Source organism: Meriones unguiculatus, chromosome 11 (genome assembly GCF_030254825.1).
Source record: "Meriones unguiculatus strain TT.TT164.6M chromosome 11, Bangor_MerUng_6.1, whole genome shotgun sequence".
NCBI classification, from domain to species: domain Eukaryota; kingdom Metazoa; phylum Chordata; class Mammalia; order Rodentia; family Muridae; genus Meriones; species Meriones unguiculatus.
Window position 1 is genome coordinate 13,581,346 of NC_083359.1, and position 70,477 is coordinate 13,651,822.

A 70,477-nucleotide genomic window follows, 5' to 3' on the forward strand; every position below is an offset into this window, starting at 1 on the left:
CAAGACACAAAATCAGAAAATGTGTTTTACAAAAGTGCTTGTAAAAGCGAAAGAGAGAAACACCTAGGATGTACATCTATGGGAGCTGGTTAAAGAATAACAGACAACAGCCAGGCATGGTGGCACACGCCTGTGATCGCAGTACTTGGGGAGGCAGAAGTAGGCAGATCTCTGTGAGTTCCAGGCCAGCCTGGTCTACAAAGCGAGTCCAGGACAGCCAAGGCTACACAGAGGAACCCTGTCTCAAAAAACCAAAAACCAAAACCAAAAACAAAACAAAAACAGACAGATGTCTCAGTGGATAAGAGCACTAACTGCTCTTCCAGGGGTCCCAGGTTCAATTGCCAGTATCCACACGGCAGCTCACACCTTGTCTGTAGCTCCAGTTCCAGGGGACTGGACACCTCCACAAAGATGTTTATGTGGCTAAAACACCAATGCACATGAAATAAAAATAAATAAATATTTTAAGAATACCAGGTAGCTATTCAAAAAAAATAAGGCAGGATTATAAATACAGGTATAGAAACACCTAAGAAACAGGGTCTGGTGAGCATATATAGAAAAGGAGATGACGGAAAAGAAAGATTGGGTAACATTTGCATAAAATAAAGACATTTCGGGGGAATGTATGTTGAAAGAAAGGAAAGGATGAGCAGGACATTTTTGAAAGAATATATAATATGATAATATGAGCATGAATGGGGAGCAGGAGGTGGGCAGTTAAGAATCGATTTTTTTTTCCTTAAACCTAAAATCCTTCTATGCAGTTGATATTTTTAGATAACATGCTTGCGTTACAATTAAAAACCTGGTTATTTAAAAATAATAAAATAGAGGGTATATGACTTGTTATTAACACCACTGGAGTCCGTGAAGAGACCACAAAGAAACCATGCAGGCTTATTTCCATATGTATGCTCTGACAGCAAGGAAAGCTTGGCTTTTAGCAGAATTGATATGGATATATGCTAACTCGAGTTAAGATGATGTTCAGAATAGATCTGAGATAGCAACACTGAATGTGTTCAAAGCTGTGAGCGGGAAGCCATTCCAGGGCCCAAATGTCAGGCAGATGGAGGTGTAAGATGCAGCCCAACATGTTATAACACTTCAAAGGACACAGAAAATGGTCTATTAGCATGAATAATTCTCTATCTTTTCCTTCTTCTCCTTCTCTTCATGAGACATTCATTTCTGCATTCTCTCTCCTGCTTCAGTGGTCTAATATGTGCACTATTAGTTATCAAGCTAAAGTTTACCAAGACACTCTGCAATTCACTGTTGGTTCTCTGTATCAGGCATGTGAGCTCTTATAAGCTGGTGAGGTAGCACTCCCACAAACAGCCAATCCAATATTCTGAGAAGTGAGGACATCTGTTCAAGGCCATTGGTGAGTGGATGGAGGAGCCTCCATTCTGCCTCCTGCTGGCTAAAGCTGTGCATCTCAGCATTCTAGAAAGGATGTCACATAGAGGTCATGCCAAATGACTCTGGACCTCAGGTAACCATGCTGAGTGTTTGTTTTCCTGCTTCAACCTTTCCTTGGTCTTACATATATAGTAGGTGTCTAAAACAATGGCAACAAGGCCCCCACTAAATACAGGTCCTTTCCTGACTCGCACTCCCCACACCTGAATGTGCACTCTGTTTTTTACCCTTTCTGATCCCCAAGCACCAGCAGTTCCAGTCTGTGGACAGGGGCCAAGTGGGCCAGCCACATGACGTCATTTAACTTCATCCACACAAGGGCCCTGGTGACTATGCACTCCTCCAGCGTGTTTGGAAGAGCCTCGCCTATCACGTCACTTCTCTCTCTAAAACAGTCCACTTCCTCTCAGAGGAAAGATGAATCCGGCTTTGGCTGGCAGGGGGATGGATGTACTGCCTGGTACTGGCCCACTGGGCCCCACCATCAGGAGTCATGCTGGGCTGCTTGCATGTTCAAAGGCCCTCAGTCTTTTTCTTTTCACAGCCTTTGCGAGGGCATTCCGTGAGCCAGGAACATCCTATCTTAATACCACCCCCACCCACAACTTCTTGGTCTGAATCAGCTGAAAGACCATTTTCTGCAGAGTACCAGGTGGCCTTTGTTTTCCCTCCCTCCCTCTCTCCCTTCCTTCCTAAGACAGGGTTGCATGTATGTCAGACTATCCTAGCCCTGAATTCTTTCTGTAGCTGAAGATGACCTTGAACTCCTGATCTTCCCCAAAGTACTGGGATTACAAGCCTGTGCCATCGTGTCTAGTCTATGTGGGGATTGAACCAAGGGCCGTGTGCACACCAGTCAGGCTCCATCTGGCCCCTGCTGGTGAGCATCTGGGACTCTCGTCACAGTGTACCTCCTTGATCGCAGTGAACACGCTGAGGTCTGGAAGCGCAGGGGCCACACTGACCCTGCTTATCACTCACAATGAAGTCATATTCTGGCAGTCTGGCACGCAATAGAATCTTTTGGCTGGGCTTAGAGTGCATACCTTTAATCCCAGCACTTGCAAGGCAGAGGTAGGTAAATCTCTGTGAGTTTGAGGCCAGCCTGGTCTACAGAGTGAGTTCCAGGTCAGCTGGGTGACAAAGACAGACCCTATCTCAAATAAAATAAAATCCTTAAGAAAGAGTCTTTCACCATTTTGCCACTTTGTGCACATCTTCCAATATTGTCTCCCAATGCTTTCTAAAGTCTTCTGTATTTCCATTTTTCTGAATTCCTCTGTATTCTAGAATTCAAGTAACATATTATCCTCCTCCATCAGGTAAAGGGATAAAGTGAGACAAAGATGCCAGGTAATTTCCTTAAGCCCCTACAACCAGTATTCATCCATCTGTCTTTGTCAATGAGAGGATATAATGAATGATTGCCAGTTTTGTGACAGGCTCTGGGGTTAGAAAAACGATGAGCTGGGTAAGGGCTCTGCTTTCATGAAGCTGGTGATCAGGTGAGGGGACCAGACATCCTTCCACTCTGTTTGAGACAGGGTCTCTAGTTACCCAATGTATGCACCAAGCTAGTTGCTGGGCTCCTAGATACTCAGACATTCCTCTGCCTCCGCCACTGTGTGCACTAGGGTATTCCATCTTTTCCCATCTCCAATATTTTCATAGAGTTTATAGACTTGTGCTACTATGCTTAGCTTTGTATGGCTTCTAGGGACTTAAACTCAAGTCTTCATGTTTGCCTGATACACGTGTCAGCCACTCTCCAGGCCCTAGAACTGGATTTGTTTTCCCGAAGACTTCTGAGTGTCATGGTCAGGTCGATAGCCTTCCTTCCCCACCATGGCTTGGTTCATCTTCCACGTTTAACTTAAATCTCTCAAATCTCTCAGCACTTGCTCTTTCCCTTTCAGCTCTTCTGCCTGTATCCTCCTGTGTTGAGCCATTTAGCACTCAGCATGCAAATCCTTTCAGGTGGCTTACTGTAGGAACAGGGTATCTGGGGCTTATAGTTTTGCAGGGTGACCATCATGACTGAGAGCACGGCAGCAGAGAGGCAGGCAGGCAGGCAGGCAGGGAGATGTGGTGCTGGAGCAGAAGCTGAGAGTTATCCCCAGGCACCACACAGAGAGACTTGGCATGGCATGGGCTTTTGAAACTTCGAAGACCATCCCCACTGACACACCTCCTCCAACAAGGCCTCTCCTCCTAATCTTTCCCTAACAGTTCCACCAACTAGGGACGAAGCATTCAAATATTCATTGAACCTTTGGGGAGCCATTCTCATTCAAACCACAAGCCCTGAGTGATTCTTTCGACTTTTTCAGGAAGTTGTTTTCCTAAGGCCAATAACTCAGGCCCTTTTGATCACAGTACCTCCATTTCCTTTAAGACATCCCAGTTTTTTTTTTTTTTGTTTGTTTTATGTTTTAACCCATTCACTCTGTCTGACTGGTTTGTCTGTCTTCATACAGCTGGAAGAACAGAGGTGCCTCTGGTTTTGCTCATGGTCCAGGACCCAGCGTGTATGCAAGCACCCACTGACAAAGTGTTAGAATCCACAACAGAGTGCTGCTCAGGCCACAGCACCTGCAGCTGCCCTTCCTGCCTGTCTGCTTAGCCACGCCGGGGCTCCCTCGAGAGCACTGTACGTGAATCTCCAGGTGCCTGCATTTCTCACTTGGGGAAGTAAGTTTGTGGGCTCAGATGTATCAAAGAGCCACTGTGGCTACTGGTATCCCACACATTCTCTCCTCTGTCCCTTTCCTAGCCACCTGTGCATGGGGGTGCCAGTGGGAATCAGAGACTCTGGCTCCAGGCTTATGCACAAAGCTTCTTCCTTCCTCAGATAGCTATGAGAAGGGAACCTAACTCTGCCACGTGGGCCTGATTCCTCTTCAGGCCCCTGTCATGCTGTCAGTCTACAGCACTGAGGCCTGAAATCTCTGAACACCTGACATATGGACCGTTCGTCCAGTCATAGCATTGATTACCCTTAGAGTAAGCTTATCTCCAACATTCTGTCTCAGCGTCCTTGAGCACTATACCCAAGAAATATACCCCTAGATGTCAGGTGTCAGGGGTAGAGGAGCCTCAGGAATGCACTCCCTGAGGTCTCCAAAAAAAGCTACCAACAGAGAAATCAACCACACAGTGAGTTTTCAGATACTTCCCTTCTCTTAGGGCCAAGCCGTTTCCCAAAGGGGGTGTTTTTCTTAGAAGGAGACCCCTTAAACTGAATCACTGACACTTTGGACACTTGAGTGCTCCTTCTCGAATGGCTGAATGGAAGGCAAAGCAGTGTGCCCAACTGTCAGAAATAACAAGCAGCCAGCAGCACTACGGGTCCCCCAGCATATGGAGTGACATATGTGTATTTACATATATACATTGCCTAATCGATAGTTCCAGCGAAAACATGAACACTCAAGAACATGGCTGGAATTTAAGGCGCTCTGATGGAGTGTCATTCCTTAAAGAAAATCAGCATTAAGTGTCTGTAAGCCACAGACTTCAACAAAACCAAAACTAATAGTATTAGTGAATAACAAATCCTCCTCTAGAAATAATGCAAGTCTTTTTCCGGATCAGCTGTTTTTAACACTTCTTCTGGAAGCAGCCTGGAAGGGCTTGGGAATGGACTTGAATTCATGGCTCTTGCTTGTCTGTCTCTGCACACCACCCCAGGCCTATCCCTTCCTTCTCAAGCGGCCACCTTTGCTGTGCCTTTCTTCTGTCTTCATGCAGATCTTCAGGAGGCACAGTGAAGGAACTTATTCAGGACCCACACATTTTACTCCTGTTATTGATGGGGGGGGGGAGAGGGTGACCTTGTCGCACACTACCTGTGGCCTACAGATTTTATTATTCTAACCCTAGGAAGTGACTCGGGCTTTAGGTACTCAGTCAAAAATATACCAATTTCAGGCTTTATTTTTATGTCTTATTCTGTGTGTGTACACATGTGTCCCAGTGTGCATGTAAAGGGTAGAGGACATCTTGTGGAGGCCACTGCTCTCCTTTATGAGCTGTGGGGATTGAACTCAGGTTGGTGGGCTTGACAGCAGGTGCTTTTACCTGTTTGAGAGTTTGCTTTTACCCACTGCGCCGTCTCGCTGGCCCTCATCTCAGGCTTATGACTGCAGTGGTAACTAGCTGGGATAGTTAACCTTGTCTGCTTAGCTGGTCTTAGAAGCACCCAGATTGTCGAGGCAGACCTCTGTAATGGCGTCTCCAGACAGGCTTAGCAGGTTGGGGGTCAGACTCACCCAGGATGTGGGAGGCATCATCTCACAGGCTGGGGGCTTGGAGGGAATAAAGGAGGAAAAAAAATAAAGGAGGAAAAAAAATAAAGGAGGAAAAAGCTAGGCACCACCATTCATGTCTCTGCTCCTGTGATCTGCTGCCATGTCTTCGCCTACCATGCTAGATTGTACCCTCATGCGAAGAGGCCAAACCCTTTTTGCTTTAGGTTGTTGTTGCCAGGTATCTGGTCACAGTGACAAGAAAGGTAAGACACCTGGGTGCTGCTGGGTACACCCACGTGGGTGCAGCTTTGGGAAGTCTACTGCTTTCTTGATAAAAAACAAGAACAGACCCAGCTGCTGTCTTCTGCTTTGACTGTCTGCCCTTCTCTCTACCCTGAATGCAGATCCCATGCTGGAGGCAGGGGCTTGTCCTATTAGTGGATGCTGTTGGCACCCTGCCTATAAACCCCTGCCACTCACTGTCTCTTCAGTTACCACAGACTCCCTACTGATGGACTCCAGTCTCCACCCAGGCATTCATCCGTTAGAGGGAGCCTGAGAACAGCTGGTAACTAACAACAGCTGCTTTGGAGGGCAGATATCCCAGCTTGCTGGCCTTTGGGCCAGAGGACTCTAGATGTCAGTGTCCCCAGGAACACTGAGCACCAGGTGCCGACAGAAGTAACCCTCTGCAAAATGTCCCTGTATTGGCTTCCTTCTCCTTCATGTCTCACGTCCCTGCACTTCTAGACTCATCTCCAAAATAGATTGCTTTCATAAAAAATGCCTGAGGAGCTCCTCCTAGACCCCAAATATGACATCTTGTGACCATGAGAGTGACAGCCGCATGTCAGAGTGGAGGGGAGTCTAGAAGCTGAGTCCTCGAGAGCAGGCCTCAGCCCTCGCACCAGCCTTGAACTGCCTGTGCTGGAGTTATTTGAGAAACACAGTCTGGTTTTGACAGGCCACCACCCCCACGTTGGCTCAGCATACAGCCAGATGCAGTTCTGAGAGGTGTGAGTTTGCGGCTGCCCTGAGTATCGCTGGGGCGTGGCTAACAGTGCTGAGGCAGCCCCTGCACTATACACCAGGCCAAGCAAACCAGGTTTCCTTATGCTGCTCCAGCTAATCCTCGGGGGGAGTCTACCACCAAGTAGGCGTCACCTCATCACCATCCAGGGTGGCGAGTAGATGCTGAAGTGTGTGGAGGAAGTCCATGCTGAATTTCAATTTGCTCCTTTTTAAAATAATTAACGCTGGGCTGGAGAGATGGCTCAGTGGTTAAGAGCACTGTCTGTTCTTTCAGAGGTCCTGAGTTCAATTCCTAGCAACCACATGGTGGCTCCCAACCATCTATAATGAGATCTGGTGCCCTCTTCTGGCGTGCAGGCACACATGCAGGCAGAACACTATACATAATAAATATTTCTAAAAACAAACAAACAAACAAATAAATTAAATGACATCAAATCCCACACTCTTGTCTACAAGGCCAGTGGTGGCATCAGGATCAGCTTTTGTCACTGAATGTCAGCTGGCTCTTTACTCCATGGGGCCTGTGGCACCTAACTAATGAGCCGAATGTTCCATCTTGCCTTTCTCTTTCCCTCCTGGGCTCTGTCACCAGCACTAACAGCACACTTCTCCCAGAGCCAATGCTTCCAGCTGCCAAAGCTCATGAACATGACACACTAGGAACAATACCAGTCCCCGGGGCCTCTGTTGGACCTGCTTCAGAGTCATAGAGAACTTTACTTCAGAAGTGGGAAAGAGCTGTGCTGTTTGGGTCCAAGTGATGATTACCTGCTGGTTTGCAGGGGGAGGGCACCCACCAAAGTGTGGCTCATGGTTAGGAGAACTTTGTGTTGAAACAGTCACACTGAATTCAAAGAGACTCTTGTTTACACTCATCAAACCACACTTCAGGGGCTAGAGAGATGTCTCAGCAGTTAAGAGCACTTGCTGCTCTTGTAGATGACCTGGGTTCAGTTCCCAGACATCTATATGGTGGCTTACAGCCACCCACAGCTCCAGTTCCAGGGAATCCAACACTCTCTTCTGACTTCCCTGGGCATCGGGCATGCACCTGGTGCACGGACATACATGCAGGCAAAAACTCATGTACATAGAAAATCTGAAAAAAGATCAAGCTGATCATATATGAGAAGACATTCTGTGGACTCAAGTAAGCACTCCATTTAATGTACATCGTTCAACTCTGACTTTTTTAATGCAAGTTTTATTCAAATAACTGTTGAGACACAAGTACTATCCAAGAACACTCATTTCCTGTTGTGAGACAGGTTCATAAGCACCCAGAAGTTTTCCCGAGGCTGTGTTGTCATGTTCAAGCCCCAGGTGAGAAGACTGTGGCTCTGGAAATAGGATACACTGGAGTTACAATGGCTGGTGTGGGGAGGCGGCCAGCCCTGTGCTGAGCTGGGCTCTAGATGGCAAGCATGCAGCTTCCTGGGACAGCCAGGGACCCAGCTGAGTCTTCGGTAGGGTGAAACCACATGCAGGGTATAAAAGCATTGGCCCAGGGGCTCTCGAGGTTGGGGAACTGAAGAGGAGGTGGAAACACATGTGGATCTGACCTTAAGCACATGGAAGGGAGGCGAAGTAGCAGCAGGGGCTGTCTCACAAGTGTCCCACGGTCAGCAGTTCTCACCGTGTTTACATCAAGATGTGGTGGACAGGAAGTAGACAAGCCCACTGGGCCTGACTCAAGAATTAAGCCTAAAAGCCAGGCATTGTGTCACACACTTGTAACCCTAGCATTTGTGAGGCAAGACGATTGCTCAAGGTTCAAGGCCAGCCTAGGCTACATGCTGAGACAAAGGCAGACATGGCAGTGCATGCTGTGATCCTAGTATGCAGGAGGCTGAGACTAGACGGTAAGTTTGAAGCCAGGTTGGACAAATGGCAACACCTGCTTTTTAAACCACAGTAGACACGGCTTTGAGGACTAGGGTGACCAAACTGTACAAACACAACAGGGCATCAGCTCACACAGTGGATGTGTGGAAGGAGTATACGAAGATGCCAAAATGGCAACTTGTGGTAGATTTATTTTACAAAGCTGTGAGGCTATTGAAGTTTATTCAACAATACGAAATTCACAATATGGTGACAGACATATTTTAGACACATTTTGCTGGTCAAAGGCGTTAAGCAAACAAACAAAACAAAGCTACCTATAAAATTCAGCCAGACAGAATAATAATGACACTAGCTGGTGACAGACTTTCAGACTGTGGTTTTAAGTTCCTAAGGTAAATGGTTTCAAACAGACGAGACTGTTAAGTCATTCGGTTTGATTAGACACAGACAATATTAACAGCTGTCCTCTTCCCTTTGAAAACTAGCTTTACAAGTGTGCCGTTCCTCCTGAGTTTGACCTACCCTGTAGTGATGGAACCTGGAAGGCTAGAAGCAGGGCAGTTTCTGTGGCCAGCAGTTAGGATAGCACCGGTGATGGGCTCAAGCCCAGGCTTAGTGCTTGAAGAAACACTGACCTCAGCCAGCCACATGCCCAGTGGTTAGGACCCGGACGGAGGCAGGATCACGTTAGATATCTCAGGCTGGTTTAGCACTTGCCGTCCTCCTCCCCTGCCCCCCAGGTGCTGGGATTACGGGTGTGTTCCACCACACCCACTGCCTGTCTTGTGCGTCTGTGACAACTAACCCAGCCTATGGTGGAGTTGCCTGTATGAATTCTGTTAGCTTACCCAAGTGTTTTGGTATTTTCCAGTTTTTTAAAATACTGTTTTCTGAAACTCTGGTCATTAAATATGTCTACCATAAAGTTCAAGACATTAATGTTCCTTCCAGGAACACGTGGGGTAAAACCAGTATTTAAGGCAACAAACTTCATTATAAGAAGTGATCTTAACCTTGCTTTATCAGGCGAGGTACTGCACATCTGAGGGACATTCAGGAGACTAACCCCACAGAAGAGATTTTTAAAAATTTAGTATGTCCAGGAAAGGAAAGGTTCTATACAGGTTCTATAATTTAGGGTATGTGTAAGAGCCCTTGTTCTACAGCCAAATGTAGGAAAACAGCTTTCCTTACAGAAATACACATCTCTGAGCCAATGCAAGCTTTTTGGTTGAATGATTGGTAGCTTTTGTTTGGCTCTGGAGGTTTCCATGGAAACAGCCTGAGAGACAGAAAAGGCAGCATTACCATATTATCTACATACCACGTGATAAAACTGCACACTGTCCGGAGCAGAGGTGTGAATCTGATTAGCCTGGACAAAGGCAGGCACTGAGTTCACTGGTTACACTTTGATCTTCCTGTCCTCTTTGTTTGACACTTTAAATTCTGCTGAACACCTTCTCTGTATGTTTCCCTCAGGACCTTCTAGCTCAAGCCACGCTTCCACAACCAGAAGGTAAACGCAGTGAAACCGCATTGAACTCCGTGGCCATGATGTTACATTTCTAAGGCATGAGCTCCCTGCAGCTGAGGAAATGATTTAGAAGACTACAATCTGTCAGGCCACTCTCAGCCAGGTGGGACCACCCTCATTTCCCCCTTTATGTCTGGATTACCTGTTTTAATATGATAGCTCACTGAACACGATGACCTCATCTGATTTCAGGCATGTGCTTCTAGAAAGGCTACGAAAGCAGCCCCCACTCAAAAGGATGCATCTGAAGACAAAAACAGCAACGAGTCTAAGAGGAGGTGTATCACCTTTAGCACCAGGTCGAGGCCCACAGAGGGCAGGAGTGCTGCTGGGCTCTGAAGTGCTGCTGGAGCCTGCAGCTCTGGACCCAAACAGAGCCCACCTGGGAACTCAGTACTTCTAAGAAGAGAAAGCCTGAGACATTAGTTAAAAAGTATCAAAACTGATGATTTGCCAGAAGTGACTTGAGTTGTTCTTGTTCACAAAACACTGAGAACATTCTTCTTTGGGGACATCGAGGCCAGCCTCGATGGACTAAAATGTCTTGGTAAGCGAAAAAGACAGGATGTACTCCTAAGAAGAACACATTTCTCATGGAGAGTGGTTTTTCTTCTTCTTCTTCTTCTTTTTTGTGCCAAGGGTTCTGTGTAACCCTGGCTGTCCTCGAACTCGGGGATCTGCCTCTCTCTGCTGGGATTAAAGGTGTGTGTGCTGCTCACATCCAGTTGAGAGTGGTTTTCTAATGGCAATTTACTTTGCACACCTGGGTAGCACAGTAGTGCTTGAATGCAGAGCTCTGCCCTGGCATATGTGAGTGTTTATCCCCAGGGCAGAGCCTCTGTGTTTCTGGCACTGGTGCAGACAACTAGAGTGCCAGATAAAGTCTCAAAGGGGGAACCAAAGGTCTGGTGAAAGGCTAACCTGGAGGTGTGACAGGTAGGAAGTTTTGGCTGAAGTCTCAACTTACTGAGAACAAACCTTTCATTTCATTGATGGGGAAACTCAGGCTTTAACGTTGTCATACATGAGCCAAAGAAAAACTGTGATCAGAAGTCTTACTGTGTTCACAGCGCAGATGCCTTTCAATCCTAACACACATTACTCTTGCAACCTTAAGAAAAATGATCACATTATCAGAAAAATGCTGCCTTTCCATGGTGACTTTGGCAATTCATGCTCTGGAATGCTTAAGGTTAAAGGAAAGACCCTGGTCTTTTTGTAACAATCCCATGTCCTCACTGCACTCTTTTCGTGAGTGCTGGGCAAGCTTTCAGTCGCCACACACTCACTCTCTGTGGTGAGTGCTGCCCTCAGCAGGTGCAGGGTCATCGGGTGGGCTGAAATGACTGCTGTCCTGAGAATCTGTCCCGATACTTTTGGTCTCTGACTGAAGGTGGACAGACACCTGCACTGCTATCTCCTGGCCTTGCTCATTTAGCGAGCCATCATCCGAATCTCCACCAGGTGAGTTACTGCGTCCTAGCTCTGGGTTAATCACATAGATGCTACTTTGAGCATCTAAGGCAGGTCTTTCCTTAATTCTCTCTCCCACGTCATCAGGATCATCCACTCGCACAGCCTCAAACATTTCCTCAACGAAGGCCCGGCAGTTCAGAATGAGGGGTGGGAGAGGGACACTTCTGGCCAGTTCTTCAATGTAGCGGGCAAACTCCATGGTCTTAAACTGTGTGACCTTGGCCAGCTCCAGGGTTTTGGCTGAGGTGATGATGGGGATGCGCTTTGCGATCTCAAAGGCTTTCTGCAGCTTTTCAGCCCCCTCAGTTCTGAAGAACTCATTGATGGCCTTCTCGGTCTTACGGAGATGGGTGCTCATCAGGCACAGCCGAGTGACATTCAGGATGAGTGTGATTGTGAAGGCGATCAGGCAGACAACCATATAGTAGACACTCATGTCTCCAGAGGTGAAGATGACACGGAGGGTGATTGAGTAGGAGGCACGAGTTGGAGAAGTGACGATACACGTATAGAGCCCACGGTCATCAAAGGCTACGCTGGTGATATTTAGGAAGTTATCAGAAACCAACCATTTTCCACCTAATAAAGCCAATGGAAACAAACAAAAAATTACAGAAAAGACCAACTGCCTTGCCAATATTAGCCTTTCATAAAACTACTACAGCTTGTCTGCTAGGTTCTACTGTTTAAATCATGTTAAAAAAGAGAAAGAAAGGAAGAAAGGAAGAAAAAATGGGAAAAGGAGACTGTCACGTTTGACCAGGATTCTATCAGCATAAAACAAGCAATGAAAATTATCTTTCTGACTATCCTAAGGCCATCATTTCCTTCTCACTGTCAGACAGCAAGCCTGTCAGGCAGACCAGTTTTTCAAAGACATGTTCATCCATGTGTGTGAGTCTGCACCATGCTGCCACCTATACATTTTCATACATGAGAAGGACATGTCTCAGAAGTATAAAGACATGACTATTTATGGGGTGATGAGCTACATTTATCTTCATTGATGTGCCGCTTACTTTTCATCATGAACTCACATGACAAGGTATAAAAGTTACTTTTAAACATGCACCTCGCATGGGGCCAGAGACAGTTCAGTGGGCAAAGGCACTCCTCACTAAGCCTGGTGACCTGTAGCTACTGAGCTGAGAAGCAGCGTGCTTTCACTGTTCTCGGCTTCTTGATGACAGATGAAATATGGCTCGCTCTTTTGAGCTATTACCACTGGCTTCCCTGCAAGGTCAGACTGTAACCTGGAACTGTGAGCTGAAATAAACCCTTTTTTCCTAAGCTCTTTCTGTCAAGTAGTTTATGACAGCAACTGGAGAAGAGACTAAGGCGACTATCTTCTTGTGTGCGGTGTTGCCGATCGGTGTTTGCTAGATGGCTTGTCGCTGAGACACACTCCCCTGCGCCTGTCTCTTCTGCTTTAACATAACGTGAAGAACAAATAACCTCTACGTTTTAAGAGGTTATACTGTCTTTCCTGATAACAGAGTATTTCCTAAAAGTTTAGCTTATAGAGAGCCTAGGACTTACTCTTCATCTTTTTGGCTTTCATTTCTTTTCAAGGTACTTTATAACTCAAGTATTTATCACAAAGATTTTTCTTTCTGTTTTTTAAAAAAAAAATGATTTATTTTTATGTGTATTGGTGGTTTGCCTATATGTATGTCTGTGTGAGGGTGTCAAATCCCCTGGAACTGGAGTTACAGACAGTTTAGAGATGCCCATATGGTTGCTGGGAATTGAACCCAGATCCTCTGGAAGAGCAGCCAGGGCTTTCTAACTGCTGAGCCATCTCTCCAGCCATTTTTCCCACTTGCCTCAGACCCCTGAGTGTGAAGAAAGGCATGCATCACTACCACCTGGATTTGATCTTTTCTTTTCTCTCTCTCTCTTTCTTTTCTTTCTTTCTTTCTTTCTTTCTTTCTTTCTTTCTTTCTCTTCCTTTCTTTCCTTTCTCTCTCTCTCTCCCTCTCTTTCCTCTCTCTCTCTTTCTTGATTTATTATGTATTCAATGTTGGGTCTGCATGTGCACCTACAGCATTGCCAGAAGAGGACGTCAGATCACATTACAGATGGTTGTGAGCCACCATGTGATTGCTGGGAATTGAACTCAGGACCTCTGAAAGAGCAACCAGTGCTCTGAGCCATCTGAGCCATCCAGCAACTCCCCCTTTTATTTTAAAGATTTATTTTTGTTTTATGTATACAAATGTTTTGCCTGCAGAGGCCAGAAGACGGCATCTGGTCCCTTGAAACTGAAGTTACAGACAGTTGTGAGCTGCCATGTTGGTGCAAGGAACTGAACCTGAGGCCTCTGGAAAAGCAGCCAGTGCTTTTAACCACTGAGGTACCTTCTTGGCTCCTCCAAGATCTCTCCAACAGAACACTAGTGAATAAATTATTATGTATATTATTACACAAATCTATAAATAGAATATAATAAAAATCCACTTGAAAGTAAACCTTGACTGTGTACAATTCTGAAAAAATTATATATTTTTATGTATGTATGTATATATATATATATATATAAATGCACACTTAAATACATATACATACATATAAGTGTGTGTATGGGTCCAGATACCACAGTGTGTGTGTGGACATCAGAGGACAACTTGTGGAAACTGGTTCTCTCTCTCTCTACTATGTGTACACAAAGCTGGCCATGGCAAGTGTCTTTACTTACTAAGTTATCTTGATGACCCATCATTGTGCAATTCTTAAGACAGAAACAAAAGATTAAAAAAGAATCTTTGTTTTCAAGTAAATTAAGGTTAAATTAGGGAAAAAAAGAGCCAAAGTTGGGCATGGTGGAGGTGGGGCATGCTAGTGTGCCTAGCACTTGGGTATTGGAGGCAAGATGTTCCGGAGATCAAAGTCTTCTTGGCTACACAGAGTCCCTGGTAAACTTGAACTATAATACTTTGTCTAAAACAAATTGCAAAAAAAAAAAGGAAAACTTAACAGGAAGGAAACTAGTTTACTGTCATGTGACTATCTTTTAAATTTATACCTATCTTTTTAAAAATAATTATAATTGTTTTGTTCTTTTTGATATGTATGATAATTTAGACCTTAAATCCCACCTCTATCCCCATGCGAGGGATGAAATCCATGGCCTTGTGAATTCTAAAAAAGTGCTCAACCACTGAACCGTATCCTTTAGCCCACTGAAGCTAGTCCCCTTGACATCTTGTCTTGGAGATTTCTTGTTGGGATGTCATAACCCCCAAGAGCAGGTAGAGTCACCTGGCTGATCACACCTCACAGGATTACCTCTGCCTTGTAGCTGCTGTCCTTTCGAGTTGTACCAGTAGACGTCTCCATAGTGATGAACCGTGAGAAGACACTCCAGGGAAATGTTTGTTCCCTCTTTGGCTATGACGACATCATCACCTGAGTAGGAACCTGCTGAGAGTTCAAAGCTCGGGAGAAATGATGCGTTGTATGAACTCTGATTTGCTCCCAGTGGGGCCACATCTTCCAAAACCAGAGCAGCTGGCACAAGAGTGACCACCACTAACATGGACAGGCAGTGATGATGCAGCTTCATGGGAGAATCAAAGGCAGTCCTGTTTAGACTTGGAAAGCTCAGACGTGGCTATGCTGAACAGGATTGCAGTGAATGACTTGTTGCTGGTAGAAGTTTCCAAAGAAGTGGTCCAAGAGTGTTGAGCTTTCAAAATTAAAAAGATGAGTGTAGAGGCCGGCCTAAAAGAAAGCCACATTGTATTTACCCAACCGAGGCTCATCATGGGACAAAACTGCATGACCCAGAAACGAATAGATAAGAAACCAACTGAGTAACTGGTGCTGGTCTCAGGAATGATCAGAGTACCTCCTCACTGGAGAAGCAGTGCTGAGCCGGGCGCGAGCGGATTTAGATTCCAGCCAAACCTTGCCAGCACCCCAACATCGGCAAGCAGCTTTCTCTGGACTTCCACTTTCTCATCTGCCCCCTGAGGGGAAGGATGAGAGACTCAAAGGATGCTTCTGCTTCTAAAGGCTGAGATTCCATTTCACTTGGAAAATTCTATGCCACGGGGAGCCAATGAGAGTTGGAATATAGTTTAACGATCTTTTATTTCAACCTGCACTGCTACCATAATTGCTACATGTAAAGCAACTGATATCTTATTCATTATCATGGAGATCAGAATTTGTGCACTCCAACTATATATGCAGACCAAACAAATAATTCAGGGACACCTGACCTGGAATTTGGTCTTGTTAGGAAAAAAAAAAAAAAAAACAAACATACTGTGTGACCTACAGAGATACTACCATCTGAGGCTATACAACCTCCCTCTCACAATGTTATACAAAAACAAAACAAAACAAAACAAACAACCCCTAGCATCTTCTTTACAATTAAGAGATAAAACAGTATATTTAATAGCATGTACAAATAACAAATTTCTTGATGAAAGTGTGTAGCTGGTAGACGCACAAATACACAACTACAAGGAAAGACTACAAGACAACTTGGAAGAAGATTAAAATATGACTACAAAGCAAAATACCTTGGCTGGGTGCAGTGGCGCACTCCTATAATCCCAGCACTCAGGGGGGCAAAGGTAGGCGGATCACTGTGAGTTTGAGGCCAGCCTGGTCTACAAAGTGAGCCCAGGACAGCAAAGGCTACACAGAGAAACCCTGTCTCAAAAAACCAAAAGCAAAATAAAAGTCTAGGCTGAGTCAGGTGTTTATGATTTTCTTCTTGCTAACTCGATTCCCCACTTTAGTTCTTGTCAAAGTCCAAGGTAATTAGCTTTGGGGATGACACTTACCTCCTTTTATACTCACAGGAAGGCTGCTTGATCACAGAACATAAAAACCAATGGGTCATTGTATTTTGCCATTAAACGGTCAAAGTCTGAATTACATGTTTAAAAATGCCATTTAGTTTTCATTAAGCTCTTAAAGGATTGGGTGAATAATTACAATAAAAATTCTCAATTTTTAAAATTTAAGGAGAAACTACTTAGAATAAAAGCAAAAACTTCAGACTTTGGCTCTACAGGATAGATTAAACATGTGTTTCATGTTTCATGTACTTTCATTTCCTCATAAAAACCTACTAAACTGACACTGAAGAAAACAGCCTTGGGCATTTAATAAACAATTTAGTTTAATTTATAGACTTCACAGTGATGGCTTGTTAGCTAGGATTATGCCAGAAGTTAATGGGAGCCTGATCTAATAACAGAGGCACAGGCACAAACAATGAAACACTTACTGATGAGGACCAGGAGCCAGGCTCTGTGTTAGTATAAGCTTCTGGTCTCTGAACAGGAGCAGTATCTGACAGATACGGCTTTGTCCTTATGAGCAGTTCTCATGGTGAGTGTTCCAAGCTTTCCCGGGGCTTTGACAGGGAGTTTCCCAGGTTCATCTGAATCAAACTGTGAAATGTCATTCACTCCCACTGCCACACTTTTTACTATTTGCTAAGGCAAAACCTTTAAATCCACTCATTTTCTTTTTGTATGTTTATTTTAAAGGGAAGCTGCATACCACTTCTGTGGATCACCCGTGCAGCTGTGCATAAAAACGACTCACTTTAGTTACTGCGGCCTGCTCAGAGAGGGTCACCCTCTATCTTTGAGCCTTGTGGTGGAGGGCTGCTGGCTCAGCAGCCCTGGTGAGGCCAGTCACACCATGTGGTGTGCAGAGGAAGGCCTGTTGCATGCTGCGTTCTCATGCTGCCTTGACCCTGCGGCCAACGCCCGTCCCGCAAGTGTGCCATGTCCCTTGGCCTACTCTATTCTTTGGCCTCTTCAATTCTTGTCAGCGGACACATATCTCTTTTACTTAGCCCGGTCATTTTAATCCCCCACACCTATCTCATTTCATTTCAGAACAAGAACCCGACCCAGTTTCTTTCCCTCCAGAATCAGGGTCCAGCATTTTCTGCCCCTGGTTGTGAGATATACCTGTCTCTACAACTTGAGGCTTCCTGTGACCTCCTGACCAGTGACCTTTCTGCCCGTGCCTTGCTTGGCCTTCTTCCAGGACAATTCTATTCTTGCTCTGCCCATCCCTTGGATCTACTGCATTGCTTACTCTCTTGGGGAGGCTTTCTGCATAGCTCCACATTTTGCGTCTTCCTGCATTTCGGCCTCGAGTGGCATTAAGCATAATGTGTGTCCTCTGACAGGCTGGCTCAGTAGAAACTTGAATAGATGAGAATATGGGTCTCTATGTTGAAATCCAGTGCTGGTACAGGAAGGGAGGAAGGAGGTGCCAGAATAGGAGGAAAAGCAGAACTGATACAGATTAGAACTGGGGAGAGCTTCTTGGTTTGGCTTTTGTTTTCCCTAAACACATGGTGGTGTCCATCTCAGAGCTTGAATCAGGTGGCAGTATCTCTAGAATGAGTAATACTGTGCTGTTGTTTTTAATACTCAAGTGTACAGGCATTTTTCAAACAGACTTGCAACCTTTTCATCACCTGGTACTAGAGGAAAAAAGTGGAAGTAAAAAAAAAAAATCACCAAATTCAGGAATTCAAACCTGTTTATGTATTATCATCATCTAGAGAGCTGTTAAAAACCTAGATCTGACGTGGGCTTAGATTAGCATCCTGGGTAATTCTCAGGCAAGGGTCCCTGGACTGACATCTGGTGGCACAACATGGTTCCTCTCTTCTGATAGCTACCTGTGCTCAGGACTGCTGGAACACTTCCTGCCACAGAGCTGAGCTGTCACATTCCATCCTGGTTCTGGCTTCCTTGGCACTGGTGCAACTGAATGACTGCAATCTGGTAAAGCCAGGGTGGCAGAGGTTCAGAGCGCAGAGTTGAGCCTGTTTCCTGGGTGGGCATTCAGGCATGGATTCTAACCTGCCCTGTAGCTTCTATGAAGGACTTAAAGTGTGTGCCTCGTCTCCTTATCTCTAAAGGAGGAAAAACAATAGCACCTATTCTTACAGGAGAGTGGCGCCTAGAGATAATCCATGTACGACATGATCTGGCAGCAGCATTCACTAAATGCACTCTAGTTAGCGCTGATGGATCTGATGGTTACACCATTAAGCACCTTTACTCAGAATACCATAAACTATGTAATAATCTGGGTGGGGAGACACTACGGTCTCATCGCAAATCAGTATTTCACAATAACACGAGTCAAAAGGGGCATTGTATGTCACGCTACCTGTGCCCTGCATTTGTCGCAGACAAGCTAGCTTCCTTATGATCCACTTACCCTGTGGGTCCCTTTTCAAGCCCTGCCTCTGTCTGCTTGGGACAATCCCTTAGTTAAATAAACTAATTTAAGCCTTTGTTCTTGGGATTTAGGATGGAGACATTTGTAATTAGGGTCATTTGAGAAGAGCAAGCATCCAGGGTGTTGAGACAGTTTGGTTCAGTCTTCTTATAAGTGAAAACTGAGAGACAGGACAATAGGGATGGAGAGAAGAGAGGGCCATGAGAAGATGGAGGAGGAGATGGAGAAAGAGCTCATACATGCTACTTTGGCTCTTACAGAATTCAAGGGTTTGGTACCAATAACTTTTTTTTTTTTTAATAGAAATAAACATCTTTCTTTCTTTCTTTTAAGACAGGATTTCCCTGTGTCTGTTTGTTTGTTTGTTTATTGAGACAGGGTTTCTCTGTGTAGCCCTGGCTGTCCTGGAACTCATCCTGTAGAGCAGGCTGGCCTTAAACTGAGCCTACATCTCTTAAGTGTTGGGATTAATGGCATAGGCCACCATCACCTGGCTCTTTATTTGGTTTTATTAAAAATTAAAACCACAAATCATTTTAAGGCTTACCTTGCAAAAAGGGAAGCAAATGGGGAAAATGGTTAGGAGAAAGAAGATTAAGCCTTGCAAAGCTAAAAGAGCCACCGCTGTAGTCACCAGGTGACCCTTGTTAGCCATCTCCAACCCTTCTCTTTATACCATGGTAGTGATTCTCAACCTGGGGGTCAAATGACCCTTTCATAGGTGTTGCATTTCAGATATCCTGCATATCAGGTAATTACAATTTTAAAGGGCAAGATTACAGTTATGAAGCAGTAACGAAAACATTTTATGGTGGGGAGATCACCACAGCACGAGGAACTGTATTAAAGGGTCCAAGTATTACGAGGGTTGAGAACCACTGCACCATGGGGTGTTTTGAAAAAAGTATCCTGAGGGCCACATCTGCAGTCTGACAAAGCCATTTGTATGGGCTAGGGGTTCACAAACCCCTTCAAAACAGGGTATAGAGAAACACCACAGCCACCCTGAACCACAGCCATGCCAAAGGGAGCATGGCAGCCTGAAAATGACTTCAGGACAGGAGAAAACCAGAGCTGACAACAGCCTTGACTGTCTAGTCAGCACCAGCCACTTCAGACCTGTGACCTGTCGCCATAGGCATATGAACATGAAGGCCTTCTGCTATCAGCTAAGAAGAAAGAGAACACCCCTGAAGGGAAGAGCTGTTGAGAGCTTGGAGACAACAGTGGGCAAAGTCCACGGTGACAGCAGAAGGGCAGTGAGGCTTCAGATACTCACGGCTTATTCCTCATATGAAATCTTAAGTTAGCTCCAGTGGTTTCTGCAACTAAAACGTCAAGCGACCATTCCCTTTTCCAAAGCCGTTATGATGGAGGTTAGCAATGGTCACTGTGCAACTCACAGCCTGACTTTACATCATCAATTAAATTGGGAAGCTATCACATGAGAGGTGAAGTAGCCAGTGCTTCAAGTGCTGCTCAGGTGAGTTAGACTCTGTCCTGCACACTCAGGAATTCACAAACTAGCTGAGAACCTGAGGGCAGAAACAGCTAAACACACAGACACAGACAGACAGACAGACACACACACACAAACTGGATTTGAGCAGTGCTGAAGGGAAGTACTACTATGCTTTGAATGCAAGAAAAAAAAAAAGAGGGATTCATGAATTTTAGGAGTGTGACCCACTTTTAAATTTGGCACTTCCAATACCATGCCTGTTATTCTCAGTATAGCAGCTGACATGTTAGGACCATGAATAAGCAGAAATGTGGATGATTTTACCCCAGAAAACTATTCTGAATATTGACTATTATTTTAAAAGTCAGGAAGAGAAGAGCCTTTGCTGTCATCCCTAGCAGACTGCTTGGCTGCTGTTCTTGCCAACTTTGAGTAAAGAAATATTTCCACTCAGCTTCAGTTTTCACCAGAAGCAAATAAGGAAGCAATGTGGCTGACTTCCGTTTTGGTAGCTCAGTAATAAGTTGGCTGTGGAAACTGCCGTTTGCAGAAATCATTCTGGGATAAGTCAAGGGGGAAAACACTAGTGCCCAGATGGCAATGTTTTTCACTCCAATTACAGCAGGGTACTAATGTCTTACTCCCATAATTAACTGCTCCTTGCTGTATTTACAGTGCATCCGCTCTGCTCTGCCTTTGTCACAGTTGCAAAGTGGAGGTGCTCCTACAAACTGCCACACACACTTGACAAACTGGCATTCTGAGCTGGCAAGGAGGAAAGCAAATGGAGAGCAGCTTGCTTGTACCCTCCATCCACGGCAAAGAGCAAACACAGTATTGGGGTTTACCGCCAGGTTAGCATGGAGATCTGTGACATTGTATAGTTCTGGGGCCAAAGAGATGGTCCAGTGGGTAAAGATACCTGCTGAGCAAGCCTGGAGACCTCAATTCTACCCTGGGATCCACATAAAAGTAGAAATGGAGAACTGACTCTACAAAGTTGTCCTTTGACCTCCACAGGCATCATGGCACACATGCTGCCATGCGCGCGCACACACACAATCTATCTGTCTATCTACCTACCTACTCTCTCCTTATCTATTGTTACTATTTTTCAAACAAAGGTCATCATTTTGAGGGCCATTTACTTAGAAGTTTCTAGCCTATATTTCCAGTCATATCCTGGAGCCCAGCACTCTACCCCAAGACATATGGACAATCTTAGTTCAAATATCAACATGTTTTCTGGCACAATAAAAAACATTTTCTGTATTCAACCTTTTTGGAACCTTGTCTAAATGCCAGCATCATTCTGACTTGTATCCTTTTTAGGCACAGCAGTGACTGGAAGTGGATGGTAAAATAGCTGTAAAACAGGCTTAGCTTCAGGACCTTCCCATCTCATTTTCCTTCCTTTGTAGTCTGAAGCTGAGAAAAACCCCACTGTATCTTTAACTTGGTAGACAGAACCCTTCATGGTAACCCCAGATCTACTTGTCCAACACACCCAGCTTAGAGGACATCCACACAGTCCTTCCAGTTTCCTAATGCCAAAATTATAGGATTATGTGGTTTAGTGGTTAGAAGAATGGGCTCCGGAGTTACAAATACCCTGTCCTTGCTCTGGGTGAAGTCCAGGTTGGAAAAGCCTTTGTTTTCACATCTATGGAACAAAGTTAGTAACAGTAATGACCTTGGAATGTCTAGAAGCATGGCTGTGGGAACATTATAAATGCATGCTGTTGTTACTATTACACTTTTAAGATATTTTCCAGTTAGGTTCTACCATATCTGCCCGGGTCACAGTCCTTTCCATTTCCTCTGGCTACCACACCCTCACTCGAAGTCCAATCTAAATACCCAAATACCAACTTTCAAAAGAAAAACAATTTATTAGAGGACTTGTCATTATCCAAGAAGAGATAAGCTTGGAACTTCAGTTAGCAGCTGTGACTCTCCAGGAGCTGAATATGTAGGCAGCAGGGCATGCTTGCACCCACGGCCTGGGTAGGTATGGTTATAAACTGGCAAGGTCTTTAGCTGCATCTCTATCACTTGCTCTGATGGGCTGTAGGGCTCTTAGTTTCTCTATCTGGAGAATGATCCCACCATCTTCCCTTTCTTTACCTAAAATCATACAATGTTTCCAGCCCCTACGCAGAGCTGCAATTATGTGTGCTTTATTCTCTACAGTCTCTGAATAGTTTTCAACCCAATGTTCTGGTTCTAGTTGCTCTTTTTTGCTTATCATTTCCCTTCCCCAGAAACATCTCCCCATGAGAAATTAGAGAAACTGTAGTTTTGTTGTTTTTTTGAGAAAAGGTCTCATGCAGTCCAGGCTGGCCTCAACTCTGCACCCCAAGATAAACTTGAATTCCTCCTACTGCCTGTATCTCCGTCTCCCAAGTGCTGGGATTACAGACATGTGCTAGCACGTCCACTTGGAAAATATTCCCTATAGAAAGTCAGTTATCGTTTAGTGAGAGAGCTTACTATTTTAAAATAAAAATTTAAAAAGAGATAAGCTAGGGTCAGATGGTAGGGGAGGAGGACCTCCCCTATCCGTGGACTTGGAGAGGGGCATGGGAGGAGATGAGGGAGGGAGGGTAGAACTGGAAGGAGGGAGCTACAGCTGGGATACAAGGTGAATAAACTGTAATATAAAAAAGAAAAAAAATTTAAAGAGTGATTTTGGTATCTGAAATGGGAACTGCTGGTAGCAGCAGTCTACATAAACAAAACCCTTTGGAATTCTGGGTACGCTTACGTGTAATGGACTCCCACAACCAATAAGTTTCACAACTGTTGCTCTAGTAACAACTGCAATGCGTAAAGGATAAGACAGTTACTAGTTGACCAAGATACACTTCTAGTCTCTACATTTTTTTCCTTATATAAGAAAACCAGAAGAAATCCATTTTGTACTTTTAGTTTATTTGCTGGACCAGACATTTTTGTTTGAGACAGGATGTGCTTATTTAGTTCTGGCTAGCCTTTACCCTGCAGTCTTACTTCAAAGGAATAGGTATTTCGTGGTCTCTGGCAACATCACCGTACCAAATTACCATCGAAACTAAAGGAAAACATTTGAAGGGTTTCAGGAAGTGGCAGAGACATCTGGACACTGATATAAGGGATCGACTAGAAAATCCCCCTTTTATTTTTTAGTTCTTAGTTTTTAGGTCCTAAGGATCGAACCCAGGGCCTTGCACACGACAGGCAAATGCACTACCACCGAGTTATACACCAGCACAAGTTCTTGACCCCTGAAATCAAGTCTTTGCCTCTCTGGGCTTCTAGGTATCCCCATTTTTACAAAACTGCCTTTAATGCCTTCCTGGATCTGTCTGTCCGAGTTTTGTGCATTCACTCTGCTCAGGGGCAAACGAAGCGACGCACTGCGCATTAGAGCAACCCTAAAATTACAAGTCAAAAGCATGTCACTCTCCTGCTTGGAAACTTTTAATTACTTCCCACCTAGGTCCAGATTTAAAGTCAAACGCCTTGTCACTGACCTGACAAAGACTCAGTGACTAGGTCTCTCCTCTCATCTCCCTCCCTTTCTTCGCGTTGTCTCCCTTGGCTCTTCTTGCAAAAGCTCTACCACTCCAGATAGGCAGGCTTCCTCCTTCTCACTTCCTCACTCAGGTCCCTTCCATCTCTCCATTTAAACTCGACAAAGCACTTAACTACTCTGACTGGTTTGTGGTCTCCTGTTCCCCACCACCTCTGCAGTGATCTCAGAGCAGGGCCTTCACTGGTTTCCTGGTGTGTCCCCTCTACTGTTCTGTAAATACTTCCTGGCGGAACCCCCACCCCCACCTCAGGCCTTCACGGAGAGCGGCCATCCTGGCACACTACGCGTCCAGCACCCAGGCATCCTTTAAGCGCTCAGGAAGCGAGCTACCTGAGCAGGGTACTCACTCACCTCACTGGAGTCAGCGCCTTCCGCCCCAGCGGATGCTTGACCCGGAAGCACTCCTCGAAGGCGACCCCACCTCCGTACGGAGGTCAGGCGCACTTCCGCGAGGTCGGAGCGGCGAGCGGGCGGCGGCGGCCGCGGTGAGGGCTGGTGTCGGGACCGCGGGGCTTCCAGGTGAGGGTGGCGAAGGCTGGGGTCGCCGGGGTCACGGGTTGAGGGGCTGCAGCGCTTCTGGCTCTGTTGGGAGTTCGTGTCCCAGCCTAAGGGGCTGGTGAAGAGCTTGTTTACCTCAAGCCTGGGGGCGGGATCTGCGTGTTGACGTGTGGAGGCAGGGGACTGGCCACGTTAGGCCGGGGCCCACGGCCGGGATTTCTTGCTGACCCCAGGCTCTCCGGCTCTCGGCTAGTCGGGGACACCAGCTGTGCTGACTCTGGGTAAATGCGGTGGGGACACGTGTGCACTGCGTGCACGGAGGCGCCTTGTTCGACTTCTCCAGTCATCTGAGTCTCCTCCATTCAGGAAAACACATTTACCACAGAATACCCGGAGAACATTAATTAGTACAATTCCGTATGTCTGGTATGTGTTTAATTTTATTCCTGTAAACAAACAAACAACAACAAAAAAATGACGGTGGAGAAGGTCATCAGCACACAGAAAAATCGTGTCCTGGCTCAGCCTAAACGCCAGGCATGCCCTTGATTCTTATTAAAAATCTTTGTTGCTAATTTTGGAATGTTCTAACTTCATAATATTAAATGAATTTATGCAACATGTATGTTATATTCCCTTACATACAGCACATCTATGGGCTATTATCATATGTCATAACGTGGGAGAAGGAAAATGTAGTTTGCTGTTGTTTTGTTTTTGGAGACAGAGTTTTTCTGTGTAACAAACCCTGGGTGTCCTGGACTCACTTTGTAGACCAGGCTGGCCTCGTACTCACAGAGATCCACCTACCTCTGCCCCCTGAGTGCTGGGATCAGAGGTGAGTGCCACCATGCCCAGTGAAAAAAGTAGTTTTAAAATACAGTTTTTATTACAGCTGCAAGAACCCCTGAACTTTGTGCAAGCATGTTGGTGTCTTTTTATTAGATCAGCCTTTGGACTGTCTGGGGCAGAAATTACCTTACTTATCTTCTCTGTTTCCAGAGCTGGGTACATAGTGGGAATGCAAAAGATGCCATGAATAAGTAAATGAGTTTTGTTTTTTCTGGGTTGCTTTGCATGGGAATTGGTACTTTCCTATGGATTAGTTTTCTCCATAAATTTTGGGACTGTTTAGTATATGCATATCATACTTTAGGCACATAGTCTAGGCAACACAGTGTGTTCTGTTAATCCACCTTTCAAGCCTTCTGCCTCCCTTTGCTTCCTCCCTAATAGATTCATTACCCTAGGAGACTATCTTGTGGATCACACCGGCCTTTCTTCTGTGCTGTTTCTATAGCTCTTCATTGTAGCCACTTTCCTGTTACTGTGATAAAATATCCAGATAAAGCCAAGGAAGGGCGGCCTGATTCTGCGTCCCAGCTCACTTGTCCACAGTGGCAGCAAGGTCACATAGGAAACTAGTTACATCGCATTCACAGTCAGGAAGCAGAGAGCTGTGATCAGCCCTCTTTCTCCATCTCATACGATCCAGGATCCCAGCCTATGAAATTGTGTCTCCCGCAGTTGCTGGGTCTTCCCACATCTGTTACAGATGTGCTCAGGGGACTCTCTGGTGGTACTAACGCTCATCAATTTGGCAATTGAGGTTGACTGTCACACTCTTGAATTCTTTCTTTCACTGGCATTTTCATTTGTCAAAATCTTTTAAGTATCTTTAAGGCAGGCAATGCAAGATGAGACTTTAAAGCAACTAATTAAAAAAATGATTAAGCAGTGTAGGCCAGTTAAAAACATCTATAGGCTGTAGTTAGCTAGCAGATGTCCAGCTTGTGACCTCTGCTGTAGGATTATTTTATGAATCATTTTACTTTATGAATCATTTTACTTTATGAATCATTTTCTGATGCTTATAATGTCTTTGTTCTTTAAATTTGTGTGTGTGTGTGTGTTGAGACAGGATCTTACTATGTAGCTCTTTCTGTCCTAAAACTCACTGTGTAGATCAGGCTGGCCTTGAAATCTCAGAGGTATCCCTCTGCTTCCCAAGTGCTGGGATTAAAAGCAAACACCACTTAAGTATTTTTTGTATGTGCTTCAATTATTGTGCTATATCCTATCTGCCTTTCTTGTTCATTTCTTTTTTAGTGCATTAGAAGCATGACAGCATGACTTGGATTTATTCTGCACTTAGTGCATATCTGAATAAAATGTTTGTCAGCATACCTGGGTGTGTGTGTGTTTCATGTGTATGTGTTTGTTGGTGATAATCTTATTCTGGAAGCTAGCATTTCTCTTATAGGAAGTACCAGTGATATGTTGGCTTTAGGTGTTAAAGAGCTGTACTCTTGCAAGGGATTGAATTGGGTAACATTGCTGTTCCAAAGCTGACGTGAGGGACCAGTGAATGTATTTAGGTGGCAGAGCTCTTAGCACGAAAGAGGTCCTGGGTTTGATCCAAGCACAGCAGAGTAAATGAAATAAAAAGTGGAATTCAATTATGCTTTGGTTATATCAGATGGTCTAAATATCAAAATACTATTTGGAATATTTACAAAGAATATTAAAAAAATAGAAAGCTGGTCTTATATGGTGTTACATGATGATTTAAACAATCTCTGAAAAAAGTGAAGAATGGATGCCTAATGATAAAAAATTTTGAAGGACAGGCTAGTAAAAGGAAAGACTGCTAAACAAGCTTCATCAAAAAGAAAAACTTTCTTGGTGAAAGACCCCATGAAAATAATAGAAAAGTCAGATGTGGTGACTCAATGTCTATAATTCTAGCTCTTGGAAGTCTGTGGCAGGATGATTGCTATAAGCTAGTGGCCAAAAAACATATCCTGTCTCAAAAGGCAAAACAAAGTAAGACAGTGAAAATAAACTTTACACTGGGATAATATTGAACCTGGAATATTAAGGGCTCTCAAAACGCAACAAAATGACAAAGCAATCTAGCAGAAAAATGTGCAAAAGATACAACTAGATATTCCTCTGAAGAGCATATTCAGATGGCAAATAAGCACATGAAAAGATGTCTTTAGTCTTGAGGAAAGGCAACATAAAGCCACAGTTAGCTACCACCCCGTACTTAGAAAATTGGCTTAGATTAGGGAAAAAAGTCTGATCAGAATGCAGACATTTTTGGTTATTTGTACTACTCTGGAAAAGATGACAGTTACATGTATAAAACTAAGCATGGACTTACCATATAACCCATATTATTAATATAGTCTTTATTTATTCCAGAGAAAAAGCTATGTTCACATAAATACCTGCATGTTAACTTTGAAAGTTTGAAACACTGGTTGACAGTATCCTAATGTTGGAAACTGCAGATTACCTTGAATGGGCAAATGCATTGTGATGTATGTATACAGTGATGCCACTGAGAAATTGAAAGGGACTTTTGATCCAACCACAGTGGAATGGAGGGACTTAGGCTGAGTGAGGAAAAACGTTACTTCAAAGGTAATCTGTATGCTTCAATGTACAGGACATGAAAATGTCAGTGGCAGAGAACAGATCAGTAGTTGGTTGCTATAGGTTGAAAGAAATGTGGGAAGTGTCTGGCTACAGAAAAGATGGTACAGGGATCCTTAGGACTGACTTGTGCCTTTCCTGCACTGATGGTCAGGAGAGTTAGGCAGTTGGCCCTCTATCCGGGATTCAGCATTTGTGGACTCAACCAATCATAAATGGAAAACAGTTGGAAAAAGTCTCATCTGTACTGAACATGTGTAGACTTGTCATTGTTTTCAAGACAGTTTAACGTCATTTACATAGCATTATACATGGTGTTAGACATTACAAATAAAGTAGAGGTGATGAAACCCTGAGAATGTGCGTTGGTTGGTTATATTTGAATACTGTCCGTCTTATAGAAGGGATGTGACCACTGTGATTTTGTTGTCTGCAGGGAATTGGCTGCAAGAGCCCTGCAGATACTGAGGGACAGCTGTGTATGTGGTAACATTGTCTATAACTAATGCACACATGTATGGGCCCATGTAAAAACTGTAAACTTGGAAGGACACTGGTGAATTTTAACAATGTCAGCTTCTGATGGGCCGCAGGGGAAGGTATATAGGAGTATATAGGATCTTTTTTTTTTTTTTGTAAAGATAAAGTAACATCTTTTTGTATTGTTATACTAGCGTATGAATCTGAAAGTCTGAAAAACATTGAGCAACTAGTTTATACTAAAGAAGCCAGTATCAGTAGATTCTTGTTGGGCTTTTGTTTTAGCAGGTGATGTTCTAGTCATGTCAGATACGGATGCTACAGAGACGCCAACAGTAGCCGAAGCAGCCCCGATCCTTAACGATGGGAACTGTGAGCCAGCGGAGAAGCCGGAGAGTAAATCTCAGCCTGTAGTGTCCACTCGGAAAAGACCAGAAATCAAACCTTCCAATGACCTCGAGGCTTCCGAAGTTCTTCCTGCTCAGGTGTTACAGGCTGTAGCCAAAGTAGCATATCTGTTAAAATTTTGGTACCTAAAACTATAAGGCTTAGATACATAGCATTATACATGGTGTTTGACGTTATACATGAAGTAGAGGTGGGACTAGTACTGATTTATAAGGCACTTCCTTCTTTCTGAGTTATAGACATGCCTTTATCAGTAATTGCATTTGCTGCAGGTATTTATGTGCTGATGGCATCCATCTGTCAATCAAGCAGTTTTTACCTTTTGCCCACCTGAGCTTGTCTAATGATTAGGTCCCTTGTCTCTGCACTTCTGAGTCTCCTCTAACTTTCCTGTTTTCTTTCTCACTGGAAAACAACAGGAGACTGTTTCTAAAGATGCACCGCAGACTGGATGGGGCTATTGGGGCAGCTGGGGCAAGTCTCTACTCTCCTCAGCCTCAGCTACAGTAGCTACAGTAGGTAAGACCATTGGGCATTTCCCTATTTTATTGTGTGCACAGAAACTTGTCTCATGTTCTATTAGGATGTTGAAATCTAGGGATTAATTTAAGGCTACGTTTTAGTGAAAAGTCATTGGGATTTTTGTTTTAGTTTTGCTTTTTGGTAAGGAGATAATGACAAGGATGCATAGATCATTCAAATAATGTGTCTTGTGACCATGATTTTAGGACTATGCAGATTTTATTATTGTTTGTTTCTTTAGTTTTAGTGCAGTACACAGCACACAGGTGTTAATTGTTTTTCTCATTAGGACAAGGTATTTCAAATGTCATTGAGAAGGCGGAGACTTCTCTTGGGATTCCTAGCCCTACTGAAATTTCAACTGAAGCCAAGCAAGCAGCAGGTCAGTATGTGCACTTGGGGTTTTGGTTGACAAGGAAAGTTCAGTTCATTTTCACTGCTAGTTCATTAGTTCATTTTTCAGTACTAGTACTTAGTAATAATACTAATTCAGTACCTCATACCCAGGGTATCTTGAGACTGGGCAAGAAAGAGGGTTTGGAATCTTGAGCTCCAGCTATGTCTTCTGTAACCATTCAGGTCTCTTTTCACTGTACTTTTGCGAGGGTGAAGAGATTCAGAGGACTGGTAAACATTTAGCAGTAAGGCCATGAGCACAGAATGTGAGACGAGCTCAGCGTTGTACTTGTCAGTGTTAGGTTTATTGCCAGTAAGAGTTAGCAAAGTTTGAGTATGCCGTGGCAAGACAAAAAGATTTCAGTGTGGTAGCTTTCTTGTTTTACTTGGATTTTTTATGAAGGTGAAGTTTTACTCTGGTTTGTCTGGATCAAAGGGAAACCACAGTCACTCAAACCCAAAGGACACAGTTATCACTAGGGGTCAGGAGACTCAGGGACCAGAAAGAGAGTTTTAAGGCCAGGGTTACTTTTTCTATCTCCCAAGGCCCTATTGTTTCTTACTGTTGCTTTTCTTTGCTTGTTTATCTCATTTTCCCTTTAAACCGACTCTTTTTGTCCTCTACCTTTATAGAATTGTGACATATATGACCATCAGAAACTAGCTGGCACCAGTTATTCCCATATATGAATTCCTTGGAATAAGAATCAGATTGGCATAATGTTAGGTCACTTGACTGCAGTTTAGTTACAGCCAAGACAGAAGCTCATGTTACACAAACATGGCCCCACTGGCTTCAAATTGTGTGTATTTGATGCAGTGTTCATAGTGATACTCTCTCCTCTCCTTTCCTCCTCTCTCCTCCCCTCCCCTGCCCTTCCTTCCACTCCCTTTACCTCCCTTCCCCTTTCCTCGCTTGCCTTCCCCCTCCCTTCTTCTCCCTATCTGTCTCCTCTTCTCCCTCCCCCCTTCCTTTTTTCTTTTTCCCCATTCTCCTCTTTCTTTCTTCCCACCCCTTTTCTCTTGCCTTCTTAGCCAGGTTGTCCTTGAGCTCACACAGTCCAATTGGGATCACAGGCCTGAGCCTACACCTGGCTTTCCTCATGGTTCCTTAAGGGTCACCAGATGATATTGTAACTGGAATATAGAATTCTAAAAAAAATGTGCTCAAAGTCAGGAATGAAATAGAAAGAAAGTGTCTTTTTTCCTATATACCTTTGAAAAGAGTCAATTTATTCTTCCAATAATTCCTAGAATAATTCTCAAATGGCATTGATTAAGAATGGGCTCTTGGGGCTGGAAAGATGGGTCAATCCCAAGAGTACTTCCTACACTTCCAGAGGACTGAAGTTTGGTTTCCAGGCCTGGTGTTAGGCAGGTCACCTATAATTCCAATTCCAGGGGATCTTATCCTTTTTTTCTGGACTTTAGGGTCACCTGCACACACATATCATCTACCCACACAGACACATACATACACATAAATAAAAAATAAATCTAAAAAACAAGTGGAGTCCTAAGCAGATGCTATAGTGGCCTGAAGTAAGAGTAGGTTTGGGAGTTAGAAGTGGCTGTAGGTGTAAAACTGGATTATCTTGGCAACATGGAGGCTGTCTGCCACTCAGGGCCATGGGTCAAGAAATGCATTGAAAAAACCACGGTGAGCTCCCTGGTGGAAAAGCTGTAGAGTTAATGTCTTACATGTGGAAGTGTCGCAGTGGATATGAAAATGTGAGGACAGGAGAGTGGTGTGTGGATGATGGTTCTTTTTATGTCTCTGAAGATAAGAATGGAGAACAGGGCCCAGGCTTAGTATTTGTGTCTCAAGGGGTGAGAGTAATTCTCACTCAGTGGAAGTTATATGGGCTTAGATTGTAGTTCAGTAAGACTAATAGCAGTTTGCCAAATTAGAATATACTGCTTTTTCATAAGAAGTCCTTTTCATTTTTAGAAATTCCCACCCTTGTGTGTGTGTTAATTCCACGGCCAAGGATATTGTCATCATGGTGATGACTCTTTCCAGAACTTTGAGAAAGGCTCATGTTACCTAGTAAATCATTTGCTTTCCTTCCTTTCTTTTTCTTTCTTTCTTTCTCTTCCTTCCTTCCCTCCTTCCTTCCTTCCTTCCTTCCTTCCTTCCTTCCTTCCTTCCTTCCTTCCTTCTTCCTTCTTCCTTCTTTCTTTCTTTTTTTTCTCTCCAGACAGGGTTTCTCTTTGTAGCCCTGGCTGTCCTGAAACTCACTCTGTAGCCCAGGCTGGCCTCAGAGATCCGCCTGCCTCTGCCTCCTGAGTGCTGGGATTAAAGGCCTGTGCCACCACCACCAGGCTCATTTGGTTATCTTTTATGGATCTGTGTTCCTTTAAATGACAATGTTCACCTTTGCTTTGCTTTTGTTTGTAGGTAGTTATGGTATGTGTAGCTTAAGTGGAAGTTTTTGTGTTTTTAAGCTGAGTATAGTGGCACACAGTAGTTATTCCAGCAGTTAGGAAGTAGAGGCAGGAGGGTACAGAACCTGAGACCTACTCAAACCAAAACCAAAAATGTTAGTGTGCTTACACAGACTGAGTCTACAGTAGCCTTTGCTTGGAGGGTTAGTTTACGGCTTGGCTCTTCTGTGGCCTCTGTCCACTTTCCAGGTGCCTAATGAGTCTCTTTTGTAGGTTGGCAGTCACATGTCTTAGCCTGGTGTGAGCTCTGGGGATTGGTTAGCTTACTGCTCCAAGGCAGTTTTTCTCCCAGCCTGTGGAGTCTCCTTGTGCCTGTATACTGAATACCAAGCAGTGCGGTATTCATGGAGAGGCACTCAGGCATGTGGGTTTCTGTAGGAGCTTAGAATTCCTGGATGCCTCCATCTTCTCCATCTTACAGAAATTCCCTCAGCTCTTGCTGTCTCTTGTCTCTGCCTTTCCTTCCTTGTGTGGCAGTTGGAAAGTTCTGGATAGCAGGCCAGTCACAGGAGTCACTTTGTTTCTCTTTTCTGATGGATTTCTTGTGTGACTCTAAGCGTCATTTCTTATCTCTTGTGTAGTTTTGTAGCTGCCATGTTAGGAGAGAAAGTCTAACAGCAGTTAGTATGTTGTACTTGGGATAAAAGCCCCCTGTAGTAGAATTTTTGATATTGGATACTCAGATTATTAGGTAGCTCAGCCTAAACTGCCTACTATAGCATGAGGACCTGACCCCTGGCACCCTTGTGAGAAAAGCTGTACTAGTATTGTTGAGAAGGCAGAGCTAGGAGGCAGAGTTAGGAAGCTGTCTGGGGCGATGGCCAACTATCCCAGCTTAACTCATTAAAAAAGGCTTTACTGAAGAACGTTCAAGGTTAGTCTCTGGCTTCCACATGTGTACCCATATGTGCATACAACACACATGAACACATAATCACACCTCTTTAGCCGAAAGTTGATCTTTTACAGGATTTTTAAAGTTAATAAAATGGAATAGATTGTTTTTGAGACATGGCCATCTTTGTAATGGACACCTCTGTTTGATGACAACATCATTTTCTAGGACAAAAGTGATTGCAGTTTACTTTTAGCTACATAGTTTTGTATCTGCATGTTTAGAGAGGTATTTTTGTTTTTGTAACCAGTAGAACACTGTGATATGTACCCTGGATTTGGAATATTAGAATATTTTATTAACTGAAAAGATTCATGCAATTTTTATACATGATCAGTTACTTGTCTGTTTTCCAATACTGAATAGTTTCACTTGTCCAGAAGTTTGTGTTTCTGAGCTCAGTCAGTATGTAATCTGATTTCATATCAGTCTTATTTGTTTGAGACTTGATTTTATTATTGAAATGAAATCAATGAAAAAACAGCTGCCTACGTTAGACAAATATTTTAAAAAATGCAGAAAGGCCTAAGGCCTTGTATGGAGAAACCATGTCTAATTTTTTAAAAACCACATATATTTGTTATGAAAGCAATTAATGATTCTTTCACATTTACACACCTCTGTTTCAGGAGAAACAAATGCCAGGGAGAAGGAAAGCTCACCAGTGGCTGGGCCATTCGGGATGCTCTCAACCATCTCAACAGCTGTGCAGAGCACGGTGAGAAAAGTGCATGAGCCTGCTGTGTGCTTAGGCTGGTCTGTGTGCTTGTTGCCCTTTCTTGGAATGAGCACTGTTGCCCCTAAGGGAGTCCAGGTCACTGAGGATTGCTCACTTCTTATGGCTAGAGTAGGAGCCAGACAAGTGCAGTGTGAATTGCAGAGTGACATTGCTTTAGGGACCTGCAAGTCTTGGTTTTGTGCCCTTAGAGGGTGTTTCTGTGTCTTAAAGGTATTTCTCTTATAACTTCACCTTTTAAGTAGAAGGGACATGTGATCTTTTTGATGGATACTTGCTAAACTATAGATGATGAGAATTTTAGGGTTCTCAATGTCTTTCCTACATGGGGGTAGGGTTAAACTTTTTTGTTTGAGACGAGGTCTTGCTTTGTAGCCCAGATAGCCTACGACATGCAGTCCTGCCTCTGTTCCCAAGGGTAAGGATTGCAGGCACCCCTTACCATGCATAACCCATTTAACTTTTTGAAGTATGGCATGCATGTAGACTGTGATGGCATCTGTGTTCAGTTGACTTTAGTAGCATTCTAACTTTCAGCCATAGCTGTAAGTGCATTGCCTTCCGATTTTGAGGTGTGTGTTCTTGCCTCAACTCAGATGGCCACTGTCAGGACTACTGTCACGAGTTAGTTCTGACCTGCTCTTCTGCTTTGTGTAGAATGGAGCCCTAGATGTGCGTCCAGTGTCTTCCACACATTGTGTCTGTGCTGTGTCCACGCTGCAGCTTTGCGGTATTCATAGTGTGACTTGCTCATGCGTCATTACACTGCTACAGTTAGCAAGCAGCACGCCAGTCTCCGGTGTAAGCTGTCACAGAGTGTTGCTGTACATGTTTCCTTGTGCACCTCTGCATGCCTTTCTCTTGGGTGTGTAACCACGAGTGGGTTGCTAGGAAAGCAGCTGCAGTAGATACTGACCCACAGTTTTCCGAAGTGGTTCTGTCTGTGTGTGTTTGTGTGAGCAAATTCAAATATTTGTATGGTTGTTTCAGCTGCTCCTCAGGCTGCCCAGGATGTGGTATATTGTTGTTTTCTTCTTCTTTTTTTCTATTGCTACTGGGATTGAGCCTAAGGTCTCACACAGGCCAGACAAATATTCTACCACTGAACTAGCAATACAGTCTGTCTGCCTTCAACTTTTTATTTTGAGGAGAGTTCTCACCATTTTCTCACACTGGCCTGCAGGTTACTGGATGTACCTTTGCTGTGCCTGAACATCCTCCTCCCTCAGCCTCCAGAGTAGCTAGGACTGCAGGCCAGCATCACAGCCCCACACTATATAGCCATTACTAAATAGTCAATTTGTTGTAATGGAATTTTGTGGAAATTTGTTGTAATGAGATTTTGTGGCTTTTCTAGGGTAAGAGTGTTATCAGTGGGGGTTTGGATGCGTTGGAATTCATTGGGAAGAAGACAATGGATGTTATAGCAGAAGGGGATCCTGGATTTAAAAGAACCAAGGGCCTGATGATCCGGAATTCTACATTGTCACAGGTACTGTTTCCTTTACCTTTTGCAGCAGCTTCCTGTTGGTAGAGAAATACTAAGCCCTGTCAGAGCTGTTAGATTAATGTTTAAACCACGTGTAGAACAGCATCTGGCATCTTGAGAGTTACTTACAGTGTCTAGCATCAGATTCTGTGTGATAACTTTTTCCTGCTGTTTCTGAGCTGCTTGGATTTGAACTGTGCTGCCAGGATTGAAGGGCCGTGCTCTGAATGGAGCCTGAGCAGCTGTGCTCCCGTCTGCTCTGTAAACTCACTCTTGAGTACTCATTACTTGGTGCAGTACAATGCTTCTATCTCATTTTAGGTTTTACGAGAGGCTAAGGATAAAGAAGAACAGTGTCCCTCCAATGAGGTAACCATGGAAACAGACAAGAAAACTCATTATGGGCTACTCTTTGATGAGTTTCAAGGCCTTTCACATCTAGAAGCTCTGGAAATGCTTTCCCGAGAAAGTGAAATAAAGGTAATTTGTAACCCCAAGCCCCTCCTGAAAAAGTCTGTATACAGAGGGAGGCTGCAGATGCTTTTCTGTTGTGTATTTGGAAGGTGAGGTGTTTTTGGTGGACGCTTGAGATTTTTGAAGTGCTCCACACAGCAAGCAGAAACCAATGCATGAACTAACTGATGGAAAGGATCAAGGGTGATTGTCCTAATTACATAGAGAGGACAGGATTAAAAAAGAGCTCTTAATGTATTTGTCATTTTCTATCCCTTGTCTATCTCTCTGTATTTATTTATTTCTGTAGTCTCTGGGTTTAGCTGTGTGGCCCGAATTGTCCTGAACTAGCTGTGTAGACTAGGCTGGCCTCAAATTCACTGAGATCTGATGTTTGCCTTGTTGGTGTTGGGGTTAAGGGTGAACATCATCATACCTGGTTGAAGATTTTTTTTTTTTTTTAAATTTGTGTGTGTGTGTGTTCAGTGTGCTGCAGGTACCCATGGATGCCAGGAAAGGATACTAGATCCCTGGAGCAGGGGTTATAAGTGATAGTGAGCAGCATGGTGTGGGTGTTGAGATCTGAGCTCAGGTCCTTTGAAGAGAAGCAAGCACTCTTCGCTACTGAGCCATCTCTCAATCCCAATTTGAGACTGTTTCATTTCCCTTTATTTCTAAGCTGCTGTTAAGCACTAATAATTTTCAGATTATCTCTAGCCAATGTTACATTGGAAAGTACAGATTCTCCCAACCTTTCTGTAGGAATTAGCTTCTTGAGTTAAAATTCTTGGTTTTTTTTTTTTTTGTTACTTTTTAAATGTGCTTTGGTGTTTTGCCTCCATGTATGTCTGTGTTTGGATATCAGATCCCCTAAAATTGTAGTTACAGCCAGTTGTGAGTTTCCATGTGGGTGTTAGGAGTTGAATTCAGGTCATCTGGAAGAGCAGTCAATGCTCTTAACCACTGAGCATCTCTTGCTGTAGAGATAACATTTTTAAGGAATAGGAGTTGGCCATAGGGGTACAAGCCTATAATCCCAGTTCTTAGGAGGCAGAGGCAAGAGAGTTGAGAATTCAAAACTAGTCTGGTCTACATAGTGAGATGCTGCTCTTCCCTTTATCTCCAGAACCGTGTGAGCTGACACTGGCTAGTTTATAAGTCAGATTTCATTTGACCTGGGAACTCTTCTTTATTTGAGAATTTTCTTTTTTTTTTTTTTTAATTTTTTTAAATTTTTTTTTTAAAATTTTCTTTGTCTCATATCCCTTTAGGTGAAATCTATCCTTAGTTCTCTGAGTGGAGAAGAATTACAGACAACCAGACTTGAGCTAGAGCAGCTCAAAGAAGCATTTTCCCTAGCAGAGTTCTGTGAGGAGGAAGAGGAGGAGAGACAAGGTAATGCAGGCTCTGCAGCAAGCAGGTAGCCCCCCATGTTGACTGCAGTCATTCCCTTGAAGTCACTTTCTGGGCTGATTACCCTTTTTCACAGGATCTCCATCCTTTCCCCCACGAGCAGTTGTCTGAACCCTCTCCTGCAGGGCCCTGCCTTCCTTCCAGCATTAGTATTACAGACATGAGCTGTCATGGCGGGCTTTTTATGTGAGTACTACAGATCTGACTGCAAGTCATTATCCTTGCACAGCGAGCACTTTACCCATGGACCCCTCTTCCCAGCCTGGATTTTAAAAATTATTATTATTATTTGCAGTTCTTTCATTGAAAATAGATTCTTTTCTCATACACTCTATCCTGATTACACTACACTATTTTTAATGAATAAATACTTTAGATCTTTTAATTTTAAACATGTATAACTTGTATTTAAGGTAAAAGCTCCTGGGAGGTCACAAAGTTTTATGATTTGAGAATTTCTGGATTAATTATGCCAAACTGTAGTGCTTTGAAAACTCTCTGTGATTGCCCTTTAGAGCTGTGTGTTTTTGTTCCCTTCAGTGTGTTTTTCTTTTACTTCTGTTGAGTATGGGGTATGGAAAGCTTGCCCCAGACAGCTTTCAGCCTACGTGATGTTTTTCATTTCCAGTCTACTATGAGTGGGAAACCAAATGACTTAGTCTGCTGAGAGCAAAGCAAAGATCCCCTGAGACAGGGTCTGAGGGCTTTTCCTGTGGGAGAAAAACAGGTTGAGTGTGGGTTTTACTTAAGACAGGGGTGTTTTCTGTTCTGCTTGTGTTCTGAGAAGTCAAGCTGGGCACATCTGTAACACCTCACTAGTGACAATTTATGTAAAGGCTCAGCTCTTGATTAGAAATGGTTTTTGAATGTATATCTTAAAAATTGTCTGGAGGTCCTGAGATGCCAGTTTAGTACCCCAAGAGGGACAATTGAAAGTTAGGCTGGGGATCCCAGTGAAGACCTGCCTCTCACAAAGCCATATGACCTCCACAAGTGGCTCAGCACAGAGCCTTTGTTTCATCTTGCTTAGAAGATCTAAGCCCTCTCATGGTGTTATGAGTAGTAAATTAAATATATTTGTAGTCAGACACATAGTAGGTACCTAACAAACGTTCACTATTAAGAAAATATAAGTAAACAGATAAAAATATGCATTTTAAAATCTCAGCAGGAAAGCAGTGAAGCAGCTTTGGTTTAAGTTGTTCCATTGCCCCTAAGCAGGCCAAGGTAGGACAGTTCCCATTAATTTTTTGGTGGTATAACGTTCTTTTGGAATGTATACAATTTACCCTTGTTCTTTCAAATGCTGATTTCCCTACCCCTCTATCTGGTTTCAGTCCGGACGGTGCATTGTGATGCTTATTGTAAGCATGACCTGTCTCAAGTTTGTGCAGACATGCCGCCATTTGTTCTCTGTGTTGTCAATTAAACAACCAGCCCCAATGCTGAGTAAAGGAGAGGATAGGATGGGACATCCTAGTCCGGAGATGGGGGAGAAGGAAGCAAGTGGGAGGAGAGAGAGGATTGGAGGAGAGGTTTTGGAACCATGTGGATAGATGGACTGGACCTAAAATATGACTAAAAGCAAGTATAATGGGTGAAATCTAAATGGCAGGAAACTATGCGGGTTTGGAGGTTTAGGACGGAGTAACTATCGCCCAGCATTATGCTCCAGGTTAATTAAATAAATCCCAGTCTCTGTGTGGTGATTTGGGTAAACAGCTGGTTTAGGAATAACCGCTGATTAACTAAAAGATATATCCATAGTAAATATTAATATAATGCCAACAATTTGTCAACCTAGTTTAGGTTATTTGTACATGGAGTAATTAACAGTATTTGTTCAATTTTGTCAACATCTGGGCTTTGTACAGTAATTAGAAATCTTCATTTTTCTCCATTGTTCTGAGGGCTGTAAGTTTTCTGAACAGATGTAACAGTCTGTGATTTTAAAGATCCTCACCTTTGCTAGGAGTGAGGGTTTGAAGACACAGTGATGGCTTTCAGCACAGTACCCCAGCTCTGCCCCGTGACTCTCTTGCCCATCCTGTGCCACTCCGCAGTGACGTCTTGCAGGCTGCGCTCAACAACTACCTCTTAATCAGTAGTACCAAGCTTCCTTTTCATCCATACAGCTAGACACATGCTCGGCCATTGAGCTACATGCCCAGCCCAGCCCAGCAACTACTTCTGTTCTAATGCAGCAACTATTTGTATAGTTGGTTCTGTGTGGCAGAACTTGAGAGCAATTGCCAATTGTTTTTCATCACTACCTTTGATAGTAACAGCTTTTTGATCACTCAAGCATATTTGAATGCTTACAAATTTAATATATGCCCTGCCATAATGTTCTGTTACTAAAGCACACCTCAGAGTACAATTGTTAGGTGAATCCTGTTCTTTCCTCTGTGCCACTTTGTGAGCTCCTTGGGCTTCCTGTGTCCCAAGTGAATTCAGTCACACTTAGGGCTTAGTTGGGAAAAACCAAATGACTATGGAAGTCGGGTTTTGTACCCTTTTGTTGTACATTATGACTAGGAGTTGTTTACATGAGTTATGTGAGTGAAAGCTGTGTTAGTGAGAACAGCCTTTCTCAAAGCCTGTAATACTGGGGATCAGTAAATAATTTTTATTTTCTGCCTTAACTATCAAGAGAGAAGGCAAAAGTACAGTTGAAAGAAAAGAACCAAGATGGCTTCCCTGGAATTTCTCTGGAGATGTTTCTGGGGAAATTCTAGGAATAAAGGAGAACTAATTCTCATGCAGCATGGGCTTATGATTAAGAAATACCCTCACAGATGTTCATGTTCTAAGATTTCTGTGCCTCTGTATCACATGGGCTAGGCCTCAGTGGGGGCCAGTAGTCGGGGTTTAGACAAGAAAGAGAAAGGCATTACTGTTTGTTTGGATGTCTCTAGTGTGCTATGATCATGGCCCCTGTTTGCACACATATTTTGTGTCTCTATCCTAGTGAGGGTTTTCATTGTGATAAACACCATGACCAGAAGCAGCTTGGGGAGGAAAGGGTTGATTTTGCTCACACTTTCACATAACAACTCATTGCTGAGGGAATTAGGGCAAGAACCCAAACAGGGATAGAAACCTGGAGGTAGCAGCTGATGCAGAGGCCATGGTGGAGTGCTGCTTACTGGCTTGCTAGGCCTGTTATAAAACCCAGGACCACCAGCCCAGAGGTAGTGTCTGCCTGCAATTGGCTGGACCTTACCCCATCAATCACTAATTAAGACAGGCTTCTACAGGTTTTCCTACAGTCTGCTTTCCTCTCAGATGACTCAGCTTGTATCAAGTTGACTTGAAAAACTAGACAGCACGGCATCCTTGACAGTCTTTCTTGAATATTTTATTTGGGTCTTGGATTTTAGGGGATGAAGATTTTACCAAGGAGATAACAGAACTGTTTGCTCAGCTTCATGTCTCTTCTAGACCAGAGAAACTTGCCAGGGTAAGTTACTCCCTTTTGGGGATTTTCATTATGTTGTTTATAAGATTTTAATTCGTAGTCAGATGTGGTGGCACATGCCTGTGATCCTACCACTTGAGAGGCTGAGGCAGGGGGATTGCAAGTTGAAAGCTACTTTGGCCTACAGAGTAAGACCCTGTCTCACATACATATGATGAGTATAAGATTATAATTTCCTGGCCAATGGGCTCACCAGTGTGGAGGATATATTCTTGATAGTTCTAGAAAAGGATTCCACACATTTTTCCCTGCTTCCTACTCTCCAAGTCAGTATGCAGAGCCCATGCCCACCTCCCTACCATATGTCCCATCCTGACCTTTTTTTTATGGAGAATACTTTGTTTGAATGCTTCATTGAGCCTGTAGAGTTGGTTATTTAAAGTTGGCGATGCTGATCAAAGTTGATGGGACAAAAGCTCAAGTGTCTATTGACTGAGGTATGAAGGATGGGCCCTGCCCTCTTGGAGCTGGAGCTGGAGCTGGACATTGCTGTGACACTGCTGTGACACTGCTGTGACACTGCTGTGACAGTGACTCTCCCAGTGACCATTTGGAATGAATGAGAAAGTCCCATGGTTGAGCCTGGTCTTTGGTGGTAACTCTGAGCGGTCCTCATGTGTTTGGAACAGAGTCTTACCAGAGCCAGAGTTATCAGAACAGAGCTCTTATCAGGGCTCCCATATATTCCCATAAGTCTGCTCATGAGACAGTTTGCTGTCATGTGCTGCTTCCTGCCTCTGCATCCCAACCCTGAACAATTCCAGCAGCTGCCAGCAACAGGCATGCATTGTTGCCTGGCCATGATTGCTGCTGGCTGTGTGGAGTCAGCACAGCCATCTTTTCTCCCCTCTCAGCAGGTAGGTAGTGGGAGGCTGTGTCCCAGTGCACTGGCCTGGGGAAGGTGGTACATTCCCCAGTGAAGCCTTGCAGGCTGTGCCCAGCGACCACCTCCAGCACTCCACATCCTGGCAACTTTTACACCACTGCCACCGACATTCCTGAAACCAGCAGCTCCAGGGAGGGAAGTCTTATTTTAGCTCACCTTTCCAGAGGATCTCAGTCTACCACAGTCTGCCATGGCAGTTTGGCTCTGGTGCCAGAAGTGTGAGATGGTGGCTGTTCCTATAGCAGCAGAGAGAGTGGCCTGGGCCAACCCTTTCAGAAACCTTCCCCCAGGGACCTTCGAGGCCCCACCTCTGAAAGGCTTCACAGTTCTCCAGCATAGTGCCACCAGCTGGGAACTATGTTCCAAATATGAGCCCTTAGGGGACATTTCAGATTCAAAACATGACATTGCTTATAGCATTTTGGAAACAATGTCAAACTGAGAAAAATTTACAGAAACAGGACAAACATTCCTATACCTTCATTAGTTTTTGACATGCTATGTTGGTGATGCTATTTGTGTTGCTTAGCCACATATGCTGTCTGCATGTTCACATGAACTGCTCTTGTAGCTGAGAATAAGTGGGGAGACCTGGCCGTCCCTTTGTGTAGCCAGTATAGCTGTCACATCAGTGTATTTACATTAACAACACTTCTGTTCTCCATATTTGTCTGCTGACTGTCTCAGTCACTGTTGTATTGCTGTGAAGAAACACCATGACCACTGCAGCTCTTACAAGAGAAAGCACTTCATTGGGGGACCTACTTACAGATTTAGAGATTTAGTCCATTATCATCATGGCAGGGAGCATGGTGGCAAGAATGGTGCTGGAGCAGTAGCTGAGAGCTACATCCTGATCCACTTGCAGCAGGCGGAGAAACTGGGTCTGGCATGCTTTTCAAACCTCAAAGCCCACCCTCAGTGACACACTTTCTCCAGCAAGATTACACCTCCTAATCCTTCTAATCCTTCTCAGATAGTACCCTTTCCCAATGAGTAAGCATTCAAATATATGAGCTTATGGGGGCCATTCTTATTCTAACCACCCCACTGACTCAATGGTGTTCTTCCTAGCGAGTATTTCCTTCTCACCTGGAGCCAATCTGAACTAGTTTTAGTTGTCTTATGTTTAGATTCCTTTAATATGTAGTAGTTCCTTAGCCCTTGTCTTTCATGATGAATATTTCTTTGAAAAACACAGCTTTCCTCTCCCCCATTCCAAAAGTAGAACATTTCCGTCTGCTCCCTGCACTGGGGGTTGTTTAATGTTTTCTCTCTTTTGTTAGGCTGTACATGCCTAAGGCCAAAATCCTGTGTAAGTGATAGCTTGTCACATGTACAGGTGTGGGTATGTTTGTACCTTTTTGATGATGTGTTGTATGATTTTCTATAGAGTTACGATGTATTTCCCTTTGTTGCTGTTAAGCTGCTGTGAAGAGACAGGTAAAGCTCCTACCACAGTCTTCTTAGTTTTCTTCCTTCCTTGCTTCCTTTGTTTAATTTATGGTTCTGGGATTCCTTTCTAAATTTAGCTTCTGTTAGGATTCTTTTGAGACACGTTAGCCCAGGCTAGCCTTGAACTCACCCTGTAGCTGAGAAGAACTCCTGGTCCTCCTGCCTTCACCTCCTCAGCACTCGGAAAGAAGCATATGTTACTATCCCTGGTTTATGCAGTGCTAGGGATTGAACCCAGGGCCTCTTGCATACTAGGCACTCCTACCAATTAAGCTTCATTCCCAGCTCTTCTGTTCCTGATTCTTGTACACTGGTCCTTACTACAAAGTGATAAAACAGTTGTTCTCTAACTTGTCTGTATTCTATACTCTGATCTTGATAAACATCTCAGTTTGCTTAATTACATTCTGAATATTCCTGTTTCTATGCGTTGATACAAGTCATTGTTTGTTTTTATGTGTGTGCATTTGAATGTGCCATGTGTTTGTGCATATATATGTGGAGGTCATAGGTCAGTGTCAGATGTCTTCCTTAGTCATTGCAACATTTTACCTTTTGGGATAAGGACTGAAACCGAGGCTTATGGATCTGGATAGGCTTGCTGGATAGTAAGCACCAGGGATCCTCTATTCTCTGGCTCGGGTTTGATGATGCTGGGATTGTGGTTGCCTTTGTCAATTTAATAATTTCCCTAATCCCTTTTTTTTTTTTTTTTTTTTTAAAAACAGAGAGGTTAGTATTTAAGTAATGGGAAGGTTTTTTGAGTATCAGATTAGATTGGATTGTTCTTGGGAGTAGTCCTAGTTTGAAGAGGAAAGACCCCTGAAGCTAATGAGTGGATACCAGATTTCTTCAGCTCATTCATTTCATAGCCTTGGTTTCAGCATTACTAGGACCCTTAAAGGTGAAAGTCCAGTGCAATATCTGTTATCTAGTTGGAATAACCCAGGTCATTTGGGATCTCTGTCTTAGCTTTCTCTTTCTTTCTTTCTTTCTTTCTTTCTTTCTTTCTTTCTTTCTTTCTTTCTTCTCTCTCGTTCTTTCTTTCTTTCTTTCTTTTTTTTCTTTTGGTTTCTCCATATAGCTGTCTGTCCTGGAACTCACTCTGTAGACCAAGCTGGAAATCATAGAGATCTGGCTCTCTCTGCCTCCTGAGTGCCACTACCACCCAGCTCAATTATTCTTATGCTTGTATGAAATTAATTAAGTGGATGCCTCTGACTACCTATAGGGCAGCATTATGGAGGCATTTTCTCAATTAAGATTCCCTTTCCTCAGATATATCTAGGTTTGTGACAAAAACCAAGTAGCACAGGCAGTAAAATGCTTTCTCTAAAAAACATAAAAACCTAAGCAGAGAAGGCAGTAGCCAAAGAAACTACATGTTGTGGCACCACAGTATTGCTTCAGGTATGGCTCTGTGAGGAACCTGTCCCTCTGGGCCCTACTGTTTTCTATGTCTTTGTTCTTAGGATACTTTTGTACATGGTTTTTAGGGACCATTAGGGGCTTTGGGTCAGTGGCTGGCTGTCCTTTCTTCCTTCTGTCCATCCATTCATCCTTCCTTCCTTTTTTTTTTTTTTGAGACAGGGTTTTCCTGTGTAGCCTTGGCTGTCCTGGACTCGCTTTGTAGACCAGGCTGATCTCAAACTCACAGCTATCCACCTGCCTCTGCCTCCCTGAGTGCTGGGATCACAGTTGTGTGGCTTTCCTTTCTTAGTAATTTTACTGATAATCTGTGAGTTCATTACCTCATTGCGTGAGCAGGATTGAATAAGGCATGGAGAGGACTGTGCTCTGCAGCTTGACCTGGCTTCCAGTTCCAGAAGTACAGACCTGTGAACACTGCTGATCTGTGCTCAGATGCTTGGGCTTTTCTAATGTAACCCTCAGTTATAAAGACGCCACAGAACTAGAGGGATCAAAAGGAGCCATTGGACAAGGCTCAGTGTAAGAGTTTGTACTAGTAAGATAAGGATTCAAAAGTCACATGGTCTATGCTTGTGAGAAGAGCACAACCCAGGCTGCCGATGTGTTCCTGATAGGAACTGCACCTAATTTTTGGATTGTCTTCCTTATTTAGGCAAGAAATAGAGCCTACGAATGGATCAGGACATCTCTGGCTACGCCAGTAACAGAGAAAGAAGAAGGAGAACAGTTGGAGGCTGAAAATACTGAGGAAGCCAAAAAAAATTCAGTAGAGGTAACCAAAGCAACTAAGCTCTTTTGAAAAAAGATAAAATCGAGAGGGCTGGAAGATGGTACAGTGGTGAAATGCTTGCTGCCCAAACATTAGGACCTGAACTTGGGTTCCTAGCGTCCACATAAAAGGCTGGGTATGGTATCACGCATTTGTAATCCCAGCGCAGGAAAGTATGGGGTTGTGAAGACAGGAGATTCCCCCAGATCTCACTGGCCAGACAGTAAGCTCCAAGTTTAATAAGAGACCCTGTTGCGAAAAATAAACTGGAGATAGAGGAAGACATTGGACATAGGCCTCTAGACTCCACACATGCACACACAGGAGAGTGCACCCCAACTCTAAAATAGAGGTGATATTATAGTTGAGATAAGGGTTCTTTTATTGGTTATGTTGTCATCAGTAATTTCAACATTATGATTCAGGTTGGTATCATTTTAGTTCCAGACTGTAGGAGAGGAATGAAGAAAAAAATAGTGACGTGAAGGAGAGAGGGAAGGAAGGAGGGAAATTGTTTATAACTCAAGGTGAGTTACCAGACACTTGTCTTGGTCCTTTGGCCAGACTTAGCAACATAGTCCTAGCCAGCCGTATCCGAGCCTCTATGTCTGTAGGTGAGAGCCCAGCTGTGGAAGGTGCCAACCTGCAGAAGAAGAGCAGGTCTATTAAACAGTGGCTGTTCATCTTTTCTACTTGGAAAGCAACACATTCTTCAGTGTGAGATGCAAGTTGCTGTCCTTTCCACTTACAATGATAAATAACATTAACAAGATTCTCTGTACTTTGTTTGGTTTTTAGACTATCCATGCATTTGCAATCAGGAGCTTAGCCGAATTGACTGCCTACTCAATTGAACTGTTCCACAAAACGGCAGCATTGGTTCTGCATGGCCAGAAGCAGGAGGTGACAGCCTTAGAGAGGAGCCAGACACTCTCCCAGTAAGTCCGACGTAGTCTTTGTCTCTCAAAGAAAACGGCTGAGGGGTTTTTCCTGTTTCTTCCAGCTTTTAGAAAATTGCTTTTTAACAAGGTACTGTTCCCATTACACATGGGTATGTGTGAAAGGCTTGTTCATTTAGGGTACTTTCACTGAGCAGGGACAAGTCTCCATATAAACATACCTGTTCCATTAGGTAATTCGTTCTCTGAAAACTGTTTCTTTGCAGATTGTTAGTCTCCATAGGAGTGGAACTTGGTGGAAGAAACAACAGAAAGTAGCCTTAAGTTCGTTAGCCTTAATGGCAGTTATTAGTTACCGGTCCTTGCTGTACGCCAGGTGCTGTGTGAGCAATTGATGTGTATTATTTCTAATTTCTACAGCAGCACAAAAGGCAGTTGATAGTGCAACTTTACAAGTGGAGGAGGTGCAGAGCTAGGGCAGTCGGGGGGTTGCCCAAGCCCCACATGTATTTTATACTTTTTTATTTTTGTTGATTTTGAACAAACATATTTCAAAATAGTAAAATGTGAGTAGTTCTAGTAGAACGGATAGGTCTAAGCCTAGTATTTTCTAAATCCAAGTCGATATCCTTTTATGTGTGTGTATGTGTGAGAGAGAAACAGACAGAGAGACAGACATACACAACAGAGACACAGACTTTTAAGCTAGCTCCAGTTTCACAATTTCCCACTTTGAGTGCTGAGTTTACACACCTGACTTGAAGAAGTCTGATTAGCAGTGTGAGAGTCTAGTGTTTATGTTCTCCAGCCCCCAGGTGCAGTATCCTTACTGCCCTAAAGGGTTCCTAGTGTTGTCTTGAACATCTTTAAGGATAGAGGACACAGACCCAGAGCAGCCTGTTGTGTGGAAGAGTGGCCCTTCCTGCAGCATAGAATGGCTTCCTATGTCTGCCTCATTCTCTAACCATGCCACCTCAAGCACCGTCCTCGCTACACAGTCTAAAACACCTTCTCCACCAATCTCTAGTTTTTTGTTTGCTTTTGTTTTTGTAGCTCATCTTACCTCCTATAGTATATGTGTTTGCTTTCATATACAAGTACACACACACACACACACACACACACACGTGTATTGGTGTGTAATCTCCCCTGGATTGGCTAGGAGGTTAGGGTCTATGAGAGCTGGTGGAGCTCTGCTCATTGTTGCAGTCTACGGTGACTTTCCATCGCTATTTTCTGATGAGTGCCTGCTTAACTCTGCTGCTTTTCTTCTGGTGGGAAGTAAGGTTGGTGCTTTGGTGCTAAGCTCAGCGACACTTCTGCACTTCTGCCTTTTCTCATGGGAAGTGAACAGTCTTCTTTTTTTTTTTTTGACAAACAAATCAGTGAGTTTTATTGTTCCAAAAGACACCCCAAATCAAACTTATAATTCAGGATCTTGTTTCTGGAGCAGGGTTAACTTAGGTCTTATTCATCAGCCTGCTGCACAGTTCCCTTTTCAGACACATAGATACCATCCAAAAACTTTCTGATATCCTTGTTTTTAACTGTTGTGGCTTGCTGAATCAAAGCCGCTGAATTTGAGACAAGTTCAATATCATTTCCTTCAAGGATTAATTCATCCTTCTGGGCTTGAGAGACAGAACAAGCAACACCTGTCCTCATTCGAACCCTGCGGATGTATTTTTCACCCAAGAAATTTCGGATTTCAACCAAAGACCCATTCTCCTGGATAACAACGTTGATGGGGAAGTGAGCATACACAGACCTCATCTTGTAGCGGAAGCCCAGTGTAACACCCTTGATCATGTTCTGAACATGACTGCAGATGGTTCTGACAGTGGCCAGTTCCTTTCTGTTACCCCACCATTTGTCAACCCGGAGCCTCTTCTTTTTCTTTCCGAGAAGACTCAGCTCTACATTGATGTGATTGAAGTCCCTCCGTAGGGTTCCCCTGGGGCCCTTCACAATGACTGTGCGCCCCTTCAGAGTGATGTCAACATTTTCTGGGATGTCGACCGTCTGATTGCTGAGAATGGTCTTCATTCTCGCAGTAGATGGGGCCGTGAACAGTCTTCTTAGGGAGGATTCTCTCCTAGTTAGTGTGCCTGCTGTGTGAGAGGAAATATGACTGTATTTACTTACTCACTGGAACAGATAGTGAGTGAAATAAAATTCTTCTATGCCTCTGAGAGCTACACAGTATACCCTGTGAATAGTCAGGATAAGACCAATAGACACCGCAAAATGTAAGGGTTCTAAGGAGACTTTTAGTGCTAGGATGTCTTGTTAATCTTTTGAAGCTGACTGTAAGTAGAGTGCCAGGTTACTTAACTTTCTTTAGTTTCATTGTATTCCCAACATTTGAGGGTAGAGACAGGAGGATCTCTCTGTGAATTTTAGGCCAGTCTTGTCTACCTAGTGAGTTAACAGGGCTATGTGACCCTGTCTCAACAAAAACGGGGGGGGGGGGGGAGCGGGGAGCAGTAATATCAATGCTTATCTTATAGTGGTGTTAGTGAGTAAAGGAATCAACACACGATCAGGAGAATATGCCCATGCTTGAGCATTGGGAAATTATCACATGAGGTGTGGAGGAGCTGAGGTGAAAGATGAGCAAGGGCAGGGAGCTGTTTTCACAACTGAGGCTGGAGGGACTTGGGCAAGAAGGAAGGAAGCTAGAAAAGGGAGGGGCTGCCCTACAGGGATTAGAACCCAAGAGAGGATGGTTGCTTCAGAAGACATGATGAGGGAAGGACTTCCTTCTTCCTTGTTATTAGGAGTGATGTGTTTAGTTATTAAATGAAGAGAAAGAAAGAAGAGCAGACTCCTTTAACATGTTCTTCTCTGCAGGATGACAGTCATGCTGTGTAAAGACCTGGGCTCTCTGTCTAAAGAATTCACCACCTGCCTGACCACTGCTGGGGTAAGAACTGCTCCTGGGGCTAGTGTCTCAGTGCTTTGGTTTACATACTGTGAGGTTCACCTGTTTCAGGTATGAGATGATGGTTGTTAGTGTGTGCAGAGACGTACAGTCACTATCAGAATTGGACTTTAGGACATTTCATCACTGCCCCTAAGTTTTCCACACATTAGCACTCCCCATTTCCTTCTCCACACTCCTCTATTCGTAGGCAGCAATGGTGCATTTGCTCTCTCCATAAAGCTTTCTTATTCTGGGTATTTTGTATCAGTGAGATCACACGTGTATGTTTTGTTAAATTAGCATGGTAGTTTTGAAGTTGGTCCTGTTTTAGGACCTGTTAGTACACTTTCTGTTTTCTATTAGTACTTTATTTTATGACTGAATATTCCACATTTCATCTGCTTTTTAGTTGATAGCTATTTAGATTGTTCCTATTTGTGATTGTTGTGAATGTTGTCATGATCATAGTGTGAGTTGTTATGTGAATATGTTTTCACTTGGGTAGATGCAGAATTTCTGGGCCTCATGGGTGACATAGTAAATGTCACATTGCTTCCAAAGTGACTCCATAGTTTTACATTCTTACCAGCGATGTATGAAATGCCAGTGTTCCTGCCTTCACCAGTGCTAGGTGTCTTGGTGAGTGCAAAGTGGTATCTCACTGCTGACTAGCTTCGCATTTCTCTAGTGTCTAATGATACTAGATAATGAAAGTGTCTTTCTAAACACTTCTTGGCCATTTGTGTGGCTTTGGAGAGATGTCTGCTGCAGTGACTTTAATTGGGTTGTTTGTTTTTTGTTATTGACATTTAAGAACTTCTTGTGTTTTATGGATATAAATTTCTTGTCAAGCATGTGACACGACTTTCCCTCAGTACATGGGTTCTTTTCACCTTTCGTTTGTTTGCTTTTGCAGTGCTGGGGATTAAACCCAGACTCTTGTAAGGCGAGCACTTAGTTGTATACCATTGAATTATAGGCCCATCTTTTGGGTTTTTGAGGTAGGGTCTTTTAGCCCAGGCTGGCCTCAAACTTGCTGTCCTCCTGTGTTTGCTTCCTGACCACTGGAATTACAGGTGTGTGCCAACATATCTGGTTTCTAGTTTTATTTTCTTGGTGGTGTCATATGCAGAGTTTAAAGGTTTAAACACAAGTCTGCTCTAATTGGTCTTCATCATCACATAAAATTTAGGTGTTTTAACTGAGAAGGCATCAACTAACCCCAGACCAACTTTGCATTTTCTTTGAATGAGTGTCAGTGAGCTCTATGTGTGTTTGTGTGTGTGTGTGTGTGTGTGGTGTGTGAGGTACTGGGTACAGCTTCATTGGCTTCCATTGTTCTGTCACATGCACCACTGTAAAGATTACCTTTTCCCCACTGAGGTCTGTGTTCCCTTACCAGAGGTCATGAGACCATAGACACACGGTTTCATTCTCATGTCTGTATTTGAATACCATGTGTTATGCTGTGATGGTTGGTTTGCATGGGGAGTGCCCTCCATAGCCTCATGTTTTGACTGTTAGGTCCTCAGTTGATGGCGATATTTGGGAAGGTCATGGAATTTATAGGATGTTGAGCCTTGCTGGAGGAAATTTGCCCCTGGAAGTGGGCTCTGAGAATTTGTAGCCTTGCTGTTCGGTGTTGCCTGTGTGTGGTTGAAGGTGTTTTCAGCCAGTCTCCTGCTCTGGTTGTCTGCTGCTCTGCCTTCTTTACCTCAATGGTCTAAAATTACTGACACTCTATGAGTGATGTGAAAGTGATTGGGAAACCAGTGATCACACAGTGAGATAAACCAAGAAGAGGATGAAAGTGGATGAAAATAGCTTTCCAGTGTGCACATCAGTGTTGTGTCAGAGTTGTTGTGGAGCCTAAATTGAGCAAAACCATGGTCCAGATGAAATTCTAAAGCTGGAGTTTGGACTTTTTCTGTTTGGAGTAATCCTAGGATGTAGCTTTTCTTCCCTTCTAGTATTTTCTTTAAATGAATTCCTAGATTCCCTGAAATTAGGCTAATGGAGTTATTTGTATGTTCTGTGAAAGCACTCTAAGATGGTAAGTCACCTACACAGTGCTGACGTGTCAGTTGAAATTCCTACTGCGTTTGCATGAAATGAGACTCACAGAGGTCTGTCTTCAAAGCAGTTGACATGTTTGACTGTGCGCCTATTTTAGAATTGTTGTGGAGTTTGTAGTCAGGTCTTCAACTGTGCCTCTAAAATGAAGACTCCTTTTCTTACAGTTTTTCTTTACTTTTTTTTTTTTTTTTCATTGTTTGCATTTCTTTGACAGCACTGTCTTGGTTTCCTGCTGCTGTGGTCGAATATTGTGACAGATGCAGCTAAAGGGAAAGTTGGAGGCTGCAGCCCATCCTGGTGGGGTAGTCATGGCAGCAGGAGGCTGAAGCAGCCTCTCACATTGTCTGCAGCCAGAGAGGAGAGCAGCAGATGCGCGTGTCAGGGTTGAGCCTGCTGCCCTCACTGAAGCAGTGCAGGAGGGAGACTTACAGAGCCAGGATAGGCCCTCACAGGCATGGTCACAGGCCACCTCCCAGCCGATTCTAGAGTCTGTCAAGTTGACAGCACTCAACATCATGTGTACAAATCACCCCCATTTTTCTCTCTTGTCCCTCCTTGTGCTGGCTGATCATCTTCTGTCCCTTAAGTAGGCCTCCCCCCACCCCACGTTCTCCACACCCACAGAAATATGTTACTCTGGATTCCATCTAGTAGAAAAAACATGTACATTTCTTCCTGAGGGCAGCTTGTTCTACTCAGCATGAAAATGGTTCTGGAAAGTTCCATCGCTCCTGCTAATGACATACCTTCATTTCTCTTTTTGCCTGAATAAAACTGCATTTTGTGTTCACATCATTCAGAATGAGGATATTTTAAAAAGTTGATAAATGACTACAGGGTTGGTGAGATGACTCAGGGTAAAGGCACTTGGTGAACAAGCCTGATGACCTGAGTTCAGTGTCCAGAGCCATGGTGGAAGGAGAGAACTGACTCCTGAAGCATTGTTCTCTGACTTCCACACTCATGCTGTGGTCATGTGTACCTCAAGTACACACACACACAGACACAGACATACCCACAGATAAATACACACAGAACAACAGACACACACACAAACACAGACACGTACATATGCACATGCGCACACACGCCCAAGAAACAGTAATAGCAACAAAACCCCTCAAAACTACAAAGCAGTGCATTCTCAACTTGGTAGCACAGAAAGGTATAAAAAGGAAGTTCACAGCTCTTAAAAGTTTCCTTCCTGAGATGATACTTGGCTCTCCCTTGGTCGTGATGTTCTGTGCTTGTTTTCCCATGTGTGTTTCAGGGTGGGAATCTGTTCTGCCTGTTGTTTTTTTTAAAGTGTGCTATGACAAAACTCTCTTCTTTATTCCAGGTCAGAGAGAAGACGGATATTCTTAATCCATTAATCACTGCAGTGTTTCTAGAGGTTAGTAGTAATGGTTTTACATCTTTGACTCCTCAGGAATATGCATTTAATTTATTACACTCTTAGTTTTTGCCTTTTCAAAACAAGATTGCACTTTAGCCCTGCTGATACAGATATGACTAATGCTGTTTATTTGATGTACTTTCCCTACTCCGTAGTCAGCAGGTGTAACAAAGCGGAAGGGTAAAGTGGGATGGAAGAAGCCATAGGTTGTCATTATTGAGTTCCTACCTCTTGAAGCTTAATTCCCTATTTTCAGTAATGAAACACCTTCTGGAGACCAGCTGCTGAACACGTGGGACTGAAACTTCTACCAGACACATACTGCTTCCTGAAGGGCTGGGCCTTGTTCAGAGGTGTTAGAAAACAAGGCATGTGGCCATTTCCAATAAAAAGTCCTCTGTTTTGACAGAGTGGTACCGGAGCTTGCATATCCTTGTCAGTCTGTAAGCATTAGGTCCATAGGGTTTAAGTCTCTAGAAGAGGGAGCTGGAGAGATGGCTCAGCTGTTAAGAGCACTGGCTGCTCTTCCAGAGGCTCCTGGGTTTAATTCCCAGCCCCCAACATGGCAGCTTCTCAAGTGTCTGTAACTCCAGTTCCAGGGATCCGACACTTTCACACAGGTGTACATGCTGGCAGAACACCAGTGCACGTAAAGACATTCTCCAGCGGAGGCGTGAAAGGATGCTGTAGTTGGTCAGATTGCCACCAGGGTGGGGTGGTTTCTGGAGTCCATGCTTTCAGAACTCTGACAGCTTAGACCTATAATGGCCTTGAGAGAAGACCCTTTATAATGCTACGAGAGAGGTGCTTGTTACCGAGTGGGACAGCATGGGTGCAATCCTCAGGACCCTCGTGGTGGAAGGAGAGAACAGACTCCTGGAAGTTGTCCTCTGATCTCCTTGTGTGAATTAGAGCATGCATACTCCCACACGTGCGCACAGGAGTAAAAAAATAAAAATACAAAAAAAAAAAAAAAGATTTTTAAGAACCAACTAGACTGTTTAGTCTAAGCTACTGTTAAAGAAATACTCTTAACCCTCCAGCTGCACAGCTTTGAGTAGCTCAGAACTTTTGGGATCATTAAGCTGTTTTAAACACAAGTCTATAGTTTTGTAGCTGGCAGAGTTGAAAGTTCTTTGCAGTGAGGAGGCCTCTCATGTGCTCTGTCGTCCTGGGTTAGAGAGGCCTTTCCTGGCATCTTGTTTTAAGTGCAAGGAGCTGTACCTGGATGATCCCTAAGGTCTCTTCTGGCTGGAAACTGTTAGCAGGTATCCTACTGAAGTTCTGACAGGAGTGCCAGCCCTTTGATAAGTGCACAAGAGGCAGGCTCTCTTGGTGTGAACTTCCTGTTGCCATTTTGAATGGGCTGTTCTTACATATTTGAAACACTCTTGTCCTTGGAGATGTACATCTTTATTTTAGGGTAATGAACTACCCACTGTTATTCTGTAAAGGGATTGCTTGTCAGCTATAAACCAGATCTGCATGCTTGGGCATATTGATTCTCTAAGGTTTCTTGTCTGCATGTCCATTGCACCAGGCAGACCGTGTGTACTGTTCATACCTGTGCGCAGTGCTTCCATCATGGCACTGAGTCTGTGGGAGGAGCTGTTGCCAGATCAGTACCTGGCAGGTAGAGCTGAGAGGAGGGTGGCCAGTCTAGCTGGATGCCCTCTGTAGCTGAGTGGGATGATGAGTGTTGATGGCCCGAACCTCCCCGATGCCCCAGGGAATAACACCACCGAGCCGGGAGATCTGTCGAAGCAGGAACTTCGTTTATTGAATAAAGTGATCATTTTATAGGTTTGGGTCAGGGGGCAGGGTTAAGGAAGTGAGGTAAGATGACGTAGAGGGCAAGGTTAGGTAGGGCAAGGAGAGGTGGGCCAGCGACAGAACTCCACGTAACAGTTACCAAACAGGGTTAATTTTAAGGCGGATATGCTGAGTCACTTTTGCCCGGAAGTGGCACCTCTTAAATCAGAAGCTAAAGATAGGTCTCCAAACTCGAGCCAGGCTCAGGTAGATGCACAGGCCTTATCAGGCCCAAAATATTGTGATGGGTTGGAGCCTCCTGAGAGCACCTGTCTGTCCCCACTGTGCTGTGGGAACAGAGTGTGCCCGCTGGGGCATGGGATAGATAATCCCTGCATGTCAGGGTTGAGCAGCACTCAGAGCTGCCATGTCTGAAGGGTGAGTTGGGTGCTGGCATTCTTTTGGTGTTGCTGTTTTATGGGAGTGCCAGGTCTCTCTTGTCCAGTATCAGACTTGAGTGCAGTAGTGAGGTCTGTCTTTTCTTTACTTCAGAGTTCTGTTGTTTTATTGTCTTTAAGTATTTCCTTTTTCATGTGATTGTAACTTTTTTTGGTGACTTCTCAATCCTGCCAGGCCTCAAACAGTGCCTCCTACATTCAAGATGCCTTCCAGCTTCTCCTGCCTGTGCTGCAGATCTCTCTCATCCAGAGCAAGACAGAGTCACCCAGGGGTGAGCCACCAGCCAGAGACCCCTGACAGCACTGAGGAGCAGAAGTCTACCTGAGATTGTGATGGCCGAGAAGCCGACTTTGCTCAGGGAAGCCCTGCAGCCGTGTGAGGCATTACTGAATGTGTGAAAACCCAGGCAGGCACAGGCTCACGGGATGCTTGCTTCTCCGTGCGGCTGATGCTCTTGATGCACTTGGGTCCTCACACAGCTCTTTCCAGCCTCATAGTAAAGTATTTGAAACAACATATTTCCAGAAAGTCAGCAGGGCATTCTAGCAAAAATGCCGAACGTTCTTAGAAATCTCAGAAAACACTAACAAGTTTCTCATGGATGTAATTTGCAGCCAGTGGATAAAATTGTTAAATGGAACAGAACAAAACCTCAGTTTGGTATCCCGGGGTTTTCGATAGTCTTGGTACCCTGGGTTTTTTCCTTTCCAGAGTAAAGCGTGTGTAGCTTTTGGAGAACTGAGACTACATAAGCCCCAAGTAAGATAGTCAGACAGAGTCCTCTGCCTTTTCATCTCTGTAGATGTTTGACATGGAGGAGAGACTTGTACCAAGGGTATGAATGACAGCTAAGTGTTCTTTGGCTTCACATGACACTTTCCCCGTGAGACCCCTACTTTCCCCGTTAAGGACCATGTAGCTGCAAGCTGCAGATGCTGAGTCTCCTCAGGCTGCATTGTGCACACCCGGCCTGAGGCTGCTCTCACTCAGGGTGCATTCTCCAGCTGCCAACTGCAGAGGGAAGAGGTTCTTTTGGTGATGAGGTTTTCATTGAGTCCTATGGAAATGTTCACTTCTAACAGGATTTAGCATCAGACATAACACATTTTCCTTTCATTATTCTTTTGTTTTATTGTATTTGTTGTTGTGCTTTGAGAAAAGTTCAACTGCCATCCTATTCTCTTAAGCTTTCTTCACAATTTTTAATAATTAAAAGCTATTTTGGTATCCAGGCTTTTTGAAAATGTTTGTTAACTTTGTGGTTTTTAGTGGCTCTGGTAACTTTTGAGAGCCCTTTCATCTTTGAAACCCATTACAATAAAATATAATTATACTGACTTGTAAGTGTAGTATTTAAAAAATAGCAAGAATTAAAATGTTTTGCCTTAATGTAGTAAAAGGCTTAAAAATGAAGCATTTGAGAAAGAAGGATATTCTGAGAATAACGGGCCTCTTAGGTAACGTGTCTTAAAGGCCCCTGTCAAATCTGTGAGGGGAACTTTGAAAACCCATGCACTGCTGTGACTCCAGCTGCAGTCCACTCCTCAGAAACCAGTCTGCTCATTTCTCTGCTCATGACCCTTCTGGTTATTGTATTGTCTGTAGGATTCCCGTGTCCCTAAGTACTTTGTCTCTGTCACTTCCCCAGGGAGCTAAAGAGATATCCAGATGCCCTCTCAGCCTTTGCTGTTGAGCAGAAGTGAGGAAAAGAGATGGATGTTTCATTCACACGTCAGTGCTGTACTTGCCACAGAGTTGTTTCTGAGTGGCCTAACCTCGCATGAAGACCTTGAACAGCAGGAAGCTGCAGCCAGTCTCACACTTGTGTTTTCTGTGCACACTGCAGCTGCTGTGCAATCCAGCTGGTTCTGTAGTGGAGGTCAGGTGACTGTGTGTGCATTGATATACTTAAAGTATTTTTGTTACTGAGAATTTCATACATGTTAACAATGCATTTGAAATCTGTATATTTCCAGCCCTTTTTATAAGTGCCCTAGACTACCCTAAAAATGTCCCCTCCCAACCTCTTGGCCTTTAAAAAGATTTCCTTGATAACCCAGAGTCCCATTAGTGCTGCCCACATGTGCATATGTGTGGGGCCATCCACTGGAGCATGGACAACCTTCCAGGGCCACACCCTGAGGGAAACAGACTCGTCCCGTCCGTCAGTAGCTTCTCAGTTAGGTGACCCTCCCCCCCCCCACGTGTTGGAATGTCGACTGGCCTGAGCATGTTGAGGTGGCGTGCAGGCATCCACAGCTGCTGTAAGCTCATGAGTGCAGTGTTCCTGTCCAGTCTGGAAAAACACCTTCATGCTAGTCCTCCACAGACTGCTCTCACAGTCTGTCTACTCTTCAAGCTGTTTGTCCTCTGAGCCATGTGGGGGTGGGGTGTGCTGTAGGTGCCACACTTGTAGCCGAGCCTTCCTTTATCACTTATTTTCTGCATATTGACCCAGATATGCTTCATTTTTTTTTTTTTTTTTTTTTTTTTTCCTCTTTTGAGACAGTCTCACTCTGTATCTGTGGCTGGTCTGGAGCTTGCCATGTAGATCAGGCTAGTTTCTATTTCACAGAGACCCACCTGCTTCTTCCTCCGGAGTGCTGGGATTAAAGATCTTCACCACCGTGCCTAGCTTGCATAACTTTGAAAGCACATTTTTGAGCTAGAATGGGCAGGCTCAGCTGAGTAAAGTGAGGATGGGATTTTAAACCCAAAGGGTTTAAGGAAGGGCTTAAATTTTCATGCAACTGAAACCCCGTTTACCTCTCATGTGGCACTGAATAATTATGTGTATATTGCCTTCTGTAAATCCAGACGTGCTTCTGTATCTAGTACAACTCTAGGGTTCGCTAGAGCAATAGAACTTATAGAATGAATCTCTATATATAGAAAAGGCATTTATTAGGATGACTTAGAGGCTGTGGTCCAGCTAATCCAGCAGTGGCTGGCCATGAATGGAGAGTTGAGAGATCCAGAACTGGTCTTTAGTATATGCTGGAATCTTGAAGAAGTAGGCTCCAATGCCAGTGAAGGAATGGACTTGCTGGCAAGGCAGGAACAAGCAGGGAAAGAGCGAAAGCATCCTTCTTCCATGCTTTTATATAGGCTTCCTGCAGAAAGTGTGGCCCTGATTAAAGGTGTGTCTTCAAGATCAAGCTCACTTTGGTGTTCTGTTGCAGGGTCAGAAGTGTGGCAGGAAATGTTTGTTGGCCGAAAGAGAGGGACAAGGAAATTGAGCAGAAAGTAAGGAAGAGGGCCAAGCAACACACAGAAAAGGCTTGTTTAGCTCTGTATCAGTACTGAATAGGAACTGCAGGCATCTGCAGTGTGCGGTTGAACTGTTTGGCTTTTCAAGAAACAGTGTCAGGAGTCTAAGCTGGGCCCTGTCCCTAGGTCTTCTGATCTGTTTGTGCCTCTCTGACATTAGATCTCACCTAACTTTGGCATGTGTAGAGAGACCCTGGGCTGAGTGCTATGGAAACAATACAGAAAGCTTGTGCTCTGTTCAGGTGGCTCTGGCTAAGCCACCCCCATGTCACAGCAGCAGAAGCCTCAGAGGAAGGGAGGGGGCAGCTACTCGCACTGAGCCATGGGTTGGATGGACGTGTCTCTGGTCTGGCTGTCCAGTCAGGTTATCATTGCAGATGTTCACAGATGCTATCATCAAATCCTTGTTGCTGCCTTGGCTGGTTTTGACTCTAGGAGCTGATCTCTACTGTCTCTGGAACTTAAGAGTTCTCAACCCCTAACAGCTAAAAGGAAGCCCACATAGGGAGCACTTTGAGTAGGAAGGACTTATGGAGTGTACTTCAGTTCTCATAGAGTACGGGACCAGGATAACGGCACCCCCAGTTTTGGGGTTACAGTACTGGTGCAGACACTTATAAAATGAATGTCTGCTCCCTCACTTTTTGGTTCTACCACAATGAACAAGTAATCAACCCTTCAATCTTATCTGTATGTAAAATCATTGGTAGGTTAACTGTGTAAAGTATCTATGGAGACTCTGCTGTGTGACAGTGTCTTGAGTACCCTATTTAATCCTTGAAAACCACCCTGCTGTTAACATGCCCATTCACAGATGAAGAAACTGAGGCATGGGAAACTTAAGTCATTGTCTGAGGTCACAGAGGTCTGTGATGTGGCTGAAACCCAGAGCACCAGAATTCCCAATTTCCATGATGTGACACTGTCACCATGAACCATCAACAAAGAAACAAAGAAATGGGTAATTCTTGGCTGGTATGATAATGATTGTGAAATAGACTAAGAGGACAGGCCTTCAGAGGTCACAGCTCCACGTGCAGCTGTGCAGTCTGTAGTGTGAGTTTCACCCCATAAATGGTCCTGTGCTATTTCCTGAGTGGAACAGCACAGAGATGCCTATCTAGTGATAAAAACTGTTCGGAAGTCTGGAGGGGGTTTTCCAGAGCCAAGAGGACTTGGCTTAGAAAGGATGATGAGGTCACAGAGCACGTTTGCCACAGCAGGAACAAAGACCTTGGTGAGGTGGGGCCATCTGTGCTAGTGATCAGATAGTGGTATGCCTCACAGCTACACTTGCAACACTCCCAGAAGTGGAAAGACCTACTATGTGATTCCCAGCTATTAAAGCCATACTGTGTGATTCCCAGCCATTAAAGTAATGAACCCATAATAGATCTTCGCAAGAGCTGTTGTTTAATTATATGGATTTGACAAGAGAAGTCCTAAGGGCTGCATGCTGCATAATTCTCTTTATGTAGCATTGAAATGACAGTGCAGTGATAGGACCCGACTTCTTGTCCAACTTCTTGTGTGTACATTGCCTAAGTCTAAAGATAGGCCAATCTCCAGTATCGTGAGGGCTCTAGAAGCTGTGGGGTGCCTGGCTCATCCTGGATGGAGGGCAGAATAACAGCAAAGAACCAGTGGCACCCCAGTGAGAGGACTCAGCTGTGGGCTAGCACCAGGGCGATACTCAGGCACACTGAGTCCTGGCCAAGCTCACATGGAGTCAGAGTTGGGTTGGTTCAGCCAAATCTTAGAGAAGAGTGAATAGGAAGCATGGGACCTCTAATTGGAAGCCCTGTGTCAGAGAAGGCTCAGACTTAAATGGAATTTGTGGACTCCACAGTGCTTTTCCTAGTAGACCAAAATCACTTGGCGGGGTGGGGGGTGGGTGGGTCTCAAATGAGTAATTCTCTTTATCAGGTTGTTCTGTGGGCATGCCTGTAGGGGAGTGTCTTGATTGTTATTTGACCTAGGAGGCCTCTTAGTCCATTGTGAGTGGTTCCATTCCCTAGGCTGTTTAAGGCCAGCTAAGCATGAGCCTGTGAGAGAGCCCGTAAGCATCCATGGTTCCTGATTGAGTTCCTGGCCTGACTCCCTCTGTGATGGTCTGTGACCTGGGAGTATAAGCTGAAATAAACTGTTTCTTCCCCTCAGTTGCCTTTGGACAGGTATAAATATTTTTTCACAGTAATATCAAACTAGAACAGTGTTCCTTCCACTGTCCCAAGCAGTATGGGTCCTGACCTTGAGACAGGATGCTCCGCCTCCAGAAGACTTTGCTAGAGAAACATCAGTACCTGGAAAACAGAGGGTCTGGTTGGGGAGGGAGAGATGAGTATGGGCTGCTGGGAGTGAAATTAATTGTTCACAGCTGGCAACAACAGGCTGGCTTCAGGTTTTGCAAAAGGTTGGAAACATGACAGGTGAGGGGATGGAGCTGCCCGGGCATGGAGGCAGAGTTCTAAGACATTTAGGTCATGAAGCAGCTGATGGATGGCAAGGTGTGGGACTCTCATGGCCTCTAGGCTTTCCCATGCCCTGGCCATCCAGCCTGTGCCACTTCCGTCTACCTCATCATCTTGGTAAGGTCTCATGGCTTATCACGAAGAGCCAGGAAGTGATGGCCCAGAAACAGAAAGACGCGCCCAGCTCCAGGACCTATCTTGACAAGTATTCACATCCTAGGAAGGGGGTGAAGACAGGAAGTGAGAGAAAAGGGCCACACAGGTGTGAGAGCCCAGGGGAAAGGCAGCAGTCAGGGAAAGGGCCACACAGTGATATCCCACATACACTCACTAGCGCTATGTGTATACACAAATCTAGTTTCTCTGGTTTGTTAACCTGAACTCCTGACTGGTGATTTCTTTCCTTATTCCCGATTAATCCAGCACAAGCAAGCTAGACTTAGATCAGAGTATCTTGGAATATTCTGCTTGACCAGTGTCCTGCTGGCTGTGCAGAGGAGAGTAGGGAAAAAAGTTAATGACTGACCCTAGAGTCTTATGTCTAGCTTTGGCAGCTCGCAGGTGGGAGGAAACCTCAAACATCTCTTACCTTTGTGGCTTGGTTTCTGCCCCTATAGCTTTGGAAATAAAAACTGGAAACAGGAGTGCAGCAGTTAAAGGTGGTTAGCACCAAGACTTGAGTTCAATCTCCGGGATCTACAATGGTGGAAGGAAAGAACCAATTCCTGAAAGTTGTCCTCTGGCTGCTACACAAAATGCCCTGGCATGTATGTGGCCTTTGCAAGCAAGCAAGCAAGCAAAACAAACATAAAAACCAAAGCAAACCACCACCACCAACAACAAAAAACAACCCCAAAACAACCCCCCTCCCCTTAAGACCCCACCAATCTGCTTAGGATTCTAGGGTGCTTGGCTCCATCTACTGGCAAGTTTTAGTCACTGCACCTTTTTGCAATAGTGCCGCTGGCGGTAAGTATTCAGGAAGGTAAGGCTTCTAGGAAATTTCAGTCTGCTGTGGGAGCCGGGGGAGGGCTTTGTCCTGAAAGTTGCTGATATCTCTTTACACCAATGGTATTTTCAGCTCTCTGCAAGCTCTCGTGATAGAGAAGTCCTGAGTGGCAGGACTGCAGAATACTAGAGACCATAGGACCTGATGTTTCTGATGATCACAGAGGCTCATGCAAAAGCAGGGACTCACTCCAGGTCCAGCACCAAATCCACAGTGCACCCCTCCCCAGTTGCCTCCTCTGTCTCCAGACTTCCTGTCCTGGCTGAGCCCTCTTTTCCTTTCTCCCTGAAGCAGGGAGAACAAGTAATACCCACAGTGCTCTGTCCAGTTGTTACCATGGCAACTACCTCCTCCTGTTCCAGGGTCCGAGTTGGTGGGGGTGTTTGTCCTCTCCAAGCCAGAGCATTCCTGGAGGGATGGGCCGCGGAGGGAGAGCTCTGCCTTTGCCCACAGCTCTGTCCCTCTTCCATTTCAGCCTCTCCGAGCCTCAGTTTCCCTGAGCCAATAAGCTCTGTGAGATGGCTGAGGAGGATGAATGTGTAGTTAGATGTCAAGTGCTCTGAGAGTCCATAAGGCTTCTGTTGAAGTCTCTGTTTTTCCCCAAGTCACTCAGAATCCTAGGAGCTAACTGCTGTCCAGGTATCACAAGTTCTGTGGCGCCTCAGAGCAGAGGGGTGCATGGGAGCCAGAGGGCAATTAAAAAAGTGGCAATAAGAAGGGAGTGTGACAGTTGAAGACACTGGGAGACAGTAAACACTAACCATGTTCACGCACTGGCAGAATTAACCTTGTGAAAATGTTAATATTCTATTACCTATTACCCTATTACCAAAAGTGAGGTACAGATTCAATGCAGACCCCATCAAAAAGTCCAAGGACATTGTTCACAGAACGAGAAAAAACAATGCTAAAACCCACAGGGAAGCACAAACGCTGTGCATGGCCAGAACAGCATTGACCTAAGAGCAATGCCAGAGAGATGCCAACTCAAACTACACAACTCTGACAGGGACAGAACCAACTGAGCACTGCACAAAGCACAGCCCAGAGACCAGCAGAACAACCCCCCAAAGCTACAGCAGCCCGAGTCTAACCAAAGGACCCAAACACACACTGGAGAAAACTAGCCTCTGGCCATCCCTGCATAGAAGACTGAACTGGATCTCTGTCTCATGCTCTGCAGAAACCAGCTCCAAGTGGGCCAAACACCCTAATACAAGGACTAAAACTTTTGAGTACAGGAAGATTCTTCAATCCACAGGCACAGGTGAGGGGTTTCTGAAACGCTCCAACAGCAAGTGGCGGCAAGAACAGACAGATGGGCTTGGACAGCGTGAAGGGGCACAGAGCAGGGGTACAGAGCAGGGGAGACACTCAGCAGAGTGAAAGGAGCCTTTGCTGGCTTTCCTTCTAACATGGAATTGCTATCCTGAGCACATGGAGAGTTAGGATCGTCAGCCCATGCCATCCAGCCAACAAATGGGTACACAAATCAGACTGTTCTCAACAGAAAAACGCAGACTGGGTGTGGTACCACCTGGAGTCCCAGCCCTTGGGAGGTGGAGGCAGGAGGATCAAAAGTTTAAGGTTATCCCCAGCTTCACATCCAGTTTAATTCCAGCCTGGGTTACGTAAAACTCAGTGTCAAAAACAAAAAGATCAAAAGTAGAACAAATAAAAACACGGAAATAATGTTCAACGTTTTTAGCCGCTAGAGAGAAATGCAAATCAAAACTGCATTGAGACGCCGTCTTGACCCAGTCAGAAGGGCGGCTCAAGAAAAAACCTCCATGCAAGGTATGGAGGTTCACACCAGTAGCCCCAGAACCCAGAGGATCACCAAGAGTTTGAGGCCAGACTAGGCTGTGGTGTGAGACCCTATCTAAAAATGACAAAAACAAAACTAAAAAAACAAACAGTGAACAAAAGCAAGTGATATAAAATACTGGAGAGGAAGGGCCAGAGGAAGATATGGGAGTCTGGAGAAAGAGGAGCAGGGAGGGCAGAGGGGGTTGTGTTTTTTTCAGGTCCATGGTTCCCCTGCCCCTCCTGCCTTGCTGTCTCTCATAGCCCACTAAATCTTTCCAGCAGCCACAGGACACAATTTCTCCTGCTCAAAGTCCCTCTTCCAGGCTTGGTGGTGGCTTTGCAGAGGGAGCTCTCAGTTCTTCAGGGAAAACACATATTGCAAGCTGTGGCAAATGCTGCTGTGTTCTGCTCAGCAGACTGGCTGTCACTATGGGTTTCCTCCAGGACCCGTTGATGACTTTATCCTCCACAAACCATCCACAAAGCTGCCAAGCTCCCGGTGGTTGGTTTGGTCTCCTTGAAGTGGAAGACCTGCTCACATGGAGCTCAGACTGTTGCTACCCAGAGGCCTTTGCTCCCAGCTGTCCCTGCTGCTCATGCTAGTCCAGGTTCACCTTTTTCAATCTGTCATGAAGTCGTCCTGGGTGACTTGCAGTACAGGAATCCTCCTTTTCCAAACTTCTCAGAACCTTTGTGCCCAGAAATTATGCCACAATAAGACCTCTTTTACTGTGTTTTGAACCCATTAAGCTTCCTGTGAGAGTGGGACAGGAAACTGGTAAATTAATTCAATACAGTAAGAGCTGTTAAGTATAGAGGCTGGGGCTGGGAAGATGGTTTGGCTGTTAAGGCATCATGCAGGCAAGCATGGGGGTTTGTGTCTGATCCCCAGAACCTCACATTTAAGAAGCCAGTGTTTTCTTGTGTAAGACTTGCACTTTCTTGGTTAAATTTCTTGCAAGATGTTTTTATTGTTTTTGAGTAGGCGTGTGTCCCTGATTTCTTTCTTGGTACGCTTGTTCTTGGAGCTAGGAAATCTACTGACTTCTGGGTGGTAGTTTTGCAGCCTGCTGCCTTGCTGAATGTGTTCATCAGCTGTAGGCGTCTTCTGAGGGAGTTTTTAGGGTCCTTTATGTATAAAATCATATCATCTGCAAATAAGGATATACTTTAAATTTCCCCTTTCTTGTTTACATCCCCGTTATCTCCTGTGCTTCTTACTGCTCTAGCTGAGGCTTCAGTTACTACACTGAAGATGAATGTCTTGTTTCTGGTTTTGGTGAAAAACATTTTTGAGTTTTTCTCCATTTAGTGTGACATTTGCTTGCTGTGAACTGTCTTTATTATGTTGAGGTACATTCACGGTATCTCTAGTTTCTCTAGGACTTTTTATCATGAAGGGATGTTGATTTTGTCCAAGGCCTTTTCTACTTCTAATGACATTTTTTTTGTCCTTAAATCTTTTTTTGGGTGGTGTGGGGTGGGTGGGTTTTGAGACAGGGTTTCTCTGTGTAGCCTTAGCTCTCCTGGACTGACTTTGTAGACCAGGCTGGCCTTGAACTCACAGAGATTCACCTGCCTCTGCTTCCAGAGTTCTGGGATTACAGGCATGTGCCACTTCTCATGGCTGTTCCTAATTTTTTTTATGTGATAGATTACACTTATTGATTTACCTGCATTGAACCATCCCTGTGTCTCTAGGATGAAGCCAATTTGATCATGATAGGTAACAGGTAATATTTTTAATTGTGTTCTTGAGTTTGGCTTAGAGCTATTCTATTGAATGTTTTTGCATCTGTGTTCATCAGAGGTATTGTCCTATAATTTTCTTTCTTTCTTTTTTTTGTTCTTTGTGTGGTTTTGTTTTCATGGTAATACTAGTCTCGTAAAAAGAACTTAGAAATGTTTCTTCCTTTTCTATTTTATGGAACAATTTGAGGCATGTTAGTATTAGTTCCCCTTTGAGGTTCTTTTGAGTGGAAATCTGCTTGGAATCCATCTGGCCGTGGGCTTTGTTGAGTTGGGAGACACCATGTGGGTGCTGGGAACCAAACCCAGGTTCCCTGAAAGAGCAGCAAGTGCTCTTAGCTGCTGAGCTGCCTCTGCAGCCCCTTTCCCAGATGCTTGTTTTAGGCGTTATTTGTTCTTTTGGTTGCATCATTTGGTTATTAGTTGGAGATTTAAAAGCTTTTTGATGTGGACACTTAGTGTTCTAAACTTTCTGTTTTTATTTAAGAAAAGTTTTACTGATGTGATTCTCTAAGGAGCTTCGGCAGAAATCAGTCTTAAGACTGCAGCATGTCAAGGCTGGCAGCTTTTGGAGACCCAGGTGGTACATTAGCCAAACCACAGGTGTAACTCACCCTCAAAGCCCCTCACTAATTTTGGGGAATGACTGAGCTAAGGCATAACTTGTCGAACTATAAAGCCACCCAGGAAACTGGCCCCAGGGGTGAAGAGATCCAGTGATCCTGGTATCAGGTAAGAAAAAGACTTTGTCTTGGGTTGACCAACTTCCTATTTTTGTTTTTTAATGGCTCTGAATGTTAAAAAGTGAAATGCTTCCTTGTATTTTCTTGGAAAACGATTCAAGATTACAGAGTTCTACACAGTTGGGAGCCACAAAGTGGATGCTGAGTGACAAGTGGCCACTCCAGGTGTGGCACCGAGGCTCTGGCAGCAGAGACAAGGGAACAATGCCGGATGCTCTGCCATTGGCCAGCGGACAGGCGAAGGTCCCAGTTGGAGGTGGGATCTTTAGCTTTATCGTTTATCCTCCACTGCTCACACCTCAGTCTTCCTAGATGGTGATTTCAATTACCCAGAGTCCTCCCTCCATGGGGCCGGTTAGGAGGAGGCCCCCGGGAGCATCTGTCTTCTCAATTCTGTTCTTGAATGTCTTTGGAGAGTTTCTTCTGGACCCTTTCATGATGAGTTTCCATGCACAAGAAGGTGGTATACGCTGTTAAACAAGCCAAACAAGCCAAACAGATAAGACTGGGCCCCAGCTTCTCTGCTTCCGCGTAAAGGTTATTCAGAGTCTGAACTGTCTTTAAACTGCTGCCTATCAATCCTGTTCTCTGTGGGGAACTTGGTCTGGAACTGGCAGCGCGTGCCACTGCTGTCATCTGGAGGAATGAACACCTTCCTGAAGACCCGCACCTGCTGTGGCCTCATGGTGAGGACAAGACCCGATGCTCTTCGAGTTAGGGGAAGATACGGGTCAGATTGCCTGCCTGGAGCTGGCATTCCAGCCAGCCACCCCTCTCCCCAAAGATGCCCAAGGCCATCCCCCTTCACTCATGGCTATAGCTGAGGGCCTCCAGGTACCCATGCTCAGGATCCACGCCCCCCAACTCACCATCCTAATTGGGCCCTGGAAACTCCCGTCTAAACTTCCTTAAGCTTAGGATTATCTTCATGGTGCCCCATAGATTTTAGTATGTTGTGTCTTCATTTTATTCACGTCTGAGAATTCTAAACTTTCTTGATGGGAGGGGACTCTGCCCGTTTACCTTAGCTGCACTTCCTATGCCATGCAGACACTGGACAAGGGTGGAGCTGAGGGTGTGTGAAGGCCCTTCTTCCTGACTGTCACATCTACCTGCCTGGACAGCCAGCTTTTCTCATTTCTTTTGTGTGGCCCATTGAACACCAGTTGTGTGGGATGTTAAATAGATTTTACCAAAAATATACAAGGTCCCCCAAATGCGTGGGAAGCCCCAGTGCGGGAGCAGCTTAAGGGAGGAAGGCCTTACTCTGGCCTACAGGTTTAGGGTTAACTCCATCACGGTGGGCAGGGGAGGTAGCAGGAGCTGCTTGTGGCTGTGGTGGCTGGAGTGTGGTGGCTGGAGTGTGGCGCCGCTCGGCCACATCTGGGCAGATACGGAGGCAGAAGGAGGCCAAGGCACTGCTCAGCTGGTTTCCTCCTTTCCCCCCTCTTTGTTTACTTTGGCCTATCAGTGCTGGGAATCCTGCTGCCCTCTATCAGGGTGGGTCCCGTGCCCCCCAGTTAAACTCTGGGAAATCCCACACAGACATGTCCAGTGCCCAAGGTCTTTCTTTCTTGCTTTCTTTTTTCTTTCTCTCCTTCCTCCTCCTTTTCTTCTTCCACTCCACCTGATTCCAGGGACGTCATGTCTCCCAGGCCTCTTGTTCTGGAGGAGCCAGTTCGTGAGGATCAGGTAGCTTATTCAGCCTGTCAGCCAGCTTCTCAGCTCACAGCGGCATCATCTCTCCAATGCACAGCACCACGAGGCTTACAAGACAGGACTCTTTTTTTCCCCCTTTTTTATTTTTTTTATTCTTTATTAATTACACTTTATTCACTTTGTATCCCCCCTGTAGTTCCCTCCCTACTCCTGTCCCAATCCCTCCCTTCCTCCACCCTCTGCATGCATGCCCCTCCCCAAGTTCACTGATAAGGGAGGACTTCTTTTCCTTTCTTCTGATCCTAGTCAATTAGGTCTCATCAGGAGTGGCTGCAGTATCTTCTTCTGTGGCCTGGTAATGTTGCTTCCCCCTCAGAGGGAGGTAATTAAAGAGCAGGCCAATCAGTTCATGTCAGAGACAGTCTCTAAGACAGGACTCTTAGCCCCTTCCTTGGATAGAAAAAAAGGAGACTTGAAGGTGCCAAGAAAATGCGGTTCTGGGAAAGTCTGGGCCAGGACTTGCAGCCTGGTTGGTACCTTGGTCCTGTTGTGGGAACTCTTGAACTTGAAGGACACAAGGAATTTACAAGGGAAGGGGTATTTGCCACAGTGTAGACACCCAGGCTGTCACCCCAGAGGGCATATTCAGAGAAACTAAGCTTTGGTCATAAGCACTCAGAGGTGATAATATAGCCAGAGTGTATACAGAACATGAAGTTTCATCAAGTTCCAGTGGCTGTGAAGAGAGAGACACTTTCACTGGTCTCTCAGCTTAGTCAGGTATTTAATATTTATTATCACCAACCAATGAGGCAGTATTACTTGTTTTTTTATTTTTAAAATTTTTTTATTTTTTTAAATTGTGTAAATACTCTTGTATTTATGGGTGGTTCTGTGTACATTGGATGCAAACCTGTATCCCCTTTGTATCCAGAAGGGCCCCTTTGAGGCCAGAAGGGGGCGCCAGATTCCTTGGCGATGGAGTTACAGGTGATTGTTGAGGAGCCAGGTGTGGATGCTGGGATCTGAACTAGGGTGTTCTACAAAAGCAGTAAACACTCTTAATCCTTAACATGCTCTTAGCACCTCTCCAGCCCCTTGTCTTTCATTTCATACGAGCCCATAACCAAAACTTTGGAGATTCAAACAGACCTTGGATGTTTGGAGTACTGGACGTTTTAAAAACTGTTGGGGGGCTTTTTGGAGTTGGATTGTATTTTCTTTTATGATCTTAACATGCTACTTTGGGAGACAAGGGACATGTTTGTGTGTCAGGTTGACAAAGGATGGATCACGCTGGTTAAGTATTTAATTGTCAGCTTGACACCAAGTGGGATCACCTGGGAAGAGAGTCTTAATGAGCGATCTCTAGAATGTTGGCCTGTGGGCGTGTCTCGGGGGGGGGGGCTGTTGTCTGTTATTTACTGATAATACTGGAAGACACAGCCCATCGTGGGTGGCACCATTCCCTAAGCTGTGGGCCACGAGCAGTGTCAGAGGGAAGAAAGCTAGCCAAGAGCAACCAAGCACGGCTCTTGTGTGTTTGTTATCATCTGCTCTTGCCTGGGGATGCTCAGAGCTGCTGCCCCGATGTCCCCCAAAATAATGTAACCTGCAATCTTAAGCCAAACAAAGTTTTTCCTCCCTAAATTGCTTTTTTTTTTGTTGTTGACTGTTGTGTTACAACAGAAACAAAACCAGGAGTTTCCTGGACCTGTGGTTGGCAGCTGGGGGAGTTAAGCAGTTATGCAGCTGATGTGTCTAAAAACAGGGGTCTGAACCAGGGTTTATAGCTCTAGAATGCCAGCAGCGGCTGGAATTCCATTGATCACACACCCATCTCTTCGCCCTCTGCCTATGTCTTATTTCCTGGGATTAGAGGTATATTTCTCTCCTGGGCCAGCTGGGAAAGAGCCTTCTGGTAAAGTCCCTTTACTGTCAGCAGGTGGCAGTGCCGGCCCGGGGATATGAGCTAGGCTCTTCCTCTTTTCTGGCCTGCGATGCCTCCTAACTCCGGGTCCCTAGAGTGGTTCGCGATAGATTCAGATGCAGGCTGCAGCTAGAGTGCTTAAGCACAGGGCCTTTCTGAGGTAGGTGTGGCCCCCTTGCCCATCTGAGGGGTTGGCCAAAGTCAAGGAGCGGGCAGAGCCTGGCAGGAGCCTAGAAGTTGTGAAGATGGCTTCCAGGGAAGGGAGGGATTCCCGGCAGAGCACGAAGGGGGTCAGGAATGGACCAGGGTCTGTGTGGCAGGGAGTCCCCGCCTTCCTCCTACTCTCCCCAGGCGCTGGCGCCTGATGGAATGGCTACGCAGTGCTATGTTCAGTCGGATACGGCTGTGCAAATCCTGCCCAGCCTGGCACTCAGCAGGGTCCAGGTCACCCCGTGAGTAAGGAAAAGCCTTTGAGTAACACAGAAGCTTCCCTTCTCGGCTTAGGGGGTGCTTTAACTCGGGAGTTAGGGTACTAGATGCTCGCCGAGTTGGTGGCCTTAGGGTTCTCTCAGATTTGAAGCATGAAATTCACGGACAAATGCTGAGTTTGGAAAGGAGTTTTATTATAGATTCATGGGCAGGAGCTTAAGAAAGGAGACGGTACCATAGGAGGAGGCCTCTGCACGCGGGATAACACCTGACAGTCGAGCGTCTGAAAAATATTTTTTAATTAGGATTTATGGGAGAGACAGGGTGAGGCATGAAGAGGAGGGTGAGTGGGTCACTTCCGAGTGTCTGTTCCCTGCTTGGGTCACTTCCTCGTGTATTGCTTCCAGACGGGGCAGTGTGTGTGTGTGTGTGTGTGTGTGTGTGTGTAGGTGTCATTTTTCCATCACAGAAAGAGAGAAGAGATTAACAAGCCCAAGGATGTGCCCTTCTGGCTTTCCAGGCCTCCAGCCAGAGCAGGACCAAGGATGTTTGTGATTTCCATCCAAAGACTTCAATTAGGATAGCTTGCTTTTGGGGTCCATGCCCCGAAAAACAACTTCCCTAGGAGGGACCGGCGCAGATGGGGTTCGGCTCATTCTTGTGAGGGGCACACCTATCTCTCCCTCACCAGGCCTCCAGCCAGCAGGCTCCTTCTCCTTGGATCTTCTAACCTGGTGGGACAACGAATTTGCTCTCTGATTGTTCCTCATGTTTCCAGAGCGGTCCTTTACCCATCATGCCTCATTCCATGTGGAAAGAGCCCGGGGGCGGGGGGTAG

At 44.7% G+C, this 70,477-nt stretch overlaps 3 protein-coding genes and 1 pseudogene across 5 annotated transcripts; 1 reads left to right on the top strand and 3 right to left on the bottom strand.

Annotated features, from left to right (window-relative positions):
* Positions 1-7,900: 7,900 nt before the first annotated feature.
* Positions 7,901-24,360, bottom strand: Mfap3 (microfibril associated protein 3). The gene is made up of 3 exons (XM_021642534.2): positions 24,210-24,360; positions 14,866-15,300; positions 7,901-12,156 (listed from the first exon to the last, which is right to left on the bottom strand). The coding sequence occupies exons 2-3, from the start codon at positions 15,140-15,142 to the stop codon at positions 11,387-11,389; spliced, it is 1,047 nt and encodes a 348-aa protein (XP_021498209.1). The 5' UTR covers positions 15,143-15,300; positions 24,210-24,360; the 3' UTR covers positions 7,901-11,386.
* Positions 24,271-55,907, top strand: Fam114a2 (family with sequence similarity 114 member A2). 3 transcript variants are annotated; one of them, XM_021642532.2, is made up of 14 exons: positions 24,271-24,377; positions 28,566-28,765; positions 29,108-29,207; positions 29,500-29,592; positions 33,579-33,667; positions 35,043-35,177; positions 35,496-35,654; positions 36,899-37,022; positions 40,424-40,503; positions 44,946-45,065; positions 45,861-46,000; positions 48,815-48,887; positions 52,303-52,356; positions 54,745-55,907. In XM_021642532.2, the coding sequence occupies exons 2-14, from the start codon at positions 28,583-28,585 to the stop codon at positions 54,865-54,867; spliced, it is 1,473 nt and encodes a 490-aa protein (XP_021498207.2). In that variant the 5' UTR covers positions 24,271-24,377; positions 28,566-28,582; the 3' UTR covers positions 54,868-55,907. The 3 variants fall into 3 exon arrangements, with proteins under 3 accessions (XP_021498207.2, XP_021498208.2, XP_021498205.2); XM_021642533.2 differs by having other exon boundaries at positions 24,280-24,377; positions 28,569-28,765; XM_021642530.2 differs by lacking the exon at positions 24,271-24,377 and adding an exon at positions 24,624-24,782.
* Positions 47,319-48,035, bottom strand: LOC132646294 (large ribosomal subunit protein uL6). The gene has a single exon (XM_060363680.1). The coding sequence runs from the start codon at positions 48,005-48,007 to the stop codon at positions 47,429-47,431; it is 579 nt and encodes a 192-aa protein (XP_060219663.1). The 5' UTR covers positions 48,008-48,035; the 3' UTR covers positions 47,319-47,428.
* Positions 55,908-65,899: 9,992 nt separating the features above from the next.
* LOC110551752 (golgin subfamily A member 7-like) lies at positions 65,900-66,306 on the bottom strand (annotated as a pseudogene).
* Positions 66,307-70,477: the final 4,171 nt, after the last annotated feature.

Bases quoted from the DNA above. Each gene is read 5' to 3' on its own strand.
- Mfap3 (XM_021642534.2), bottom strand. From the start codon at position 15,142: ATGAAGCTGCATCATCACTGCCTGTCCATGTTAGTGGTGGTCACTCTT. The intron at 12,157-14,865 runs GTAATCCTGTGA...TGGCTTTATTAG, and splicing joins ACAGCAGCTACAAGGCAGAG to GTGGAAAATGGTTGGTTTCT.
- Fam114a2 (XM_021642530.2), top strand. The intron at 29,593-33,578 runs GTCAGTATGTGC...CCTCTGTTTCAG, and splicing joins TGAAGCCAAGCAAGCAGCAG to GAGAAACAAATGCCAGGGAG. The intron at 40,504-44,945 runs GTAAGTTACTCC...TTCCTTATTTAG, and splicing joins GACCAGAGAAACTTGCCAGG to GCAAGAAATAGAGCCTACGA.
- LOC132646294 (XM_060363680.1), bottom strand. From the start codon at position 48,007: ATGAAGACCATTCTCAGCAATCAGACGGTCGACATCCCAGAAAATGTT.